At 31.4% G+C, this 72,089-nt stretch overlaps 4 protein-coding genes, 2 long non-coding RNA genes and 1 pseudogene across 6 annotated transcripts; 6 read left to right on the top strand and 1 right to left on the bottom strand.

Annotated features, from left to right (window-relative positions):
* Positions 1-1,790: 1,790 nt before the first annotated feature.
* Positions 1,791-10,915, top strand: LOC141672654 (histone H3.3-like). Its single transcript, XM_074479300.1, has 5 exons — positions 1,791-1,819; positions 10,231-10,273; positions 10,377-10,453; positions 10,538-10,628; positions 10,745-10,915. Exons 1-5 carry the CDS (start codon positions 1,791-1,793, stop codon positions 10,913-10,915), a joined length of 411 nt encoding a protein of 136 aa, XP_074335401.1.
* A 17,158-nt stretch (positions 10,916-28,073) lies between these two features.
* On the bottom strand, positions 28,074-28,721 carry LOC141673044 (uncharacterized). Its single transcript, XR_012555790.1, has 2 exons — positions 28,593-28,721; positions 28,074-28,493 (listed from the first exon to the last, which is right to left on the bottom strand). It is a non-coding gene; the product is annotated as an uncharacterized LOC141673044 (long non-coding RNA).
* Positions 28,722-29,228: 507 nt separating this feature from the next.
* LOC141674230 (histone H3.3-like) lies at positions 29,229-31,086 on the top strand. Its single transcript, XM_074480948.1, has 5 exons — positions 29,229-29,334; positions 30,401-30,444; positions 30,548-30,613; positions 30,683-30,799; positions 30,934-31,086. The coding sequence occupies exons 1-5, from the start codon at positions 29,229-29,231 to the stop codon at positions 31,084-31,086; spliced, it is 486 nt and encodes a 161-aa protein (XP_074337049.1).
* Positions 31,087-42,967: 11,881 nt separating this feature from the next.
* LOC141673280 (histone H3.3-like) lies at positions 42,968-43,755 on the top strand. Its single transcript, XM_074480014.1, has 4 exons — positions 42,968-43,039; positions 43,143-43,219; positions 43,304-43,394; positions 43,511-43,755. Exons 1-4 carry the CDS (start codon positions 42,968-42,970, stop codon positions 43,679-43,681), a joined length of 411 nt encoding a protein of 136 aa, XP_074336115.1. The 3' UTR covers positions 43,682-43,755.
* Positions 43,756-53,841: 10,086 nt separating this feature from the next.
* LOC141671972 (uncharacterized) lies at positions 53,842-54,890 on the top strand. The gene is made up of 2 exons (XR_012555317.1): positions 53,842-54,498; positions 54,643-54,890. It is a non-coding gene; the product is annotated as an uncharacterized LOC141671972 (long non-coding RNA).
* Positions 54,891-56,070: 1,180 nt separating this feature from the next.
* On the top strand, positions 56,071-57,371 carry LOC141673279 (histone H3.3-like). Its single transcript, XM_074480013.1, has 5 exons — positions 56,071-56,352; positions 56,508-56,579; positions 56,683-56,759; positions 56,844-56,934; positions 57,051-57,371. The coding sequence occupies exons 2-5, from the start codon at positions 56,508-56,510 to the stop codon at positions 57,219-57,221; spliced, it is 411 nt and encodes a 136-aa protein (XP_074336114.1). The 5' UTR covers positions 56,071-56,352; the 3' UTR covers positions 57,222-57,371.
* Positions 57,372-60,672: 3,301 nt separating this feature from the next.
* Positions 60,673-61,626, top strand: LOC141674228 (histone H3.3-like; annotated as a pseudogene).
* Positions 61,627-72,089: the final 10,463 nt, after the last annotated feature.

Genomic DNA, 72,089 nt, shown 5'->3' with positions numbered 1-72,089 from the left:
TTAAACCTCGACGTCAAAAATAAATATATATAGATTTAAGAAACAAGTGTAGATCGATAATGTTTATATCATTATAAGAAAAAGTTTATTAATCAATATTGAACATTACTATTCTTTCGGTCGTTAAACTCTGATCATCTGGTTTCATTTTTTTAAAAATACTTAACCTAGGCTCGGTTCCGAAAGAACTTGACTTGTTTGCAGCTCCATGAGTTTGATTTGATTTACAAATGTAACTGCTAAGCTCCGTATCATATAGTAAGATTATAGTCTTTGTACCATTTAGAACTTTATTACATATGAATTTACACGTACATTTTATGAATATTTAAAATTAATTGTCGTAAATATATGTAATTGTATTTTAATTTAAGTTATATGTGTTAACCAAAATTTTATATGAGTTTTTTTTTATAATTTTGTAGTTAAAGACAGTTTGCATGCACCTCTATATATATCTATATATGAATATATAGGTTCAAGATCAAATACAAAATTCTTAAGTACAAGATTACAATTTTTTTGATTCTACTTATATAACCCGAGTTAAACATCATTTATTCACTAATAACTTAAATTTTAATAAATAAATGTTTTATTTCTTCGATATCCTTCTCATTCGCCAGTATTAAATTAGGGCACATAATATGATATTTTATTTTTCTTCAAAAAACCAAAAGTTTATTTCTTTAATATAGAAGTGTGCTTAGTCATTACTAAAATTTTGTTAAATTAATATTATATACTTTTCAATTTTCTTTATCAGTTCACCCAAAAAATATTGGGTACAAAAATTATAAAATATTGTTAATTTATTTTAATTTTATTAATAATACCAATATAAAATTATATATGATATGAATTCAACACATGCATAACTATTGTTTAACACACACGAGTTTGAACTCTAGTTATGTATTTGTTGAGCATAGCTATAAGAAAATATGAGACTTTAGTAGAAATTTTTGCAACTTTTTCATAAATTATGAAATGTTAAATTCAATTTTATGATATATCAATTTTAGTTAAATGAAAAAATGATTATCAATTTTATGATGTTAAATTCCAGTGATATATGTAATAACCAAAAAAGTTTGTACACAATTTGTACCGGATTTTATAATAAAAATTTATTGGTCGAGTGTGATTACTCGGGTGAATTTAGTCTAGTTATTAATAAACCCATTTGTAAAAATCTACTCTTATTTTTAGAAATTAAAATATTCTTTTTAAATCTTTGCATATTTTGCACACAATCATTTAGATTTTTATTAATTTTAGAATTATTACCATTTTATCCATAAAAGATCCTCGATCCAAATATTTTGAACACTCCAATAAGAACACGTTGAGTAGGATTTATGATCGGCACCTACCTTTAAGATTGATTATAGACCGTCACATGGAGGGCGGGGAACTCACAAAATTACACTTAAGAGCCGTCAATTCATGTAGAAACTATGAAGCACATCATTAGCAACTTGTAACTGTTAAATCAAAACATAATCCTCCTGCCCCATATATAAAAACAGTTTTCCCCCTCCCCATTTGTTCTTCAAACTTTTATATACATCCACTAGGAAGTGATAAAAGAGAAAATAAACCTCAAAATATTTGAAGAAGAATTATAGCTAGGTAATTATTAAGTGACCCAGTTCTCTTTATTTTTTTTCCTCTATATGAAGTACAGTTTAAAGTTCTTCCAGGAATTCTGATCTATCTAATTATATGTATGTGATATAGTATTCATCAAAGGTATTGATTGAAAACCATTCTTATTTTATTTTTAGATGGCTCGTACCAAGCAAACTGCTCGTAAAACACTACAAGAAATTTGCAATCACATAACTGTTTTTTTACCGTTGTGTGACATGTATGTTTTCCGTTGTCTATCCAACACGCGTGTGATTGAACATGAGATAATGGTTTTTGTTTTTACCAATGTAAAAAGAGAGATTAATCAACATGTTAGAGTGCTTGTGTTAACATGGAACACACAACAGTTATTCTAAACAAACTGTTGTTGGAACTTTTTTAAACAACTGTTTTTTTATTCAACTATTGTCTATTCTAACTTAAAAATAATGGTTTTGTAGAAAAACCATTATTGTTAACTTATTCGATATTTTCATAAACAACAGTTTATAAACTTTTTTTAACTAGTTAAAACCATTGTCTTGAATTTTTTTTATTTAAAAGACAATGGTATAAAAAATTTAAACCATTGCAAGTAATATCAAAGACAACAGTTTTTTTTAAAAAAATAAGTGTAGTGAGACATACAACGGTTTCATCATTTTTTTAAGTGGGTTTCACACAACAGTTTACAAAACTAATCTTATTATTTAAATAAATCAATTTTAAAATAAAATGATATTATAATAATTCAATTGTATTTCACAATTATTGAAATTAAATTTATAATACAATGTTTCCTCTACAAAAATAAAAACTATAATCTTAAATCTATTTCTAAACATGCTCATTATGTTACACATTTTAATCGTCTTCGGCTTTAAAAACATCAAGTCCCATTTCTGTTGGATTAGTGGCTTGTAACTCAACCTTGATGCTGTGGAGTTCCCTCTTGAATCTGACACTAGAGCTTGTATTCTCGTCAATATACTTGTAGTTGCAGAACCACCATAGAGTAGCCTTCTGTGTTATACATGTCCAGACCAAAACCAGTGTCTCATTTGCACCAGACACTGCTTCCACCGGAGGAGCTCCCCAACAAGTAACGCTGGTAGATTAAAAAATATTTTAGTTTCACCAGTAACCATATATTTACAGAGGAAATAAATTATACACCATATAGAATATAACAAAAAAAAATCCCACATCTTAAACGGAACACGAGTTTTATTAATGAGTTTTATTAATGAGATGTGAAGCTCTATATAGATGCACAGGTCATACTTTTTAAACTTTCTGGGCAAACATTTACATTGCTCTATGTAAACATATATTGAATGTAAAAGCTCATGTATTCAATGCAAGAAAAGTATAACACGAGTTCACAGAGCAATTACCTGGTATGAGAGTGTTCATATACGACGGATGTACTTCGTACGAAAAGGGTTGCCGGTAAATATGCTATGACAGTTGGGCTGGTAGGTGCTACATTAGACTGATCTCTATTTGGTCTATCGAGGTAATAGAGAAACAGAATTAATGTTGATACTAATACAGTGGAACACACAAGTACCATGACCCAATTTCTGAAGTTACTGGAAGAAGGCAGTCCGGTTATCTTCTCATGTCATAGTTTACATCAATTCCTACTTTCTGGCCATTAGCTGCAAGTGAGATGATCAATTTATCTTTGAACCTCTCGGAGGCGAGAACTTTGACACTCATATTCTGTCTACCCTGCTACTCCATAATTTTCCATGTGGGCATGTTGATCATAACTGTTATCCGACCATGCCAGTCAATTACAACATTGGTATTACCGACTACCGTTATTGACAGACTTGTCAGCTTGGGGTCAAATGATGATATACACGACCTGTGCCACTAGGGTTGATTGATGCAGTAGATGCCGAGAGTAGGCTCACAAATTGTGATATGCACGAAAAATAGAACTCGACATCTACATTGGTTAACAAAGATGATGCAACCACTAGTATTCAATCAGCATTTTAGAAGCTTTCAGGTCAATTCACACCCACGGTCAAAATTAAATATTTCAATCTTTTTCAGTTAATATGATCTCAAACTATCAATAAAAGTATGTTTACACATATTAATTACAAGGCCTGCTACATAATATTTCATAATACTAGAATTGAAGAATACCTCAGCATTAACCTATGCAGTGTGTTTGATCCCAAATATGGAACTCGTGTTAACATCTTCTCAGGCTCGAAGGCCAATAGCAGGACTCAAATTGACAGATGGTAATGGTAATCGCAGTGTAGGAACAGAAAGTCGAAGAAGTGGCTCTACTGGACATCCATCAAAGCCTCAACTAATTAAAAAATGAGCCTGTAAGCAACCCAAGATTTATCTAAAAAGCATTAAAAGAAAAACAAACAAAACCCAATAACACTACTACAATGGGTCATCAAGAATCAATCTTTATCTCATTTCCACATACCAACAAAAAAATTTATTTGCCCTAAATTAGCAAGAAAACAATAAAAGCCCATTTCAGATCCACACCCAATAATTCAAATTGCATGTAAAATAAAGATAATGGTTTGAAAAAAGAAGCTTACACTAAATGAATTCCTGATTGAAAATAGCCTCAGCTTCGAAATCCAGAGCTACATCTCCAACCAGAGGAGAAACGGAGGTTATTATACACCCAGTTCTAAAAAAAACCCATCTCAAAATATAACATAAAATTGTAAAGGATTCAATTAACTTACTAATTCCAGCGAATTAAAGATTGGGCTCCTCTTAAACCCAATTTCCAATTTGTTAAACTTGGTTTGAAATTGGGTTTATTGGGTTTTCATTTTGACCCATAATCCCCTTTGTCATCTTCACCAATCTTTGCTTACTTTCTCCCATCCACCTTGTATTTTTTCACCAATTCTTCAACTCCTCTTTGTGCGTCTCTGTTTTGCCCCTTGTCGACCTCCTTGCGGGACTGCAGCTGTTTACACGCCCCTTCACTTATGTTGTGACTTTGGCGGAGAGTGATGTTGAATAATTAGGAAAGAAGCAGTACCTTGAATCTAAAGTCTTAAGACAAAAAGTTGTGAGAAAGGGAAATGAAATTCTAGGGAAGAGAACAGAGAGAATTGAGAAAGACAGAGCATGTAAGTGTGAGATTAGAGAGGCGGCAGATGAAACATAAAAGAAATAGGGTTAGAGTATACTCCAAGATGATGGGAGGGAAAAAATATTTGGTAAAGGGGGGAAACAAAGAGAATTTCATGGGAGATGTGTTTGTATAAGAAGAGAAAAAAAATTTTGTTTTGAGTGTATTTTATTATTATTATTATATAATTGTTTTAAATTATTTTAAATATTAATCAAATAAAATAAAATATTAATCAAATAAAATTGATATATTTTAACATCCGTAAGGTTGGATTGTCGAAAAAATCATTTTAAAAATTAATCTTATAAATCGGGAACGAGTCTCGTTGTTTGGAGTGGTACTTTTACTGGATTTTCTAATCCTGACATGCAAGATGAATTTCAAAATTGATAATCATTTTTTCATTTAACTAAAATTGATATATCTTAACATCCGTACGGTTGGATCGTCGAAAAAGTCATTTTAAATGTTAATCTTATCAATCGGGAACGAGTCTCGTTGTAGGGAGGGGTATATTAAATGGATTTTTCTAATCCTGACATGCAAGATGAATTTCAAATTTTTTAATAATTTTTTCATATGACTAAAATTGATATATCTTAACATCCGTATGGTTGGATCATCAAAAAAATTATTTTAAATATTAATCTTGTCAATCGGGAACGAGTCTCGTTGTCGGGAAGGGTACATTAACTGGATTTTTCTAATCCTGACATGCAAGATGAATTTCAAATTTTTTAATAATTTTTTCATATGACTAAAATTGATATATCATAACATCTGTACGGTTGGATCGTCGAAAAAATCATTTTAAATATTAATTTTGTCAATCAGGAACGAGTCTCGTTGTCGGGAGGGGTTCATTAACTGGATTTTTCTAATCCTGACATGCAAGATGAATTTCAAATTTTTTAATAATTTTTTCATATGACTAAAATTGATATATCTTAACATCCGTACGGTTGGATCGTCGAAAAAATCATTTTAAATATTAATTTTATCAATCGGGAACGAGTCTCGTTGTCGGGAGGGGTACATTAACTGGATTTTTCTAATCCTGACATGCAAGCATGAATTTCAAATTTTTTAATATTTTTTTCATATGACTAAAATTGATATATCTTAACATCCGTACGGTTTGGATCGTTGAAAAAATCATTTTAAAAATTAATCTTGTCAATCGGGAATGAGTCTCGTTGTCGGGAGGGGTACATTAACTGGATTTTACTAATCCTGACATGCAAGATGAATTTCAAAATTTTTAATCATTTTTTCATATGACTAAAATTGATATATCTTAACATCCGTACGGTTGGATCGTCGAAAAAATCATTTTAAATATTAATCTTGTTAATCGGGAATGAGTCTCGTTGTCGGGAGGGGTACATTAACTGGATTTTTCTAATCCTGACATGCAAGATGAATTTCAAAATTTTTAATAATTTTTTCATATGACTAAAATTGATATATCTTAACATCCGTACGGTTGGATCATCAAAAAAATCATTTTAAAAATTAATCTTGTCAATCGGGAACGAGTCTCGTTGTCGGGAGGGGTACATTAACTGCATTTTTCTAATCCTGGCATGTAAGATGAACTTCAAATTTTTTAATAATTTTTTCATATGACTAAAATTGATATATCTTAACATCCGTATGGTTGGATCATCGAAAAAAATCATTTTAAAAATTAATCTTGTCAATCGGGAACGAGTCTCGTTGTCGGGAGGGGTACATTAACTGGATTTTTCTAATCCTGACATGCAAGATAAATTTTAAATTTTTTATTAATTTTTTCATATGACTAAAATTGATGAAAAAATCATTTTAATATGCAAGATAAATTTCACATTTCATTTCCATTCCCTCTCATCAAATTTCATTTCCCCCTTCTTCCAAATTTCATTTGCCCCCTTTATCTCCTCCCTCTTTTCCCAATCACACTACTTCTTTCCTTTAATTAATTTTTTATATGCTCCCAACTCCCCCAATTTACCTTTCCCTTTCTTATCCAATTTCCTTCATCTCCAATTTCCCTTTCATCTCCTTAATTTCTCTGCCGCTCTTCCATCTACGATTTCTTACCTTGATTTTTTCAAATCACATCGATTAAGTAATTTTCATTAATCACCTCATTTGCTGATAGTAATCTAGATAGAGAAATAAGAAGTAATCTAGGTAGGGAAGGGTTATTGAATTTAATTGAATTAAATGTCAGTCTGGAATGGGGAAGAAGAAGAATATTATGAGGGTATGGGGCACACGCTTCGTACAATATTCAGAGATGAGGGGTTCTTTGGTCTATATAAAGGAATGGGAGCTACGCTGCTGGTATGTCTTCTTGGTATGCTTGTTCTTTATCTTTGTTGTTCTGTCCTGTTACAACTTGTAGACTGTCAACCTTAAGACATTGAGTCAGGTTCTAGTGGAGACCATTTTGAGCCCTAGGTTTTATTTCCTTTTTTATTCACTTTCTTCGAAGAAGTTTCAAGTGTCGAGTATGATTTGCCACATAATTTGAGCATGCTAGGGATATCTCTCTATAGAAAAAGTAGCTTAAACGATGAGTTGCCTTTACTCATATTACATCTAATACAAGTTGGTGGCAGTTGTGCAATTACAGATATAAAGAATTATGACCTTAAGCTAGTCAAGTTTAGAGTATCAGAACATATAACTACTTTCTTTTATGAATCATAACTAATGCCTTCAGTATTTATTATGTCAATATGAATATTGATCGACTGATTTAGGTACTTTTGCAGGTATTTTAACACGTTGAGTATTATGAAAATTTCAAAATAGTGATAGTAAGCTAGTGACAAAGTATTAATTTCCTAATTTTCTGTAGTATGTGTCAGGAGATATTTATGATTATCACAATTACCTTGCCTTTATAAACTTGTGAACCAGCCTTTCTATTATGTATTAGTTTTTAAATTGCAGAATTTGTATGCCTGGTCTTTAGTTTGTACTTGAGAAGCATACGAAGAGAAGTCATTCTTACTTCTTAGTGATATAATAAGTTTTGATGTGTTTACTACTTGCATATATCCTGAAGTTGTGGTCCTGTAACTGATGAGATTTTTATTATTCTTATTGAAAGTAGTTGTATATCAATTGGAATAAAATATAGGGTTTATTGATTTCAATGCTAATAATTGTACATGGTTTACGTTATTGAGGACGTATATATACTTTGTCAAGCTTCACGTTGAAAAACAAATATCTTAGCGTAAGTACTAGCCAGTAGTCTTAAAAAATCCTAGTATTATGAGTTCACCAACACACACTCAAGATTTAGCTACATTATCCAGATCCTTAAGCAGTCAATTGTGCAGGGATATAAGAAATTGCATGTTCTTGGATGGAAGCCATTATAGATGATCTCGAGCGGTTCTCTTCCCTCTTGGGGCAGAGTTCTCAGCCTTAAAATCTAGTGACTCGTCATTGTAAATATCCCACCATTTGGAAACTAACATTTTGATGTCTTCTCTGTCCATGTTAGCTTCTTTGCCAGTGTACCTCCATGGCTTTGATCCCTATATTTGCAAGTTAAACCAAATAGGTCAAAGTTTTAGGGCAGACAGCTTAGTTATATTCATTATTCGAGATATACTTTATTGCAGAAAAGAGCTTACAGCAGCACAGTAGTGCACAACTTTTACTTCATCTAGTTCTACGTTCTCCGGGTGACGCCATAACATTGCTAGAACCAGGTTGTATGCTAGAGGAATAGGCTTGTATATGTGGTTGAAGAACATGTTTAAGAAATCCTATTAATAACATAATAGTTAGATATGTAAAACCACTTAGTTTAAACTATTGTTTCCATCCTAACTTTGTATATACCTACCAATTGCTTTATACAACCACTTGTGAGTTATTAGGACTCCATTGCTTTATATGTACCTACCAATATTAACTGTAAAATTCTAGTATTAATTATTTCTAATCTCCAAGGAAGCAAATATTCTAGACACTCTTTGTAAGCAAGATTTTGTTCTGTTATGTGTTTGGTTATTATATGTTTAAGATTTTTTCCAAAAGAAATCACTAATGCAAAAATGTTGCTTGTAAATTTGAATACTGTTTTTCTTAATTGCATGAGCTAATTTTATTAAGGGATTTTATGATTTACTATTCAGGTTCATTAACTGTTTTATTGAGGTTGTTTACGTTTATATCCAGACATTCAGCTACAGCATTATCCTATTTACATTTTCAGGGAGAGGGATAGAAACCAATTATAGAAGAGTTTATTACATTTGCTGAAAATGTACAAGAGGAAGATGATTAAAGATCTTGAGGTTAAGCTCAAGAAACTGGCTAAAGAAAAACTGTTGGAAGACCAGGACAAGCTGCAGATGAGCAAAGAGGAAGGTGCGCGAGAACATGGCCCAGTTACTTAAGAAAATAGCCGACGTTAATCCAGGCATCACAATCAATCATTAAGATTTCTGCACAAGCAATGATGATGATAATTACCTCACACCAATTACTGGAGGCTCTTCACTGGACTTGTAGTATTATGGCATTGTGATTAATTTGTATATTTTTCAATTCATAGATGAACTTGTAAATTTGTAAAAATATTTAGTTTGTTGATGAATGTATACGTGTCCAGGTATACTCTCTTTATAGTAATGCAAGAGCTGCAAAATGCGGTCTCCATGAAATGGAGGTTGCATTTTATAGCTTTGTATTACTATAAAAAGATTACACTTTGATTTGTATCTATTTATCGCCAAACTTTTAGTTTAATAGTTGAACTCGTCCATTTGAGGTAGTATTTTTGGTTTTTGATTTGGCTCATGATTTTTTGATTGTTAGTTTGTTGGTTGAATGATTCATGGTTTGGAAATTTCTTGGTTAAATGTTTTTGAATTTGTTTTGTGGGGACTTGCATATATGCAAGTCAAATTTTTTTTTTTACCATTACTCAACAGACAATGGTTACTGTCACAATGTGTAAAATAATCATCTAAATAAGGTGTTCAGACAACAAGATACAAGACCTGTTGTTTGAACCTCATTTACATAACACTAGTAATAACCATTGTTTGTGAGCTTTCCTTTTAATAATGGTATGTAAAAACCATTGTTTGATGTTCAATAAGATAAGGGTTATAATAAACACTTGTCTAAATTACACAACGTAAGGCCAAAAACTGTAGTCTCACACTACCATAAGTTAGCTTATTAACAACGGTTTTTGATTGTTATGTGAAAGATTTATGACAACAGTGCAGAACCCGAAATGTTGTCTATCTCGGTAAGAGGATGCCAGAGGTACAAGTCTTTCAAAAAACAGCTATAACTGTTGTTCTACATGTACTCCAACAACAGTTTTTCGAGGAAAGGAAATTCACAGTTGTCTACGAATTTGGGGCAACAGTTTTTTTGTCAACCGTTGTTTCATAGGTGTTGTGTGATTGCAAATTTCTTGTAGTATCTAGTGGAGGAAAGGTTCCTGAAAAGCAGCTCACACACAAGGTTACATCTTATTAAATGCCTATAATAGAATACATTATGATCTATCTTCTCCTAACTTGATATATCTTCTCCTAACATTTCTGTGTTTTGTTCTCCATCACAGGTTGCTCGTATGCGTGCTCCAACAACTGGTGCCTATACGAAGCCACATAGATACCGCCCTGGAACAGTTGCCCTTCGGTATATATTTATCAATTCATGTTATTATTGAAACATCATTTCCTGGTTGTTGCCCAAGGCTAATCATACAGTAATTTCTTGTAGTGAGATCCGTAAGTATCAGAAGACTACTGAGCTTTTGATATTAAAACTTCCATTCCAGAGGCTTGTACGTGAAATTGCTCAAGGAATTAAGGTTAATTAGTTTTTAGTATATTTTTTCAAATAACTTTACCCAAGAGAAACCTTATCTTTGTTCATGGCATGTGCCAAATTTATTTCTAATTTGCAATAGTGAATTTGTTGTTAGAGAGTGATTTACGTTTCCAGAGTCATGCAGTCCTGGCTCTACAGGAGGCATCGGAGGCCTACCTGGTAGGCCTATTCCATGATGTCAACTTGTGTTCAATTCATGCTATGCGGGTGACAATAATGCCAAATGACATTCAGCTGGCAAGGAGGATCCGCGGAGAGTGTGCTTAAGCAGTTGATTCTGCCGGAGAGCAGTGTAATTAAAATAGTAGTTGTAATTGTAAGTTTGAGGATTGCTCATATATGTGGGAGTGATGAAGAAAAATTATATATGTTGAGTTAATCTTCAATGAGGATGATACCTTTTTCTTTGGTATTCACTAATATTAGGAAAGAAGATAATTCACAATAATGAGGAAATCCTAAATTATTAAAATGTAATAAGAAATTAAAAATAGTACATTTACCTTTAATTAGTTTACTTATTAAAATGAGAATCCAAACTAATGAAAATTTAGAAAAAAATGAGAATCCAAACTAATGAAATTTAGAGAAAAAAATCACTTTATTCAAATTTAATATATTTGTACCCTTATTCCTCAATTTCTATTCCTTGTTGTATGTATCACCTCCTGAAGATTGTTCTAGCCAGGAGATGCCACTCACACATTCCTCATTTTCCAATTTGCCCCTCTCAGCATCTCTAAAAGCATGGGTCAATTCTGACTTTTTTGATAGTCTTTGTTCATAACATTTATTATTTTAATTCAAATTTTGTTATTTTAATTTTGAAAATTATGATATATTGTTTATTTAGTTTGTGTTTTATTAATTTTGATGATTATCAATTTGATATTCAACAGGATCAATACTAAACAAACTTAACATTGAGTTAGGACTATTTTTCATCCTTGTCTAATTTTGATGATTGACATAAATCATTAGTATGATACTGAATTTTTTTGATAAGTCCTAACTTTGTACTTTTATAGAGTTGCATCTTCAAAAAAATCACTATCCTTTACATACCTTCAGTAAAAAGAGCTTTTAGATGAACTCCACCTAATTTATTTTTGTTTGGTTGAAAATCCTAATTCACTAATTTATCTGAAGAGTATATTAAATTTTATTGATGTCAAAGAGGAAAAACAAATTCACCAAATGCTACGATTTAGGAAAGATGGTAATGGTTTTGATGAGTTTCAGGTTCGGATGGATTTATATGAAAAATGCATATTAACTAAGACACAAGAGAAATTGCAAAAAATTATATATTATAAAATGCAAAAAAATTATATATTATAAAATACAGACTCTTGCTGAACTAATTTAATTATATGCACCCAAAGCCGAAAGTGGTGTTGAACTTGGCATTTTTGACTCTATTATTACCCTCAAACTCACCTTAATGTACAAATGGTAAGAACAAAACCCATTATCACAGTTTCATTCGTGAAATTAAGAAGATTAATAAATAAATTTGATTTATACGTTCAATAAAGTTGCAACAAACCACACAAATATAAGAGGCGGGTCTTGAAATTCTTCAATCTTGATAATTGGGACATGAACTAAATTATTTTATGAAGTATTTAAAAATGTAATATTCCACACAGATTCTGTTTGGTGAAAACAATTGGATTTTGACCTAGTCAACTACTACCGTAATGTACAAATGATAAGAACCAAACATATTGCCACAGTTTCATTCGTAAAATTAAGAAGATTAATAAAAAAATTTGATTTATACGTTCGATAAAGGTGCAACCAACCACACAAATATAAGAGGCCGGTCTTGAAATTCTATAATCTTGATAATTGGGACATGAACTAAATTTTTTTTTATGAAGTATTTAAAAATGTAAAATTCCACAAGATTTGGTGAAAGCAATTGGGATTTTGTCCTAGTCCACTACTACTGATCTTTTATAAATTTTAAAAAATGATTAGTAATTAATATAGCACATTGCTGAAACAAATCAAATGTCCATTTAAAAAGTAATTAACATTTTGGTGAAAAAGGAATTAGTGAGAGACATGGCAACCTTGAAATTTGCTCAAGATGAAGTTTGTAAAACTTGTCAAAAAGGAAAAATGAAGAGGCCCAGTCACAAGAGCAAAACTGTGAATTATATTAATGCACCACTATAGCTTATCCACATGAATTTATTTGGACATGTAAATGTCATGTCTATATCGAGAAAGAAGTATGTTTTGGTGATGGTGCATGACTACTTAAGATACACTTGTGTGGAATTTATGCATTCAAAAGATGAAACTCCACACTTCATTATTGAACACATCAAATAAATTGAGAAGTAGGCTGAAGATCGAGAATGTGTCAAAAGATTGAGGAGTGACAATGACACAAAATTCAGGAATGTATTTCTAGGTGAATTTTACAAAGATAAAGGCATTGTTCAAGAGTTCTCAGCTACAAGAACACCTCAACAAAATGGTATGATTGAAAGGAAAAATCGAACTCTAGTTGAGGCTGCTGGCTAGCAAGATGCCAAACTGCCAACAAGTTTTTGAAAAGAAGCTTTTAACACAACATGTTACACTCAAAATAGATATCTACTCAACAAAAACATTGGCAAGTCACCCTACTCAATTTTGTCAAAAAGGAAGCCTACTGTTAAACATCTTCATGTGTTTGGAAGCAAATGCGTTATGCTAAAAGACAACTCTGAATATGTTGGAAAATTTGACTTCAAAGTATTTGAAGCTATTTTTCAGGGATATTTGGATTGCCAACAGAGTCTATGTGCTAGAGCAAAGAAAATAATGGAAAGCATAGATGCAACATTTGATAATGACAAGTATCCAAACTTGGAATGCCTTGATGAAAGTGAAGCTGAATATATAGCTGCTGGAAGTTGTTGTTCTCAAGTGCTTTGGGTTAGAAACCAACTGATGGATTATGGCCTAATGTTACAAAAGATTCGAATCATGTATGACAATACTAGTGCAATATCTATTTTGGCTAATCCAGTCAATCATTCTAGACCTAAGCATATTCATTAAGGTACTATTAAACTTATTTTTGTTCCAACAGTAAAATAGTTAGCTGAAATTTTCACTAAACCTTTAGATGAAACAACTTTCACTGGACTTATAAGTGAGATTGGTATGTTAAATTCTTCGACCTAAAGGCAAGAACTCGGCTAACTAGTTGCAGCAGATTAATTCCTGATAAATCAAAAATAATTTAATTTAATTAGAAATTTGCTGAAATATGATCTCTAAATATTTTAGAATTCCCTGTATATTATTTTTTCAAATAAAATTTAACTTGGAATTTTTCTGATCCTAAGAGGAACTGTCTAAATGTTAGATCACATCATTAATATATGAAATTAATGTAGGATATATATAAGGCATATCAAAAGTATGTAGAGAACCGAATTCTCGATAAGTCTAAATGAACTATCGATTAGTCATTTTTTGACTTCTCGATAGAGTTCTCGATAAGTCTCTATGACTTCTTGATGGATATCTCGATAAGTCTTTTATTAATTCTCGACAAACATTGTAGAGATCTCGATATACTTATCAATAACTCAGAAATGAAATTATTTAATTCAACAAATTATTTTAGTAAAATACTTTTGATATAAAATCTATTCTAATTTAATGTTGAGTTCTTCAATATAAATTGGAATAATTTAATCCAATAAGGAGAAACTGGGTATTTGTACAACATCTCGATAAGTCACTATCTAGTTCTCGATAAGAGTCAAGAAAGTGACATATGGACTTGAGTTCTCTATAGGTCATGAGACTTCTCTACAAGCAAATATTAACAGTTTATTATTCACTTTTTGACAAGTCACATCTCTACCCTATAAATACCCAGACATCTCGACATAACCCTTCTTTACGCTTTTGAGATCTCAATTGACCTAGTTTCTGCAAAATTTCACCAATCTCTTTCGTTTCAAGTTTTTTCTTTCTCAAATCACTTACCCACTAAAACCCAAACTCTTTAATGGTTGCTAACAATATGAGAGCTGTTATTCCCAAGGATGGAACCAATTATCTGGCTTTTGTGGATCCAACTCAAGAACCCGATACCTTTAAGTGCTTTGTCAAGTTCATTTCTGATTCCTATATTTCAGGAGGATTAACTGTAAACCCAGAGCTCTACCTGGATGTCTTGAACAATTTCTGGAGCACTGTAGTCTTGAACACCATTGTTCATGAGAATCAAGCAGTTTCCATGATGGTTAATCGTACAATTAGGGGTATTTCTGTGGAGTTCAATGCCGAGGACATGAACAAGGTCCTGTGTATTCCTATAGATAACTTTGTTGAAGCTCCCACAACTTAGGAATTGGTTGAATTCATGGACTTTATCAACTATAGTGAAAAGATGGACATGTCCAGGCTAAACAAGAAAAACTTGAGGAGGGAATGGTAATTTGTTTTTGACTCCATAACCAGGGCATTCACATGCAGGAAACTGGCTATGATAATATTTATGCGAATACTCGAGTTAAGCACCACACATAAAGTGTGAACCTATTCTGTGTTTATATACTACATAGCTACAATCAATCCCTATCAATTACAAGATATGTTACGATATATCTCTTCTACTTTTTATACATATCTAAATCAACTTCGATCCTATAAATCAGCACCTCATGATTTATCTCGCAGAATTGACTTATCCACTCAGATCCTGACAGTAATCTTATCCTGACGGCTTGACATATCCTGACTGTCAAACAGATCCTGATTGGCTTAACATATCCTGATTCCTCTGTCAGATCTTGACGCCTTGATAAATCGATCCCTGACATAGATAATTATTAAGATTTCTCCGCCAATTTATGCTTTGCAGAATAAGCATAATTCCAAAGTAATGTGTAGTGCCAAAAACCAAAGAGACAAATTGTAGAGTACAAAGCATACTGTATTTTAGACTTTAATTTTTATATTTATTGATAAACTCTACAGTATCTTTGAACAAAAACTTTAAATCTATCATCAAACTTTTTCAACAATATCTCTTCTAATATGATATTCTAGTTTTTCCCAAATCCAGATTAATTTGATAGTTGATAGATAGAAGCCCTTAAGTTTATGATGGGAATTCTTTCAATCATCAACTCGTCCAGTGTCACATAACAAGCATTAGAACCATCAGGATTCATGGTTATGTGTCTGTGTAAGAACATTTTCAATAATAGCTCCTCCTTTCGTCATATTGACTTCTTGCCTTTTGAAATTTATGTATGTAGGAATATATGATCCAAATTAATATTGACCATCATCCAGTATCTTTTTTCTGATATTGGCTAGAATCATGGTTGACCATAACCTTGAAGTTTCATCTTCAACTCTTAGCAAATAGTGAATGTATTTCAGTTCCTTTGTTCACATGATCATCAGTTCATCAAGTGAAAGAACTTGAATTTGATCATTTTGCAATAAGAGTAAGATCTTCTGTTCAGGTTCTGAACCATCATGTTTGTCAAGTATAATCTTCACAACTTCAAGTCTTTCCAGATGATCAACAATTACTTCCTGACCAGGACTATCAGCAAGAGTTTATATTGGTTCTTGATTTTTGGAAATACTTGAGCTTTTCTTTCTGCTCTTTCATGTAACATCTTCTTATCTGTACTCCTCCATCTATTCATTTCAGGTCTTTTACGCATGTTCCTGTATGCTTGATTTGCTTTGTCAACAGCAATTCTGATTTTTCCTTCCCGTGCTCTTTCTTCTCTGTCAAAAACCATTTCTTCTTCCTTGAAGTTTTCAGCATTAAAGGCTTTACAATAAGCAGAAAGAATCTGTAAATTCACTCGAAATAGAATTTCTTCTTCTTCAATTTTAACAAAATGAGGAGTTACTATCACTCTATCAGTGTTAGGAAAAGAATTAGAACTTGTTTCTTTGTTGTCAGGAATTGAACTTGGAGTAACAAGAGCAGTTTCTAAATTAGATCCATGTGATCTACCCTTAGAGACTTGAGTTGACTGTGTAGTTTGATTTTGAATTCCAGTTCCAGTTTGAACTATCACAACATCAGAGGTCTTCTTTGCTTGCTTATCACCATCATCAGAATTGGTATTCTCCTCAAAACTGATTCAGGTTGACACTTTGTCTTTGGTACTATCTCCCCCTTTTTCGCATCTAGATTTGGTAGAAGAGAGAGAATAACATACAACTTAGAATTTGTTGTAGTCTGACTTGCTTCCAGAGCTGCGGGCTTCTCAGAAATTTGATCCTGCTTAGCTTCCATGCTGAACATCCTCTTGATCAAGCCATTATGTTTGTTTGTTCATTTAATAATCACTGAAAAATCAACAATATTTTCTCTAAGATCAACATTATCTTTCTTGAGTGTAGAGACAGAAGAATGCAATCCTTTAACTAAAACTGTTGTGGCATTGTAAGATGCTCTCATATCAGAATTAGAAACCAAATGAACAGAATGATCAACTAAAGTCTGAGCCGATTCCAGAGAGATCTTCTCACTTGGTAGTCCCAAGAGTGATTCAATTCATAAGCCCTATGAGTATTAAGTGTGGGAGCATGACCAGATGATGAACCAAAAATAGACAATTTAGATACTTCTATTCCAGCTTTCAGAGCAGCATCATCAGGATTATCATCATCATCAGAATCATCAGACTCAACATCATCACCAGAATATTTCTCAGGAACATCAAAATTAGTGTCAGGAACTATGCCTTTGAGCTTTAAATCAGGATTTGACTTAGAAGGCTCAGTTGCCTGTGATGATCCTTAAATACTACTAGAAAAAGATCAATATAAAACTGATAGAATACATTAGTGGAGGAAAGGTTCCTGGAAAGCAGCTCACACACAAGGTTACATCTTATTAAATGCCTATAATAGAATACATTATGATCTATCTTCTCCAAAGTTGATATATCTTCTCCTAACATTTCTGTGTTTTGTTCTCCATCACAGGTTGCTTGTATGCGTGCTCCAACAACTGGTGCCTATAGGAAGCCACATAGATACCGCCCTGGAATAGTTGCCCTTCGGTATATATTTATCAATTCATGTTATTATTGAAACATCATTTCCTGGTTGTTGCCCAAGGCTAAACATACAGTAATTTCTTGTAGTGAGATCCGTAAGTATCAGAAGACTACTGAGCTTTTGATATTAAAACTTCCATTCCAGAGGCTTGTACGTGAAATTGCTCAAGGAATTAAGGTTAATTAGTTTTTAGTATATTTTTTCAAATAACTTTACCCAAGAGAAACCTTATCTTTGTGTATCACATGTGCCAAATTTATTTCTAATTTGCAATAGTGAATTTGTTGTTACAGAGTGATTTGCGTTTCCAGAGTCATGCAGTCCTGGCTCTACAGGAGGCATCGGAGGCCTACGTGGTAGGCCTATTCCATGATGCCAACTTGTGTTCAATTCATGCTAAGCGGGTGACAATAATGCCAAAGGACATTCAGCTGGCAAGGAGGATCCGCCTAGAGTGTTCTTAAGTAGTTGATTCTGCCGGAGAGCAGTGTAATTAAAATAGTAGTTGTAATTATAAGTTTGAGGATTGCTGATATATGTGGGAGTGATGAAGAAAAATTATATATGTTGAGTTAATCTTCAATGAGGATGATACCTTTTTCTTTTGGTATTCACTAATATTAGGAAAGAAGATAATACACAATAATGAGGAAATCCTAAATTATTAAAATGTAATAAGAAATTAAAAATAGTACACTTACCTTTAATTAGTTTACTTATTAAAATGAGAATCAAAACTAATGAAAATTTAGAAAAAAATTAGAATCCAAACTAATGAAATTTAGAGAAAAAAATCACTTTATTCAAATTTAATATATTTGTACCTCCTGAAAGATTGTTCTAGCCAGGAGATGCCACTCACACATTCCTCATTTTCCAATTTGCCCCTCTCACCATCTCTAAAAGCATGGGTCAATTCTGACTTTTTTGATAGTCTTTGTTCATAACATTTATTATTTTAATTCAAATTTTGTTATTTTAATTTTGAAAATTATGATATATTGTTTATTTATTTTTTTTTATCGTAGGTAACCCGCAGCCGCTACCTTCGGGTGCGCACTGGGTAAACCCTACGGGCTCACGCAATAGCCTGCAAACCACGTGAATCAAGATAAACCGCATTTAAGCGACATGCTCTGACACAGGAGGCATAATCATAAATTCTCCTCCCGTGGATTCGAACCTGTGACCAAGTGGATAGTTATCCCCCTATATATTGTTTATTTAGTTTGTGTTTTATTAATTTTGATGATTATCAATTTGATATTCAATCGGATCAATACTAAACAAACTCTAGAATTCCGTATGATATATCTTCTCCTATCTTTTCTATAATTGTAAGTTTGAGGATTGATGATTTATGTGGGAGTTATGAAGAAAAAATATATATGTTGAGTTAATCTTTAATCAGGACATACTTTTTCTTTTTGGTATTCAATAATATTATGAAAGAAGATAATTTATCACAATGAGGAAATCTGAAATTGTTAAAATGTATTATGAAATTAAAAATAGTATATATTTACCTCAAATAAGTTTGTTTTGATAAGAGACACATGAAAAATGAGAATCCAAACTAATAATTTTTTTTAAAACAAATCACTTTATTCACATCTAATCAATATATTTGTCCCACCTATTCCTCCATTTTTATTCCTTATTGTAAGCTTGTTCTAGCTCCTCTTCCCCTACAGCCATGAGATTACCATTCATTTACTCTTCCTTTCTTTGGTCTGCCACTACATATTTCTTATTTTCCCATTTGCCCCTCCCCTACCCCAGCATCTCTAATAGAAGCATTGTTCAAATCTGAAAACATAGGATACCGATCTTGAAAACATATGTTGTCTTTAGAATTTGGACATTAACTAAAATATTTTTTGAACATTTTTTTCAAATTATTATTCCTTCAGATTTTATTTGGTGAAATATTGGATTTTTGACTGAGTCTACTACTACCAGTCTTTTATAAATATAAAAATACAATAATATTTAGAGAAGAAATAAAGTAAAAATATTTTGGATCGTGAGTCTTAGTTAGTAAACTTAAATAGTTTAATTTTGAATTTAGCACAATATTGATGATGCAATCAAATGTCAATTTGTAAAAATTTGCTCACACACACTAACCACCTCAACAAAAGAAAAACTTGATACCAAAGTTATTCATGAGTAGCGCTACAAATAAACATAGTTATTATGAACAATACTGGAGATCGGCTCGTTTAAGTGAACTCAGTTCGTCTCGTCTCCTTAGTCAAAACGATCTTAAACATGAAAATGAGTTCGGATGAGTAAAATAGTGAAGCCGAGCTTTTTTCTATTAAACTAGTACTCGGCTCGTGAAACTCGAAATCGATTGGACTCAGTCCGGTTTCGGTAATAATTTAGCTCAGAATCAGCTCGAACTCAGTTAAAATTCTGTTATAATAAATTATTTATAATGATATATATTACAAATGATAAATTATTACTAATCACTAATATATTTATAAATATATTATTCGCGTCATTTATTAATAATTTAATTATTATGGAAATGTCGTTCATATTTCAAAATTTAACGCTTAATTTTTTCATAAGAGAACTATCAAACATTGTAATCATGATTTATTTGTCTCCATTTTTTTCATAATTTTATGAACACCATTAAATAACCTGTAATTTACATAAACCCGATTTTAGTAAAATATTAGAACATAATAAAATTTTGACATCTATATTTTAAAAAGTAATGTACGATTTCTAAAATTAGCATTTTCTAAATAGTGTAAAATAAATTGGACATATTCTTAAACCTCGACGTCAAAAATAAATATATATAGATTTAAGAAACAAGTGTAGATCGATAATGTTTATATCATTATAAGAAAAAGTTTATTAATCAATATTGAACATTACTATTCTTTCAGTCGTTAAACTATGATCATCTGGTTTCATTTTTTTAAAAATACTTAACCTCGGCTCGGTTCCGAAAGAACTTGACTTGTTTGCAGCTCCATGAGTTTGATTTGATTTGCAAATGTAACTGCTAAGCTCCGTATCATATAGTAAGATTATAGTCTTTGTACCATTTAGAACTTTATTACATATGAATTTACACGTACATTTTATGAATATTTAAAATTAATTGTCGTAAATATATGTAATTGTATTTTAATTTAAGTTATATATGTGTTAACCAAAATTTTATATGAGTTTTTTTTTTGTTGTAATTTTGTAGTTAAAGACAGTTTGCATGCACCTCTATATATATCTATATATGAATATATAGGTTCAAGATCAAATACAAAATTCTTAAGTACAAGATTACAATTTTTTTGATTCTACTTATATAACCCGAGTTAAACATCATTTATTCACTAATTACTTAAATTTTAATAAATAAATGTAATTTATTTCTTCGATATCCTTCTCATTCGCCAGTATTAAATTAGGGCACATAATATGATATTTTATTTTTCTTCAAAAAACCAAAAGTTTATTTCTTTAATATAGAAGTGTGCTTAGTCATTACTAAATTTTTGTTAAATTAATATTATATACTTTTCAATTTTCTTTATCAGTTCACCCAAAAAATATTGGGTACAAAAATTATAAAATATTGTTAATTTATTTAGATTTTATTAATAATACCAATATAAAATTATATATGATATGAATTCAACACATGCATAACTATTGTTTAACACACACGAGTTTGAACTCTAGTTATGTATTTGTTGAGCATAACTATAAGAAAATATGAGACTTTAGTAGAAATTTTTGCAACTTTTTCATAAATTATGAAATGTTATGAAAATGTTGTACGTATATAGTAAATGTTTTTAAAAAATTTACTCATTTATTGTTAAATGATGTTAAATTCAAGTGATATATGTAATAACAAAAATTTACTCATTTATTGTTAAATGATGTTAAATTCCAGTGATATATGTAATAACCAAAAAAGTTTGTACATAATTTGTACCGGATTTTATAATAAAAATTTATTGGTCGAGTATGATTACTCGGGTGAATTTAGTCTAGTTATTAATAAGCCCATTTGTAAAAATCTACTCTTATTTTTATAAATTAAAATATTCTTTTTAAATCTTTGCATATTTTGCACACAATCATCTAGATTTTTATTAATTTTAGAATTATTACCATTTTATCCATAAAAGATCCTCGATCCAAATATTTTTGAACACTCCAATAAGAACACGTTGAGTAGGATTTATGATTCGCACCTACCTTTAAGATTGATTATAGACCGTCAGATGGAGGGCGGGGAACTCACAAAACTACACTTAAGAGCCGTCAATTCATGTAGAAACTATGAAGCACATCATTAGCAACTTGTAACTGTTAAATCAAAACATAATCCCCCTGCCCCATATATAAAAACAGTTTCCCCTACCCATTTGTTCTTCAAACTTTAATATACATCCACTAGGAAGTGATAAAGAGAAAATAAACCTCAAAATATTTGAAGAAGAATTATAGCTAGGTAATTTATTAAGTGACCATTTCTCTTTATTTTTTTCCTCTATATGAAGTACAGTTTAAAGTTCTTCCCAGGAATTCTGATCTATCTAATTATATGTATGTGATATAGTATTCATCAAAGGTATTGATTGAAAACCATTCTTATTTTATTTTTAGATGGCTCGTACCAAGCAAACTGCTAGTAAACACTACAAGAAATTTGCAATCACACAACTGTTTTTTACGGTTGTGTGACAAGTATGTTTTCCGTTGTCTATCCAACACTCGTGTGATTGAACATGAGATAATGGTTGTTTTTACCATTATAAAAAGAGAGATTAATCAACATGTTAGAGTGCTTGTGTTAACATGGAACACACAACAGTTATTCTAAACAAACTGTTGTTGGAACTTTTTTAAACAACTATTTTTTTATTCAACTATTGTCTATCTAACTTAAAAATAATGGTTTTGTACGATATTTTCATAAACAACAGTTTATAAACTTTTTTTAACTAGTTAAAACCATTGTCTTGAATTTTTTTATTTAAAAGACAATGGTATAAAAAATTTAAACCATTGCAAGTAATATCAAAAGACAACAGTTTTTTTAAAAAAAATAAGTGTAGTGAGATATACAACGGTTTTCATCATTTTTAAGTGAGTTTCACACAACAGTTTACAAAACTAATCTTATTATTTAAAATAAATCAATTTTAAAATAAAATAATATTATAATAATTCAATTGTTATTTCACAATTATTGAAATTAAATTTATAATATAATGTTTCTCTACAAAAATAAAAACTATAACTTAAAATCTATTTCTAAACATGCTCATTAAGTTACACATTTTAATCGTCTCGGCTAAAAACATCAAGTCCCATTTCTGTTGGATTAGTGGCTTGTAACTCAACTTTGATGCTGTGGAGTTCCCTCTTGAATCTGACATTAGAACTTGTATTCTCGTCAATATACTTGTAGTTGCAGAACCACATAGAGTAGCCTTCTGTGTTATACATGTCCAGACCAAAACCAGTGTCTCATTTGCACCAGACACTGCTTCCACCGAGGAGCTCCCCAACAAGTAACGCTGGTAAAATTAAAAAATATTTTAGCTTCACCAGTAACCATATATTCTACAGAGGAAATAAATTATACACCATATAGAATATAACAAAAAAAATCCCACATCTAAAACCGGAACACGAGTTTTATTAATGAGATGTGAAGCTCTATATAGATGCACAGTCATATTTTTTAAACTTTCTGGGCAAACATTTACATTGCTCTATGTAAACATATATTGAATGTAAAAGCTCATGTATTCAATGCAAGAAAAGTATAACACGAGTTCACAGAGCAATTACCTGGTATGAGAGTGTTCATTTACGACGGATGTACTTCTACGAAAAGGGGTTGCCGTTAAATATGCTATGACAGTTGGGCTGGTAGGTGCTACATTAGACTGATCTCTATTTGGTCTATCGAGGTAATAGAGAAACAGAATTAATGTTGATACTAATACAGTGGAACACACAAGTACAATGACCCAATTTCTGAAGTTACTGGAAGAAGGAAGTCCGGTTATCTTCTCATGTTCATAGTTTACATCAATTCCTACTTTCTGGCCATTAGTTGCAAGTGAGATGATCAATTTATCTTTGAACCTATCGGAGGCGAGAACTTTGACCTCGTATTCTGTCTGCCCTGCTACTCCATAATTTTCCATGTGGGCATGTGTGATCATTAACTGTTTCCGACCATGCCAGTCAATTACAACATTGGTATTACCGACTACCGTTATGACAGACTTGTCAGGCTTGGGGTCAAATGATGATATACACGACCTGTGCCACTAGGGTTGATTGATGTAGTAGATACCGAGAGTAGGCACACAAATTGTGATATGCACGAAAAATAGAACCTGACATCTACATTGGTTAACAAAGATGATGCAACCACTATTATTCAATCAGCATTTTAGAAGCTTTCATGTCAATTCACACCCACGGTCAAAATTAAATATTTCAATCTTTTTCAGTTAATATGATCTCAAACTATCAATAAAAGTATGTTTACATATATTAATTACAAGGCCTGCTACATAATATTTCATAATACTAGAATTGAAGAATACCTCAACATTAACCTATGCAGTGTGTTTGATCCCAAATATGGAACTCGTGTTTAACATCTTCTCAGGCTCGAAGGCCAATAGCAGGACTCAAATTGACAGATGGTAATGGTAATGAAAATAGCCTCAGCTTCGAAATCCAGAGCTACATCTCCAACCAGAGGAGAAACAGAGGTTATTATACACCCAAGTCTAAAAAAAACCCATCTCAAAATATAATATAAAATTGTAAAGGACTCAATTAACTTACTAATTCCAGCGAATTAAAGATTGGGCTCCTCTTAAACCCAATTTCCAATTTGTTAAACTTGGTTTGAAATTGGGTTATTGGGTTTTCATTTTGACCCATAATCCCCTTTGTCATCTTCACCAATCTTTGCTTACTTTCTCCCATCCACCTTGTATTTTTTCACCAATTCTTCAACTCCTCTCTGTGCGTCTCTATTTTGCCCCTTGTCGACCTCCTTGCGGGACACGCCCCTTCACTTATGTTGTGACTTTGGCGGAGAGTGCTGTTGAATAATTAGGAAAGGAGCAGTACCTTGAATCTAAAGTCTTAAGACAAAAGTTGTGAGAAAGGGAAATGAAATTCTAGGGAAGAGAACAGAGAGAATTGAGAAAGACAGAGCATGTAAGTGTGAGATTAGAGAGGCGGCACATGAAACATAAAAGAAATAGGGTTAGAGTATACTCCAAGATGACGGGAGGGAAAAAATATTTGGTAAAGGGGGGAAACAAAGAGAATTTCATGGGAGATGTGTTTGTATAAGAAGAGCAAAAAAATTTTGTTTTGAGTGTATTTTATTATTATTATTATATAATTGTTTTAAATTATTTTAAATATTAATCAAATAAAATAAAATATTAATCAAATAAAATTGATATATTTTAACATCTGTAAGGTTGGATTGTCAAAAAAATCATTTTAAAAATTAATCTTTTAAATCGGGAACGAGTCTCGTTGTTTGGAGTGGTACTTTTACTGTATTTTTCTAATCCTGACATGCAAGATGAATTTCAAAATTGATAATCATTTTTTCATTTAACTAAAATTTATATATCTTAACATCCGTACGGTTGGATCGTCGAAAAAGTCATTTTAAATGTTAATCTTATCAATCGGGAACGAGTCTCGTTGTAGGGAGGGGTATATTAAATGGATTTTTCTAATCCTGACATGCAAGATGAATTTCAAATTTTTTAATAATTTTTTCATATGACTAAAATTGATATATCTTAACATCCGTATGGTTGGATCATCAAAAAAATTATTTTAAATATTAATCTTGTCAATCGGGAACGAGTCTCGTTGTCGGGAGGGGTACATTAACTGGATTTTTCTAATCCTGACATGCAAGATGAATTTCAAATTTTTTAATAATTTTTTCATATGACTAAAATTGATATATCTTAACATCTGTACGGTTGGATCGTCGAAAAAATCATTTTAAATATTAATTTTGTCAATCCGGAACGAGTCTCGTTGTCGGAAGGGGTTCATTAACTGGATTTTTCTAATCCTGACATGCAAGATGAATTTCAAATTTTTTAATAATTTTTTCATATGACTAAAATTGATATATCTTAACATCCGTACGGTTGGATTGTCGAAAAAATCATTTTAAATATTAATTTTGTCAATCGGGAACGAGTCTCGTTGTCGGGAGGGGTACATTAACTGGATTTTTCTAATCCTGACATGCAAGATGAATTTCAAATTTTTTAATAATTTTTTCATATGACTAAAATTGATATATCTTAACATCCGTACGGTTGGATCGTTGAAAAAATCATTTTAAAAATTAATCTTGTCAATCGGGAAAGAGCCTCGTTGTCAGGAGGGGTACATTAACTGGATTTTACTAATCCTGACATGCAAGATGAATTTCAAAATTTTTAATCATTTTTTCATATGACTAATATTGATATATCTTAACATCCATACGGTTGGATCGTCGAAAAAATCATTTTAAATATTAATCATGTTAATCGGGAATGAGTCTCGTTGTCGGGAGGGGTACATTAACTGGATTTTTCTAATCCTGACATGCAAGATGAATTTCAAATTTTTTAATAATTTTTTCATATGACTAAAATTGATATATCTTAACATCCGTATGGTTGGATCGTCGAAAAAATCATTTTAAAAATTAATCTTGTCAATCGGGAACGAGTCTCGTTGTCGGGAGGGGTACATTAACTGCATTTTTCTAATCCTGACATGCAAGATGAATTTCAAATTTTTTAATAATTTTTTCATATGACTAAAATTGATATATCTTAACATCCGTACGGTTGGATCATCGAAAAAATCATTTTAAAAATTAATCTTGTCAATCGGGAATGAGTCTCGTTGTCGGGAGGGGTACATTAACTGGATTTTTCTAATCCTGACATGCAAGATGAATTTTAAATTTTTTATTAATTTTTTGATATGACTAAAATTGATGAAAAAATCATTTTAAATATGCAAGATGAATTTCACATTTCATTTCCATTCCCTCTCATCAAATTTTATTTCCCCCTTCTTCCAAATTTCATTTGCCCCTTTATCTCCCCCCTTTTTTCCCAATAACACTACTTCTTTCCTTTAATTAATTTTTTATATGCTCCCAACTCCCCCAATTTACCTTTCCCTTTCTTATCCAATTTCCTTCATCTCCAATTTCCCTTTCATCTCCTTCATTTCTCTGCCGCTCTTCCATCTACGATTTCTTACCTTGATTTTTTCAAAATCACATCGATTAAGTAATTTTCATTAATCACCTCATTTGCTGATAGTAATCTAGATAGAGAAACAAGAAGTAATCTAGGTAGGGAAGGGTTATTGAATTTAATTGAATTAAATATCAGTCTGGAATGGGGAAGAAGAAGAATATTATGAGGGTATGGGGCACACGCTTCGTACGATATTCAGAGATGAGGGGTTCTTTGGTCTATATAAAGGAATGAGAGCTACATTGCTGGTATGTCTTCTTGGTATGCTTGTTCTTTATCTTTGTTGTTCTGTCCTGTTACAACTTGTAGACTGTCAACCTTAAGACATTGAGTCAGGTTCTGGTGGAGACCATTTTGAGCCCTAGGTTTTATTTCCTTTTTTATTCACTTTCTTCGAAGAAGTTTCAAGTGTCGAGTATGATTTGCCACATAATTTGAGCATGCTAGGGATATCTCTCTATAGAAAAAGTAGCTTAAACGATGAGTTGCCTTTACTCATATTACATCTAATACAAGTTGGTGGCAGTTGTGCAATTACAGATATAAAGAATTATGACCTTAAGCTAGTCAAGTTTAGAGTATCAGAACATATAACTACTTCCTTTTATGAATCATAATTAATGCCTTCAGTATTTATTATGTCAATATGAATATTGATCGACTGATTTAGGTACTTTTGCAGGCATTTTAACACGTTGAGTATTATGAAAATTTCAAAATAGTGATAGTAAGCTAGTGATAAAGTATTAATTTCCTAATTTTCTGTAGTATGTGTCAGGAGATATTTATGATTATCACAATTACCTTGCCTTTATAAACTTGTGAACCAGCCTTTCTATTATGTATTAGTTTTTAAATTTTAGAATTTGTATGCCTGGTCTTTAGTTTGTACTTGAGAAGCATACGAAGAGAAGTCATTCTTACTTCTTAGTGATATAATAAGTTTTGATGTGTTTACTACTTGCATATATCCTGAAGTTGTGGTCCTGTAACTGATGAGATTTTTATTATTCTTATTGAAAGTAGTTGTATATCAATTGGAATAAAATATAGGGTTTATTGATTTCAATGCTAATAATTGTACATGGTTTACGTTATTGAGGACGTATATATACTTTGTCAAGCTTCACGTTGAAAAACAAATATCTTAGCGTCAGTACTAGCCAGTAGTCTTAAAAAATCCTAGTATTATGAGTTCACCAACACACACTCAAGATTTAGCTACATTATCCAGATCCTTAAGCAGTCAATTGTGCAGGGACATAAGAAATTGCATGTTCTTGGATGGAAGCCATTATAGATGATCTCGAGCAGTTCTCTCCCTCTTGGGCAGAGTTCTCAGCCTTAAAATCTAGTGACTCGTCATTGTAAATATCCCACCATTTGGAAACTAACAATTTGATGTCTTCTCTGTCCATGTTAGCTTCTTTGCCAGTGTACCTCCATGGCTTTGATCCCTATATTTGCAAGTTAAACCAAATAGGTCAAAGTTTTAGGGCAGACAGCTTAGTTATATTCATTATTCGAGATATACTTTATTGCAGAAAAGAGCTTACAGCAGCACAGTAGTGCATAACTTTTACTTCATCTAGTTCTACGTTCTCCGGGTGACGCCATAACATTGCTAGAACCAGTTTGTATGCTAGAGGAATAGGCTTGTATATGTGGTTGAAGAACATGTTTAAGAAATCCTATTAATAACATAATAGTTAGATATGTAAAACCACTTAGTTTAAACTATTGTTTCCATCCTAACTTTGTATATACCTACCAATTGCTTTATACAACCACTTGTGAGTTATTAGGACTCCATTGCTTTATATGTACCTACCAATATTAACTGTAAAATTCTAGTATTAATTATTTCTAATCTCCAAGGAAGCAAATATTGTAGACACTCTTTATAAGCAAGATTTTGTTCTGTTATGTGTTTGGTTATTATATGTTTAAGATTTTTTCCAAAAGAAATCACTAATGCAAAAATGTTGCTTGTAAATTTGAATACTGTTTTTCTTAATTGCATGAGCTAATTTTATTAACGGATTTTATGATTTACTATTCAGGTTCATTAACTGTTTTATTGAGGTTGTTTACGTTTATATCCAGACATTCAGCTACAGCATTATCCTATTTACATTTTCAGGGAGAGGGAGATAAACCAATTATAGAAGAGTTTATTACCTTTGCTGAAAATGTACAAGAGGAAGATGAGTAAAGATCTTGAGGTTAAGCTCAAGAAACTGGCTAAAGAAAAACTGTTGGAAGACCAGGACAAGCTGCAGATGAGCAAAGAGGAAGGTGCGCGAGAACATGGCCCAGTTACTTAAGAAAATAGCCGACGTTAATCCAGGCATCACAATCAATCATTAAGATTTCTGCACAACCAATGATGATGATAATTACCTCACACCAATTACTGGAGGCTCTTCACTGGACTTGTAGTATTATGGCATTGTGATTAATTTGTATATTTTTCAATTCATAGATGAACTTGTAAATTTGTAAAAATATTTAGTTTGTTGATTAATGTATACGTGTCCAGGTATACTCTCTTTATAGTAATGCAAGAGGTGCAAAATGCGGTCTCCATGAAATGGAGGTTGCATTTTGTAGCTTTGTATTACTATAAAAAGAGTACACTTTGATTTGTATCTATTTATCGCCAAACTTTTAGTTTAATAGTTGAACTCGTCCATTTGAGGTAGTATTTTTGGTTTTTGATTTGGCTCATGATTTTTTGATTGTTAGTTTGTTGGTTGAATGATTCATGGTTTGGAAATTTCTTGGTTAAATGTTTTTGAATTTGTTTTGTGGGGACTTGCATATATGCAACTCAATTTTTTTTTACCATTACTCAACAGACAATGGTTACTGTTACAATGTGTAAAACAATCATCTAAATAAGGTGTTCAGACAACAAGATACAAGACCTGTTGTTTGAACCTCACTTACATAACACTAGTAATAACCATTGTTTGTGAGCTTTCCTTTTAATAATGGTATGTAAAAACCATTGTTTGATGTTCAATAAGATAAGGGTTATAATAAACACTTGTCTAAATTACACAACATAAGGCCAAAAACTGTAGTCTCACACTACCATAAGTTAGCTTATTAACAACAGTTTTTGATTGTTATGTGAAAGATTTATGACAACAGTGCAGAATCCGAAATTTTGTCTATCTCGGTAAGAGGATGCCAGAGGTACAAGTCATTCAAAAAACAGCTATAACTGTTGTTTTACATGTACTCCAACAACAGTTTTTCGAGGAAAGAAAATTTAGAGTTGTCTACGAATTTGGGGCAACAGTTTTTTTGTCAACCGTTGTTTCATAGGTGTTGTGTGATTGCAAATTTCTTGTAGTATCTAGTGGAGGAAAGGTTCCTGGAAAGCAGCTCACACACAAGGTTACATCTTATTAAATGCCTATAATAGAATACATTATGATCTATCTTCTCCTAACTTGATATATCTTCTCCTAACATTTCTGTGTTTTGTTCTCCATCACAGGTTGCTCGTATGCGTGCTCCAACAACTGGTGCCTATAGGAAGCCACATAGATACCGCCCTGGAACAGTTGCCCTTCGCTATATATTTATCAATTCATGTTATTATTGAAACATCATTTCCTGGTTGTTGCCCAAGGCTAATCATACAGTAATTTCTTGTAGTGAGATCCGTAAGTATCAGAAGACTACTGAGCTTTTGATATTAAAACTTCCATTCCAGAGGCTTGTACGTGAAATTGCTCAAGGAATTAAGGTTAATTAGTTTTTAGTATATTTTTTCAAATAACTTTACCCAAGAGAAACCTTATCTTTGTTCATGGCATGTGCCAAATTTATTTCTAATTTGCAATAGTGAATTTGTTGTTAGAGAGTGATTTCCGTTTCCAGAGTCATGCAGTCCTGGCTCTACAGGAGGCATTGGAGGCCTACGTGGTAGGCCTATTCCATGATGCCAACTTGTGTTCAATTCATGCTAAGCGGGTGACAATAATGCCAAAGGACATTCAGCTGGCAAGGAGGATCCGCAGAGAGTGTGCTTAAGCAGTTGATTCTGCCGGAGAGCAGTGTAATTAAAATAGTAGTTGTAATTATAAGTTTGAGGATTGCTGATATATGTGGGAGTGATGAAGAAAAATTATATATGTTGAGTTCATCTTCAATGAGGATGATACTTTTTTCTTTTGGTATTCACTAATATTAGGAAAGAAGATAATTCACAATAATGAGGAAATCCTAAATTATTAAAATGTAATAAGAAATTAAAAATAGTACATTTACCTTTAATTAGTTTACTTATTAAAATGAGAATCCAAACTAATAAAAATTTAGAAAAAAATGAGAATCCAAACTAATGAAATTTAGAGAAAAAAATCACTTTATTCAAATTTAATATATTTGTACCCTTATTCCTCAATTTCTATTCCTTGTTGTATGTATCACCTCCTCAAAGATTGTTCTAGCCAGGAGATGCCACTCACACATTCCTCATTTTCCAATTTGCCCCTCTCAGCATCTCTAAAAGCATGGGTCAATTCTGACTTTTTTGATAGTCTTTGTTCATAACATTTATTATTTTAATTCAAATTTTGTTATTTTAATTTTGAAAATTATGATATATTGTTTATTTAGTTTGTGTTTTATTAATTTTGATGATTATCAATTTGATATTCAACCGGATCAATACTAAACAAACTTAACATTGAGTTATGACTATTTTTCATCCTTGTCTAATTTTGATGATTTACATAAATCATTAGTATGATACTGAATTTTTTTGATAAGTCCTAACTTTGTACTTTTATATTTTATAGAGTTGCATCTTCAAAAAAATCACTATCCTTTACATACCTTCAGTAAAAAGAGCTTTTAGATGAACTCCACCTAATTTATTTTTGTTTGGTTGAAAATCCTAATTCACTAATTTATAAGAAGAGTATATTAAATTTTATTGATATCAAAGAGGAAAAACAAATTCACCAAATGCTACAATTTAGGAAAGATGGTAATGGTTTTGATGAGTTTCAGGTTCGGATGGATTTATATGAAAAATGCATATTAACTAAGACACATAGAGAAATTGCAAAAAATTATATATTATAAAATGCAAAAAAATTATATATTATAAAATACAAACTCTTGCTGAACTAATTTAATTATATGCACCCAAAGCCGAAAGTGGTGTTGAACTTGGCATTTTTGACTCTATTATTACCCTCAAACTCACCTTAATGTACAAATGGTAAGAACAAAACCCATTATTACAGTTTCATTCATGAAATTAAGAAGATTAATAAATATATTTGATTTATACGTTCAATAAAGTTGCAACAAACCACACAAATATAAGAGGCGGGTCTTGAAATTCTGCAATCTTGATAATTGGGACATGAACTAAATTGTTTTATGAAGTATTTAAAAATGTAATATTCCACACAGATTATGTTTGGTGAAAACAATTGGGATTTTGACCTAGTCAACTACTACCGTAATGTACAAATGATAAGAACCAAATATATTGCCACAGTTTCGTTCGTAAAATTAAGAAGATTAATAAAAAAAATTGATTTATATGTTCGATAAAGGTGCAACCAACCACACAAATATAAGAGGCCGGTCTTGAAATTCTATAATCTTGATAATTGGGACATGAACTAAATTTTTTAAATCTTGTGGAATTGATCTCATATATCTAACGTTGTCTCAACATTTTTCTGAAAATTTTTGTCATGCATAAGATAATCATTAACTGGATATAAGTTGAAAAGATGAAGTTACAAGATACTCCAATATACTTATGTCTTTTCCGAATACTACTTGAAGCACCACCGTTCAAGATATAAATAGTTTCGAAAGGTCATCACATAGATTTGGTGAAATTCCACAAGATTTAAAAATGTAAAATTCCACAAGATTTGGTGAAAGCAATGGGACTTGTAGTATTTAAAAATGTAAAATTCCACAAGATTTGGTGAAAGCAATTGGGATTTTGTCCTAGTCCACTACTACTGATCTTTTATAAATTTTAAAAAATGATTAGTAATTAATATAGCACATTGCTGAAACAAATCAAATGTCCATTTAAAAAGCAATCAACATTTTGGTGAAAAAGGAATTAGTGAGAGACATGGCAACCTTGAAATTTGCTCAAGATGAAGTTTGTAAAACTTGTCAAAAAGGAAAAATGAAGAGGCCCAGTCACAAGAGCAAAACTGTGAATTATATTAATGCACCACTATAGCTTATCCACATGAATTTATTTGGACATGAAAATGTCATGTCTATATCCAGAAAGAAGTATGTTTTGGTGATGGTGCATGACTACTTAAGATACACTTGTGTGGAATTTATGCATTCAAAAGATGAAACTCCACACTTCATTATTGAACACATCAAATAAATTGAGAAGTAGGCTGAAGATCGAGAATGTGTCAAAAGATTGAGGAGTGACAATGACACAAAATTCAGGAATGTATTTCTAGGTGAATTTTACAAAGATAAAGGCATTGTTCAAGAGTTCTTAGCTACAAGAACACCTCAACAAAATGGTATGATTGAAAGGAAAAATCGAACTCTAGTTGAGGCTGCTGGCTAGCAAGATGCCAAACTGCCAACAAGTTTTTGAAAAGAAGCTTTTAACACAACATGTTACACTCAAAATAGATATCTACTCAACAAAAACATTGGCAAGTCACCCTACTCAATTTTGTCAAAAAGAAAGCCTACTGTTAAACATCTTCATGTGTTTGGAAGCAAATGTGTTATGCTAAAAGACAACTCTGAATATGTTGGAAAATTTGACTTTAAAGTATTTGAAGCTATTTTTCAGGGATATTTGGATTGCCAATAGAGTCTATGTGCTAGAGCAAAGAAAATAATGGAAAGCATAGATGCAACATTTGATAATGACAAGTATCCAAACTTGGAATGCCTTGATGAAAGTGAAGCTGAATATATAGCTGCTGGAAGTTGTTGTTCTCAAGTGCTTTGGGTTAGAAACCAACTGATGGATTATGGCCTAATGTTACAAAAGATTCGAATCATGTGTGACAATACTAGTGCAATATCTATTCTGGCTAATTCAGTCAATCATTCTAGACCTAAGCATATTCATTAAGGTACTATTAAACTTATTTTTGTTCCAACAGAAAAATAGTTAGCTGAAATTTTCACTAAACCTTTAGATGAAACAACTTTCACTGGACTTATAAGTGAGATTGGTATGTTAAATTCTTCGACCTAAAGGCAAGAACTCGGCTAACTAGTTGCAGCAGATTAATTCCTGATAAATCAAAAATAATTTAATTTAATTAGAAATTAGCTGAAATATGATATCTAAATATTTTAGAATTCCCTGTATATTATTTTTTCAAATAAAATTTAACTTGGAATTTTTCTGATACTAAGAGGAACTGTCTAAATGTTAGATCACATCATTAATATATGAAATTAATGTAGGATATATATAAGGCATATCAAAAGTATGTAGAGAACCGAATTCTCGATAAGTCTAAATGAACTGTCGATTAGTCATTTTTTGACTTCTCGATAGAGTTCTCGATAAGTCTCTATGACTTCTTGATGGATATCTCGATAAGTCTTTTTATTAATTCTCGACAAACATTGTAGAGATCTCGATATACTTATCAATAACTCAGAAATGAAATTATTTAATTCAACAAATTATTTTAGTAAAATACTTTTGATATAAAATCTATTCTAATTTAATGTTGAGTTCTTCAATATAAATTGGAATAATTTAATCCAATAAGGAGAAACTGGGTATTTGTACAACATCTCGATAAGTCACTATCTAGTTCTCGATAAGAGTCAAGAAAGTGACATCTGGACTTGAGTTCTCTATAGGTCATGAGACTTCTCTACAAGCAAATATTAACAGTTCATTATTTACTTTTTGACAAGTCACATCTCTACCCTATAAATACCCAGACATCTCGACATAACCCTTCTTTACGCTTTTGAGATCTCAATTGACCTAGTTTCTGCAAAATTTCACCAATCTCTTTCGTTTCAAGTTTTTTCTTTCTCAAATCACTTACCCACTAAAACCCAAACTCTTTAATGGTTGCTAACAATATGAGAGCTGTTATTCCCAAGGATGGAACCAATTATCTAGCTTTTGTGGATCCAACTTAAGAACCCGATACCTTTAAGTGCTTTGTCAAGTTCATTTCTGATTCCTATATTTCAGGAGGATTAACTGTAAACCCAGAGCTCTACCTGGATGTCTTGAACAATTTCTGGAGCACTGTAGTCTTGAACACCATTGTTCATGAGAATCAAGCAGTTTCCATGATGGTTAATCGTACAATTAGGGGTATTTCTGTGAAGTTCAATGCCGAGGACATGAACAAGGTCCTGTGTATTCCTATAGATAACTTTGTTGAAGCTCCCACAACTTAGTAATTGGTTGAATTCATGGACTTTATCAACTATAGTTAAAAGATGGACATGTCCAGGCTAAACAAGAAAAACTTGAGGAGGGAATGGTAATTTGTTTTTGACTCCATAACCAGGGCATTCACATGCAGGAAACTGGCTATGATAATATTTATGCGAATACTCGAGTTAAGCACCACACATAAAGTGTGAACCTGTTCTGTGTTTATATACTACATAGCTACAATCAATCCCTATCAATTACAAGATATGTTACGATATATCTCTTCTACTTTTTATACATATCTAAATCAACTTCGATCCTATAAATCAGCACCTCATGATTTATCTCGCAGAATTGACTTATCCACTCAGATCCTGACAGTAATCTTATCCTGACGGCTTGACATATCCTGACTGTCAAATAGATCCTGATTGGCTTAACATATCCTGATTCCTCTGTCAGATCTTGATGCCTTGATAAATCGATCCCTGACATAGATAATTATTAAAATTTCTCCGCCAATTTATGCTTTGCAGAATAAGCATAAATTCCAAAGTAATGTGTAGTGCCAAAAACCAAAGAGACAAATTGTAGAGTACAAAGCATACTGTTTTTAGACTTTAATTTTTATATTAATTGATAAACTCTACAGTATCTTTAAACAAAAACTTTAAATCTATCATCAAACTTTTTCAACAATATCTCTTCTAATATGATATTCTAGTTTTTCCCATATCCAGATTAATTTGACAGTTGATAGATAGAAGCCCTTAAGTTTATGATGGGAATTCTTTCAATCATCAACTCGTCCAGTGTCACATAACAAGCATTAGAACCATCAGGATTCATGGTTATGTGTCTGTGTAAGAACATTTTCAATAATAGCTCCTCCTTTCGTCATATTGACTTCTTGCCTTTTGAAATTTATGTATGTAGGAATATATGATCCAAATTAATATTGACCATCATCCAGTATCTTTTTTCTGATATTGGCTAGAATCATGGTTGACCATAACCTTGAAGTTTCATCTTCAACTCTTAGCAAACAGTGAATGTATTTCAGTTCCTTTGTTGACATGATCCTCAGTTCATCAAGTGAAAGAACTTGAATTTGATCATTTTGCAATAAGAGTAAGATCTTCTGTTCAGGTTCTGAACCATCATGTTTGTCAAGTATAATCTTCACAACTTCAAGTCTTTCCAGATGATCAACAATTACTTCCTGACCAGGACTATCAGCAAGAGTTTATATTGGTTCTTGATTTTTGGAAATACTTGAGCTTTTCTTTCTGCTCTTTCATGTAACATCTTCTTACCTGTACTCCTCCATCTATTCATTTCAGGTCTTTTACGCATGTTCCTATATGCTTGATTTGCTTTGTCAATAGCAATTCTGATTTTTCCTTCCCGTGCTCTTTCTTCTCTGTCAAAAACCATTTCTTCTTCATTGAAGTTTTCAACATTAAAGGCTTTACAATAAGCAGAAAGAATCTGTAAACTCACTCGAAATAGAATTTCTTCTTCTTCAATTTTAACAAAATGAGGAGTTACTATCACTCTATCAGTGTCAGGAAAAGAATTAGAACTTGTTTCTTTGTTGTCAGGAATTGAATTTGGAGTAACAAGAGCAGTTTCTAAATTAGATCCATGTGATCTACCCTTAGAGACTTGAGTTGACTGTGTAGTTTGATTTTGAATTCCAGTTCCAGTTTGAACTATCACAATATCAGAGGTCTTCTTTGCTTGCTTATCACCATCATCGGAATTGGTATTCTCCTCAAAACTGATTCAGGTTGACACTTTGTCTTTGGTACTATCTCCCCCTTTTTCGCATCTAGATTTGGTAGAAGAGAGAGAATAACATACAACTTAGAATTTGTTGTAGTCTGACTTGCTTCCAGAGCTGCGGGCTTCTCAGAAATTTGATCCTGTTTAGCTTCCATGCTGAACATCCTCTTGATCAAGCCATTATGTTTGTTTGTTCATTTAATAATCACTGAAAAATCAACAATATTTTCTCTAAGATCAACATTATCTTTCTTGAGTGTAGAGACAAAAGAATGCAATCCTTTAACTAAAACTGTTGTGGCATTGATAGATGCTCTCATATCAGAATTAGAAACCAAATGAACAGAATGATCAACTAAAGTCTGAGTCGATTCCAGAGAGATCTTCTCACTTGGTAGTCCCAAGAGTGATTCGATTCATAAGCCCTATGAGTATTAAGAGTGGGAGCATGAACATATGATGAACCAAAAATAGACAATTTAGATACTTCTATTCCAGCTTTCAGAGCAGCATCATCAGGATTATCATCATCATCAGAATCATCAGACTCAGCATCATCACCAGAATATTTCTCAGGAACATCAAAATTAGTGTCAGGAACTATGCCTTTGAGCTTTAAATCAGGATTTGACTTAGAAGGCTTAGTTGCCTGTGATGATCCTTAAATACTACTAGAAAAAGATCAATATAAAACTGATGTCTATTTCCTTCAAAACCAATGTCTACACGGGTGTAGAGAAAAAGTATTTTTTTTCACATCGGTCCAAAATTGATATGAAATGTCATCCCAGATATCAGTTCCTTCGATTTCACATCGGTCCCGAATCGTTGTTAAAAATCACCCCAGGCATCAGATCCTTGCAAATACTGATGTCAAATATGTACATAAACATCGGTTTTAGGCGATGTCTGGTTAATATACATCAGCTATAAACTAATGTCTGGTTATTTAAAAACAGATGTTTTCGTAGCTGTAGAGAATGGGCTTTTTATATCAATTTTTTAAAAACATTTATTATGTAGATAAACATTTTATACATAATTTATAGTTATATAAACTAATGTTAAATATTTGACTAATTAAATTATATACATACAAAAAAATAGATAAAATCAAAAACCAACCAATAGTATTGCATTTGATTAACCAATACATAATTTTCATTACCAAACCAATCCAAAGGATTTCAGTAAACAATAGGAAAATCAAAAACATTAGTAATCAAAGCCTAATTTTCTTAAGAATAATGTCAGAAGCATTCGTTAATAGCATCGGCCATGCCAATTTCGATGTTAGTCTTCTTTAAAGTTGGGGCATCATTGTCACCATATCCACTCAAACCACAAGTATGCTTCATCTCCTACAACTTCTTGAAGAATTCGCGTCTTACTTGCATGTGGGTCCTCGACATGTGGCTATCCAAATCAACATGTGGGGCCATGTTCAATGTGATCATACTCATTTCTCACCGATGTTATTTCCCACCTAAGAATTTCGTCATTTCCTATCGATTTTGGGGCATTTCCTACCAATTCCTCGGTAGGAAATTCCCGTTTTTCTTGTATTGTAATATGATATTTTATTTTTCTTAAAAAAATCATTTCTTTAATATAGATGTGTGCTTAGCCGTTACTAATTTATTTTAATTAATGTTATATACTTCTCAATTTTCTTTATCTATTCACCCATTGGGTATAAAATTATGAAATATTGTTAATTTATTATCATTTTCATAATAATACCAATCTAAAATTATATATATTATATGAATTGAACACATGTATAACTATTCTTTAATACACACAAATGTGAACTCTAGTTATGTATTTTTTGAGCACTAGCTATAAGAAAATATCATAATTTCGTAGAAAGTTTTGGAATTATTTATAAATTATAAAATATTCTAAAAATGTTGTATGAATAAAATAAATATTTTTAAAAATTTTACTCATTTATTATTAAATGATGTTAAACTCAAGTGATATATGTAATAACCAACAAAATTTGTACCATGTATAAATCTTAGTATGTTTTGCACACAATCATCTATAATTTCTTTAATTTTAGAATTATTACCATTTTATTAAAAAAAAGATCCACAATCCAAATATTTTTGAAGACTCCAATAAAAACACGTTGATCGAATGGAGTTTATGATCCGTACCCCTAGCTTTAAGATTGATTATAGACCGTCAGATGGTGGTTTCCCCATCCCCATTTGTTCGTTCAAACTTTTATATACATCTTCATTAGGAAGTGATAAACAAGAAATAAATATTAAAATATTTGAAGAAGAATTATAATTAGGTAATTTAAGTGATTATTTCTCTTTTAATTTTTTCCTGTATATGAAGTACAGTTTAAAGTTCTTCCTAGGCATTTTGATCTATCTAATTATTTGTATGCCATTTAGTATTCATAAGAGGTATTGATTGAAAACCATTCTTATTTTAGCAAACCCCCTAGTAAATCTAGTGGATGAAAGGTTAAGAGAAAGCAGCTGGCACACAAGGTTACATATCTTATTAAATGCCTATAATAGAATTCAGTATGATCTCTCTTCTCCTAACTTTTCTATAATTGTAAGTTTGAGAATTGATGATATATGTGGGAGTTGTGAAGAAAAAATATATATATGTTGAGTTAACCTTCAATGAGGATATGCTTTTTCCTTTTGGTATTCAATAATATTAGGAAACAAGATATATTATCACAATGAGGAAATCTGAAATTGTTAAAATGTATTATGAAATTCAAAATAGTATATTTACCTTAAATAATTTTGTTTTGATAAGAGACACATGAAAAATGAGAATCCAAACTAATAATTTTTTTTTAAAACAAATCACTTTATTCACATCTAATCAATATATTTGTCCCACCTATTCCTCCATTTTTTTTCCTTATTGTAAGCTTGTTCTAGCTCCTCTTCTCCTACAGCCATGAGATTACCATTCATTTACTCCTCCTTTTTTTGGTCTGCCACTACATATTTCTTATTTTCCCATTTGCCCCTCTCCTACACCAGCATCTCTAATAGAAGCATGATTCAAATCCGAAAACATAGGATGCCGATCTTGAAAACATATGTTATCTTTAGAATTTGGACATGAACTAAAATATTTTTTGAACATTTTTTTCAAATTATTATTCCTTCAGATTTTATTTGGTGAAATATTGGATTTTTGACCGAGTCTACTACTACTAGTCTTTTATAAATATAAAAATACAATAATTTTTAGAGAAGAAATAAAGTAAAAATATTGATGATGCAATCAAATGTCAATTTGTAAAGATTTGCTCACACATACTAACCACGTCAACAAAAGAAAAACTTGATACCAGAGTTATTCATGAGTAGGGCTACAAATAAACAGAGTTATTATGAACAATACTGGAGATCGGCTCGTTTAAGTGAACTCAGTTCGTCTCGTCTCCTTAGTCAAAACGATCTTAAACATGAAAATGAGTTCGGATGAGTAAAAGAGTGAAGCCGGGCTTTTTTCTTTTAAACTAGTACTCGGCTCGTTAAACTCGAAATCGTTTGGACTCACTCCGGTTTCGGTAATAATTTAGCTCGGAATCAGCTCGAACTCAGTTAAAATTCTGTTATAATAAATTAGTTATAATGATATATATTACAAATGATAAATTATTACTAATCACTAATATATTTATAAATATATTTTTCTCGTCGTTTATTAATAATTTAATTATTATGAAAATGTCGTTCATACTTCAAAATTTAACGCTTAATTTTTTCATAAGAGAACTATCAAACATCGTAATCATGATTTATTTGTCTCCAATTTTTTCATAATTTCATGAACATCATTAAATAACCTGTAATTTACATACACCCGATTTTAGTAAAATATTAGAACATAATAAAATTTTGACATCTATATTTTAAAAAGTAATTACAATTTCTAAAATTAGCATTTTCTAAATAGTGTAAAATAAGATTGGACATATTCTTAAACCTCGACGTCAAAAATAAATATATATAGATTTAAGAAACAAGTGTAGATCGATAATGTTTATATCATTATAAGAAAAAGTTTATTAATCAATATTGAACGTTACTATTCTTTCGGTCCTTAAACTCTGATCATCTCGTTTCATTTTTTTAAAAATAATTAACCTCAGCTCGGTTCAGAAAGAACTTGACTAGTTTGCAGCTCGATGAGTTTGATTTGATTTGCATATGTAACTACTAAGCTCCGTATCATATAGTAAGATTATAGTCTTTATACCATATTAGAACTTTATTACATATGAATTTACACGTACTTTTTATGAATATTTAAAATTAATTGTCGTAAAATATATGTAATTGTATTTTAATTTAAGTTATATATGTGTTAACCAAAGTTTTATATGAGTTTTATTTATTTATTTATTTTTAATAATGTAGTAAAAGACAGTTTGCACGCACTTATATATATATATATATATATATATATCTATATATGAACATATAGGTTTAAGATCAAATACAAAATTCTTAAGTACAAGATTACAATTTTTTTGATTCTACTTATATAACACGGGTTAAACATCATTTATTCACTAATAACTTAAATTATAATAAATAAATGTAATTTATTTCTTCGATATCCTTCTCATTCGCCATTATTAAATTAGTTCACCCAAAAAATATTGGGTACAGAAATTATAAAATATTGTAAATTTATTTGGATTTTATTAATAATACCAATTTAAAATTATATATGATATCAATTCAACACATGTATAACTATTGTTTAACACACACGAGTTTGAACTCTAGTTATGTATTTGTTGAGCATAGCTATAAGAAAATATGAGACTTTCGTAGAAATTTTTGCAACTTTTTCATAAATTATGAAATTTTATGAAAATGTTGTACGTATATAGTAAATGTTTTTAAAAATTTTACTCATTTATTGTTAAATGATGTTAAATTCAAGTGATATATGTAATAATCAAAATTTACTCAATTATTGTTAAATGATATTAAATTTCAGTGATATATGTAATAACGAAAAAAGTTTGTACATAATTTATACCGCATTTTATAATCAAAATTTATTGGTCGAGTGTGATTAGTTGGGTGAATTAAGTCTTGTTATTAGTAAGCCCATTTATAAAAATCTACTCTTATTTTTAAAAATTAAAATATTCTTTTTAAATCTTTGCATATTTTGCACACAATCATCTAGATTTTTATTAATTTTAGAATTATTACCATTTTATCTATAAAAGATCCTCGATCCAAATATTTTTGAACACTCCAATAAGAACACGTTGAGTAGGATTTATGATCCGCACCTACCTTTAAGATTGATTATAGACCGTCAGATGGAGGCGGGGAACTCACAAAACTACACTTAAGAGCCGTCAATTCATGTAGAAACTACTAAGGACATCATTAGCAACTTGTAACTGTTAAATCAAAACATAATCCCCCTGCCCCATATATATATAAACAGTTTCCCCCTCCCCATTTGTTCTTCAAACTTTTATATACATCTTCATTAGGAAGTGATAAAGAGAAAATATACCTCAAAATATTTGAAGAAGAATTATAACTAGGTAATTTATTAAGTGACCATTTCTCTTTATTTTTTTCCTCTATATGAAGTACAGTTTAAAGTTCTTCCCAGGAATTCTGATCTATCTAATTATATGTATGTCATATAGTATTCATTAAAGGTATTGATTGAAAACCATTCTTATTTTATTTTTAGATGGCTCGTACCAAGCAAACTCCTAGTAAATCTAGTGGAGGAAAGGTTCATGGAAAGCAGCTCACAAACAAGGTTACATCTTATTAAATGCCTATAATAGAATACATTATGATCTATCTTCTCCTAACTTGATATATCTTCTCCTAACATTTCTGTGTTTTGTTCTCCATCACAGGTTGCTCGTATGCGTGCTCCAACAACTGGTGCCTACAGGAAGCCACATAGATACCGCCCTGGAACAGTTGCCCTTCGGTATATATTTTTCAATTCATGTTATTATTGAAACATCTTTTCCTGGTTGTTGCCCAAGGCTAATCATACAGTAATTTCTTGTAGTGAGATCCGTAAGTATCAGAAGACTACTGAGCTTTTGATATTAAAACTTCCATTCGAGAGGCTTGTACGTAAAATTGCTCAAGGAATTAAGGTTAATTAGTTTTTAGTATATTTTTTCAAATAACTTTACCCAAGAGAAACCTTATCTTTGTGTATCGCATGTGCCAAATTTATTTCTAATTTGCAATAGTGAATTTGTTGTTAGAGAGTGATTTGCGTTTCCAGAGCCATGCAGTCCTGGCTCTACAGGAGGCATCGGAGGCCTACCTGGTAGGCCTATTCCATGATGCCAACTTGTGTTCAATTCATGCTAAGCGGGTGACAATAATGCCAAAGGACATTCAGCTGGCAAGGAGGATCGGCGGAGAGTGTGCTTAAGCAGTTGATTCTGCCGGAGAGCAGTGTAATTAAAATAGTAGTGGTAATTGTAAGTTTGAGGATTGCTGATATATGTGGGAGTGATGAAGAAAAATTATATATATTGAGTTAATCTTCAATGAGGATGATACCTTTTTCTTTTGGTATTCACTAATATTAGGAAAGAAGATAATTCACAATAATGAGGAAATCCTAAATTATTAAAATGTAATAAGAAATGAAAAATAGTACATTTACCTTTAATTAGTTTACTTATAAAAATGAGAATCCAAACTAATGAAAATTTAGAAAAAAATGAGAATCCAAACTAATGAAATTTAGTGAAAGAAATTACTTTATTCAAATTTAATATATTTGTACCCTTATTCCTCAATTTCTATTCCTTGTTGTATGTATTACCTCCTGAAAGATTGTTCTAGCCAAGAGATGCCACTCACACATTCCTCATTTTCCAATTTGCCCCTCTCACCATCTCTAAAAGTATGGGTCAATTCTGACTTTTTTGATAGTCTTTGTTCATAACATTTATTATTTTAATTCAAAGTTTGTTATTTTAATTTTGAAAATTATGATATATTGTTTATTTAGTTTGTGTTTTATTAAGTTTGATGATTATCAATTTGATATTCAATCGGATCAATACTAAACAAACTCTAGAATTCAGTATGATATATCTTCTCCTAACTTTTCAATAATTGTAAGTTTGAGAATTGATGATTTATGTGGGTGTTATGAACGAAAATATATATATGTTGAGTTAATCTTCAATGAGGACATGCTTTTTCTTTTTGGTATTCAATAATATTTGGAAAGAAGATAATTTATCACAATGAGGAAATGTGAAATTGTTAAAATGTATTATGAAATTAAAAATAGTATATTTACCTTAAATAAGTTTGTTTTGATAAGAGACACATGAAAAATGAGAATCCAAACTAATAATTTTTTTTTAAAACAAATCACTTTATTCACATCTAATCAATATATTTGTCCCACCTATTCCTCCATTTTTATTCCTTATTGTAAGCTTGTTCTAGCTCCTCTTCTCCTAGGCGCATGAGATTACCATTCATTTACTCCTCCTTTCTTTGGTCTGCCACTACATATTTCTTATTTTCATATTTGCCCCTCCCCTACCCCAGCATCTCTAATAGAAGCATGGTTCAAATCTCAAAACATAGGATGCCGATCTTGAAAACATATGTTGTCTTTAGAATTTGGACATGAACTAAAATATTTTTTGAACATTCTTTTCAAATTATTATTCGTTCAGATTTTATTTGGTGAAATATTGGGTTTTTGACCGAGTCTACTACTACCAGTCTTTTATAAATATAAAAATACAATAATATTTATAGAAGAAATAAAGTAAAAATATTTTGGATGGTGTGTCTTAGTTAGTAAACCTAAATAGTTTAATTTTGAATTTAGCACAATATTGATGATGCAATCAAATGTCAATTTGTAAAGATTTGCTCACACACACTAACCACCTCAACAAAAGAAAAACTTGATACCACAGTTATTCATGAGTAGGGCTACAAATAAAAACTTGATACCACAAGTATTCATGAGTAGGGCTACAAATAAACAGAGTTATTATGAACAATACTGGAGATCGGCTCGTTTAAGTAAATTGAGTTCAAACGATCTTAAACATGAAAATGAGTTCGGATGAGTAAAAGAGTGAAGCCGAGCTTTTTTCTTTTAAACTAGTACTCGGTTCGTTAAACTCGAAATCGCTTGGACTCAGTCCGGTTTCGGTAATAATTTAGCTCAGAATCAGCTTGAACTCAGTTAAAATTCTGTTATAATAAATTATTTGTAATGATATATATTACAAATGATAAATTATTACTAATCACTAATATATTTATAAATATATTTTTCTCGCCGTTTATTAATAATTTAATTATTATGGAAATGTCGTTCATATTTCAAAATTTAACGCTTAATTTTTTCATAAGAGAACTATCAAACATTGTAATCATGATTTATTTGTCTCCAATTTTTTCATAATTTCATGAACATCATTAAATAACCTGTAATTTACATACACCCGATTTTAGTAAAATATTAGAACATAATAAAATTTTGACATCTATATTTTAAAAAGTAATTTACGATTTCTAAAATTAGCATTTTCTAAATAGTGTAAAATAAAATTGGACATATTCTTAAACCTCGACGTCAAAAATAAATATATATAGATTTAAGAAACAAGTGTAGATCGATAATGTTTATATCATTATAAGAAAAAGTTTATTAATCAATATTGAACATTATTATTCTTTCGGTCGTTAAACTCTGATCATCTCGTTTCATTTTTTTAAAAATAATTAACCTCGGCTCGGTTCAGAAAGAACTTGACTTGTTTGCAGCTCGATGAGTTTGATTTGATTTGTAAATGTAACTACTAAGCCCTTTGATTTGTAAATGTAACTACTAAGCCCCGTATCATATAGTAAGATTATAGTCTTTGTACCATATTAGAACTTTATTACATATGAATTTACATGTACTTTTTATGAATATTTAAAATTAATTGTCGTTAATATATGTAATTGTATTTTAATTTAAGTTACATATGTGTTAACCAAAGTTTTATATGAGTTTTTTTTTTGTAATTTTGTAGTTAAAGACAGTTTGCATGCACCTATATATATATATCTATATATGAATATATAGGTCCAAGATCAAATACAAAATTCTTAAGTACAAGATTACAATTTTTTTGTAACTACTTATATAACCCGGGTTAAACATCATTTATTCACTAATAACTTAAATTTTAATAAATAAATGTAATTTATTTCTTCAATATCCTTCTCATTCGCCAGTATTAAATTTGGGCACATAATATGATATTTTATTTTTCTTCAAAAAACCAAAATTTTATTTCTTTAATATAGAAGTGTGCTTAGTCATTACTAAAATTTTGTTAAATTAATATTATATACTTTTCAATTTTCGTTATCAGTTCACCCAAACAATATTGGGTACAAAAATTATAAAATATTGTTAATTTATTTTGATTTTATTAATAATACCAATTTAAAATTATATATGATATGAATTCAACACATGCATAACTATTGTTTAACACACACCAGTTTGAACTCTAGTTATGTATTTGTTGAGCATAGCTATAAGAAAATATGAGACTTTCGTAGAAATTTTTGCAACTTTTTCATAAATTATGAAATGTTATGAAAATGTTGTACGTATATAGTAAATGTTTTTAAAAAATTTACTCATTTATTGTTAAATGATGTTAAATTCAAGTGATATATGTAATAACCAAAATTTACTCATTTATTGTTAAATGATGTTAAATTCGAGTGATATATGTAGTAACCAAAAAAGTTTTTACATAATTTGTACCGGATTTTATATTCAAAATTTATTGGTCGAGTGTGATTACTCTGGTGAATTTAGTCTAGTTATTAGTAAGCCCATTTATAAAAATCTACTCTTATTTTTAGAAATTAAAATATTCTTTTTAAATCTTTGCATATTTTGCACACAATCATCTAGATTTTTATTAATTTTAGAATTATTACCATTTTATCTATGAAAGATCCTCGATCCACATATTTTTGAACACTCCAATAAGAACACGTTGAGTAGGATTTATGATCCGCACCTATCTTTAAGATTGTGTTGGGATTAATTTCAATCTAAACATATTTTAGTTATTTGTTTATTTTGTTTTCTGAATAACTAGCTGTCCATGTATTACGTTAACATCTTAGACTTAGTTTTGTCAGCTGCGTGAGTTTAGGAGATTAGATTGGAGATAAACTAGGATTTGTTATTCCATGGTTTATAGCTTAGTAGTTGTTTTCTGTTCCTTTAAATATTGCTTTCTGTATCTTTATCTAGTTAACCCGATTTGCAGATTTTCCATGCAAAACATATCGTGTTCAGCTTACTGTGTTTACATATTGCATACTCTACATCCAATATCTGGTATCAGAGCGGCATTCACCACGTATTGAGGTCACACATGATGGAGGCTAACAAGACCAGAGAAGGCTCCATCGGGCTGAGTATTCCAATGCTTATAAAATTAAACTACACCACCTGGGCCATAAAGATGAAAGTACTTATGCAGGCGAATGCGGTTTGGGAATCAATCGAACTCAAGGACCCAAAGACGGTACCTGAGGAAAAGACAGACAAACGAGCGCTAGCCATGATTTATCAGGGGATTCCAGACAACATATTACTGGCAGTTGCAGAAAAGAAAACCTCAAAGGAAGCTTGGGAGTCGATCAAAACAATGTGTTTGGGAGCGGATAAGGTGAAGAAAGCTAAGGTTTAGACGCTTAAAATTGAGTTTGAGTCACTGAAAAGCTGGACGATTTTTATATGAGACTAAATGGTTTGGTCACAAACATCAGGGCATTAGGAGAAGCAATCAGAGAGGAATATATCGTGAAGAAACTATTAAGGGTTGTTCCAACCAAGTTCTTACAAATAGCCTCAGCCATAGAGCAATTTGGGAAGTTGGATACAATGTCAGTGGAGGAAGTGGTTGGATCTCTTCGGGCCCATGAAGAGCGACTGAAAGGGCCTACAGAAAGTAACGAGGGACAACAGCTATTGTTGACTGAGAAAGAGTGGCAAAGAAAGGAAAACGCTGAAGGCAAGTTATTACTTACTAGAGAAGAGTGGTTGAGGAGATCGGGAAAAAACATCTCACATGGAGGAGGAGAAAGCTGGACAAGAGACAACCGATTTGTTCGAGATAGAAGCCAGGTAAAATGTTTTGGTTGTGGTGGCTACGGGCACTTTGCAGCTGAGTGTCGCAAAACTGGGCGAAACAAACAACAAAGGGGCGAAGCGAACCTAACGCAGGTACATGACAGGGTCTATCAGAATAGCATGTAAGAATGGAGAAACCAGAGTTCTGAACGGTATTTACTACATTCCCAACCTGCGAAGTAACATTATTAGTTTGGGACAACTTTCAGAGGAAGGAAACAGAGTCGTTCTGGATGGTAATCATCTCTGGGTATATGAAAGTTGTGGTCGATTACTTATGCAGGTTCAGAGATCTAGGAACAGGCTGTACAAAATATACATCGAGGAAGCACAACAGACCTGCCTGTTAACGAAAGACGAAGAGAAAGCTTGGTTGTGGCATCAACGTCTCGATCATGTTAATTTCAAAGCTCTGCACATAATGTCAAAGAACCGGATGGCACACGGCCTGGCCTCTATCAAACACCCTGGGGAAATCTGCAGTGGATGCCTCATGTCGAAACAGTCACGTAAGCCTTTTCCATCTCAAGCAAATTTCTTTGCAAAAATTAAATTAGAACTGATTCATTTAGACCTTTGTGGACCACTGTCTCCCCCCACTCCGGCGGGAAATCGTTATTTTATGTTGTTGGTAGATGATCATACCCGTATGATGTGGGTCTATATGCTCAAAACAAAAGATGAGGCCTTTACATATTTTAAGAAATTTAAACTGCTTGTTGAGAATGGTGAAAAACAGGGTATACAAGTCCCGCGAACACATCGTGGGGGTGAATTCTGCTCCAAAGATTTCCAATTTTTCTGTGAGGAACAGGGTATTCTAATCATTTTACAGCGCCCTATACACCTCAATAAAACGGTGTAGTAGAGCGCCGTAATCGCACGGTGATTGCCATGGCAAGAAGTATGTTGAATGAAAGAAACATGCCAACACAATATTGGGGGGAAGCTGTTCGGTATGCTGTTTATGTTCTTAATAAATTGCCAACTAGATCTCTGTCCGAAATCACACCTCATGAGGCATGGTTCGAGACAAAACCAAGTGTGGAACATTTAAAAATATTTGGCTGCCTGGCATACATGAAGATACCTGCTCCGTACACTAAAAAGCTCGATGGAAGAAGCAAAGAATTGGTCCATCTTGGTCGAGAACCAGGAACAAAAGCATACAGACTATTCGACCCAGACTCTGGCACTGTACACATCAGTAGAGACGTTATTTTTGATGAAAAGAATGGCTGGGATTGGACAAGGAATGCAGACACTGCCAGAGACTCATCTGAACAGCTAATAGTTGCAGGATACAGTGATAATTTATTTGATGATCCAGCACAGGAAGTCACGGAGGAACCGACTACACCTGCAGTTCCTCAGAACAACATTACTGGAACTCCTAGCAGCCCACTCACGCAGCCCAGTGATGCCAGCGAACTCAGTGAACAGCCACTCCGTTTTCACTCTCTGGCTGATGTATATGCAGATTCTGCAGAGATTGAACTCGAGGAGGAATTATTCTTGATGGGAATTGATGAGCCAGTGTGTTTTGAACAAGAAATTACAGACGAAGTATGTAAAGAAGCCATGGAAAAAGAAATGTCCTCCACCGAAAAAAATAAAACATGGGAACTGACTACACTTCCTAAAGGACACAAGGCTATTGATCTTAAGGGGATTTTCAAAGTAAAAAAGGATCAGAACGGTGAGGTGACAAAGCACAAAGCCCGACTCGTAGCAAAAGGATACGTTCAGAAATATGGTATGGATTACGATGAGGCTTTTGCCCCTGTGACGAGGCTGGAAACAGTCCGTCTACTTCTGGCTCTAGCAGCAAAACACGACTGGGAGGTACATCACCTCGACGTCAAGTCTGCGTTTCTAAACAGCTTGTTCGAAGGGACATATGGAGGTGTCTCAAAACCGTGGGTTCATCGAAGTCAAGCAGTCCAGCTACGCCAAGAAAGTTCTCGAGAATGCAGGATTGGCCGAATATAATGCAGTCAAATTTCCTATGGATCACAGCCTGCAGATACATGCTGACAAGGAAGGACAAGCTGTGAATTCCACTCATTTTAAGAGTATAGTTGGTGGATTGCGATATCTAGTGCACACACGCCCAGACATCGCTTTTGCAGTTGGTATAGTCAGTCGATATATGAAGAGACCAACCGAGTTACACTTAAATGCGGTAAAACGAATTTGTTGTTATGTCAAAGGGACGATACACTATGGACTCCTGTATACGAAAGGCCACGGAAATTATATTTTAAAAGGTTTTTCAGACAGTGATTTGGCAGGGAGCTTGGACGACAGAAAAAGCACAGGAGGTATCACTACAAGAAAACAAGGTTAAATACAACTGATTTAAATTCGACCGGGATTAAATTCGACCACATGCGGTCGAATTCTTTAGACACGGCTAAATTCGACCGGCCTCGGTCGAATTCAAATTGTCATATTTAAACAGTCGTATTTATAATCAGTTTTAACTGAAAACGGTTGAAATTAAAATGGTCGAAATTAAACCGGTCGAATTTAGCCCCTAAATTCGACCAAAAAGAATTTCGGTCGAATTTAGCCCCATTAAAAAAAATGAAGGGAATTTTCCCCAAAACTATTTATTTGGCACTCCTAAATTCAACCGATTTTAGTCAAATTTTATATTTAAAAATGGCGGGAAATTTACCCACACTTTTAAAATTTTCAAAAACAAAGTGAGGGAAATTTCCCGCCCTTTTCGAAGTTATATTTCAATGGAATTCAGTTGTACTTATGATTTTTAAAAAATTATATTTTTTAATAAAAAAAATTATTTAAATGTTAGTAACTATTTTGAAATTATGAATATGGGAGAGAAAAAAAGTTAAATTAGTTAAATTTATTTGTTTAAAAAATAAAATTGATGCTAGTTAGTTGTACTAGTCAAACAAATGCTTGACTTTTAAACTGATAAATCAAATAAAATTATTTTGATCCGAAACTTTGGTTATATCACCAATATATATATATATATATATATATATATATATATATATATATATTAATTGACATCCATATGATTGGATCCCTCAAAAATAATTTTTAAAAAAAATTGAAACACCAATTCAGACTAAAAACTCGTTGTACTACTCAAACTAATGTTTGACTGTTAAAATGACAAACCAAATAAAATTATTTGGATCTTAAATTTTGGTTATATCACTAATATATATATATATATATATATATATATATATATATATATATATATCCACTGACATCCATACGGTTGGATCGATGAAAAATATTTTTGAAAAAATCGAAACACCAATTCATGAATACACACTAGTTAGTTGTATTAGTCAAACTGATATTAGAGTGTTAAAATGACAAACCAAATAAAATTATTTTGATCTGAAACTTTGGTTATATCACTAATATATATATATATATATATTTATTGGCATCCATACGGTTGGATCCCTGAAAATATTTGTAAAAATCAAAACACCTATTCGGACTAAAAACTAGTTAAGAGTACTAGTCAAACTAATGTTTGACTGTTAAAATTGCAAAACAAATAAAATTATTTTGATCTAAAATTTTGGTTATATCACTACTATATATATCCATTGACATCCATATGGTTGTATCGATGAAAAATAATTTTGAAAAAATCGAAACACCAATTCATGACTAAACACTAGTTAGTTGTACTAGTCAAACTGATATTAGATTGTTAAAATGACAAACCAAATAAAATTATTTTGATCTGAAACTTTGGTTATATCACTTATATATATATATTGACATCCATACGGTTGGATCCCTGAAAATATTTGTAAAAATCGAAACACCTATTGGGACTAAAAACTAGGTAGGTGTACTAGTCAAACTAATGTTTGACTGTTAAAATTGCAAACCAAACCAAATTATTTTGATCTAAAATTTAGGTTATGTCACTACAATATACATCTATTGACATCCATACGGCTGGATCGATGAAAAATATTTTTGAAAAAATTGAAACACCAATTCATGACTAAACACTAGTTAGTTGTACTAGTCAAACTCATGTTTGACTGTTAAAATGGTAAACCAAATAATATTATTTTGATATGAAATTTTGGTTATATCACTAACATATATATCTATTCACATCCATACAGTTGGATCGATGACAAATATTTTTGAAAAAAATTGAAACACCAATTCATGACTAAACACTAGTTAATTGTACTAGTAAAACTGATACTTGATTGTTAAAATGACAAACCAAATAAAATTATTTTGATCTGAAACTTTGGTTATATCATTAATATATATATTTATTGACATCCATACGGTTGGATCCCTGAAAATATTTTTAAAAAATCGAAACACCAATTCGGACTAAAAACTAGATAGGTGTACTAGTCAAACTAGTGTTTGATTGTTAAAATGGCAAACCAAATAAAATTATTTTAATCTAAAATTTTGGTTATATCACTACTATATATATCTATTGACATCCATATGGCTGGATCGATGAAAAATATTTTTGAAAAAATCGAAACACCAATTCATGACTAAACACTAATTAGTTGTAATAGTCAAACTGATGTTTGACTATTAAAATGGCAAATCAAATAAAATTATTTTGATCTGAAACTTTGATTATATCACCAATATATATATTTATTGACATCCACATAGTGAGATCTCTGAAAAATATTTTAAAAAAATCGAAACACCAATTGAGGACTAACACTAATTAACTTTGCTGGTAAACTAATGTCTGACTATTAAAATGACAATTAAATAAAATTATTTTGAGCTGAAAGTTTGGTTATATTACTAATATATATATATAAATATATAGCCTATAACCCATGCGATACACATACTGATTATAACATTTGTAATTTTATTATTTTAATAATTTATTAATATAAATTTTAAAATATAATAATTAAATATAATATAGATTAACGAAGTTAAAATATTTACATATTATTTTGTAGGGTCAGATTCAATAGGTAACTGCTATTACTCGGTAACTAAGTAACTAATTATGATAGGCCACACATTCATCACCTTTAATGGCACGTTTACACCTAAACTTTTTTAGTGCTTATGTATAGTTTTATCATGTACTTTTTATATATTTTTTTATGCGTGTTCTTTTTATTTTAAATATTTATATTTTCATAAGGAGTGTTCTTTAAATTTTTTGTGCTAATATGTGTTCTGTAAATATATATTTTAATGTTCTTTAACTATTTTTGTGTGTGATATATTCTTTACAAGTGCTTTTCGGAAAACAAAAAATTATTTACTAGTTTTCTACATAATTATTTTTACACACTAGATTATAATTATTTTTGTATTATGGTCAATTATTTTTTGTATTATCTAGTTTTCTACACCAAAAATTTATATATTTAGTATCTTTTATTACATGTCCAGTAAAAATTTTACACGTTCTGTAACTATATTTAGTATTCTGTATTTTCTATTAAATTTTTATTTAGTGTTCTTCAATTTTTAATTTAGTCAGCCCAATACTTTAAAATGGTGATGTACTGAGGTCTGCTCACTTAACGGATTTGGGCTCACTTTACCCACAGTTTAGTCCAAGTCTCTAACAAACATCCACTTAAAACCCTAAACCAACTCTACAAATATCATCCATACCTTTCCTCAGCCGCACAAGATCTCTTCTTAGTTTTCAGTTTTTATATTTTCTTCTTTTTTAATTTCAAATCTAAAAGTTAAAGCATCTCGTGCAAATTCCTCTGTTTCGAGACAATAAACAGAAGGAATTATGCTTAAACAATCATATAAAGATGCTAAATCAAACATACAGGCCCTATGGACTTGCATCTTCCTCTTTATCTCTCTCGATTTTTGGCATTTTCTCGTAGGTTCAACATTTTTCTATCTTGTTTTCAGTTCAATAGTATATATAAATTTTAATAATTTCTTGTTAATAATAGAGAGGATTATGTTATAGTATTGATATTTGAAGATGCTCTATGATGAATGATTTGCTTTAACCACACTGAAGAGATTTGTGATGAGTCTGTAAGGTTATGATCTTGTTAGAAATAAGGTTTCAAAGAGATTAATATTTTCACTTTGAGAATGTTAAGCTCTTCCTTCATTAAACTTGGTGGTTTGAGTAGCGGTGAATGAGTAATTATAATTAGATATGTTTTGTCTGATGTGTGTAGCTGCGGGAGTACTAGCAGCGTCAAGGATGCAGATTCACCAGAATCGTCAGCGCACACAAGAAGTTTGATGCAATGCTTGGCTGAAAAATAGAGATAGGTTGTAGTATATTGTAATAGTAATTATCAGATTTTTTGAGCCATTAAATTGGTTTGTTGACACTGTTTTTTAAATTTGTATTGTATTAGTTGCAGATAATATTATGTAGAATTCCGGTTGTTGAAATGATACGTTCCAAGATGTTCTAGTTTGGTTAGGTTGAAATTATAAAATGGAATTGAGCAACATTTTGCTGTTTTTTCAAAAATCTGTTGTTAGTTTAAATTGATCGAATTGGGTTGAATTTACGTTTAAATTAATTTTCGATCATATACGGTAAAATTTAATATTTTGGCGGGTTTTTTAAATTTTTTCGAAAAATTTAATTGTTTGGGCGGGATTTTTAATTTTTTTTCAAAATATTTAATTATTTGGGCATGATTTATAAATTTTAGGTGAAAAATTAAATTCGATTGTCCACGGTCGAATTTTTTCGGTTGAATTTAAGCGGTCGTAAATATTCGGTCATAATTAGCGAGTCGAATTTAGTTAAATACGACCGAACTCCTAAATTCAACTCCCTTTATTACAACCGATTCAAAATCGGTCGAATTTAGTTAAACTCGACCGCGCACGGTTGAATTAAGCTAAATTCGACCGATTTTTTTCGGTCGAATTTAGCCTTTTTTCTTGTAGTGTATGGCCTTCTATCTTGACGAGAATCTGGTTACTTGGGTGTCTCAGAAGCAGCGATGCGTCGCCTTGTCCTCCTGTGAATCAGAATTTAGGGCCGCTACTGTTGCTGCGTGCCAGGCCATTTGGCTTCAACGGGTACTGAGCTGTATTACAGATGTGAAACTAGGTCCAGTCATTCTCTATGTCGAGAACATGTCAGCTGTAGACCTTGCTAAGAATCCAGTGTTCCACGGGAGAAGTAAACACATCGACTTGAGATACCATGTCATTCGTGACTGCGTCAAAAAGGGCTTGATCATCATAAGACATGTCAGCATACACGAACAACGTGCAGATATCCTGACAAAGGCAATGGCAGCTGCAAAGTTTGAGAAAATGAGAGATTTGCTGGGGATCAAGAAACTAAATGATGTTTAGATTCAGGGGGAGTATGTTGGGATTAATTTTAATCTAAACATATTTCAGTTATTTGTTTATTTTGTTTTCTAAATAACTAGCTGTCCATGTATTACGTTAACAGCTTAGACTTAGTTTCTGTCAGCTGCGTGAGTTTAGGAGATTAGATTGGAGATAAACTAGGATTTGTTATTCCCTGGTTTATAGCTTAGTAGTTGCTTTCTGTTCCTTTAAATATTGCTTTCTGTATCTTTATCTAGTTAACCCGATTTGCAGATTTTCATGCAAAACATATCGTGTTCAGCTTACTGTGTATACATATTGCATACTCTACATCCAATAGATTGATTATGGAGGGCGGGGAACTCACAAAACTACACTTAAGAGCCGTCAATTCATGTAGAAACTACGAAGCACATCATTAGCAACTTGTAACTGTTAAATCAAAACATAATCCCCCTGCCCCATATATAAAAACAGTTTCCCCCTCCCCATTTGTTTTTCAAACTTTTATATACATCCACTAGGAAGTGATAAAGAGATAATAAACCTCAAAATATTTGAAGAAGAATTATAGCTAGGTAATTTATTAAGTGACCATTTCTCTTTATTTTTTTCCTCTATATAAAGTACAGTTTAAAGTTCTTCCCAGGAATTCTGATCTATCTAATTATATGTATGTCATATAGTATTCATCAAAGGTATTGATTGAAAACCATTCTTATTTTATTTTTAGATGGCTGGTACCAAGCAAACTGCTCGTAAAACTAGTGGAGGAAAGGTTCTTGGAAAGCAGCTCACACACAAGGTTACATCTTATTAAATGCCTATAATAGAATACATTATGATCTATCTTCTCCTAACTTGATATATCTTCTCCTAACATTTCTGTGTTTGGTTCTCCATCACAGGTTGCTCGTATGCGTGCTCCTACAACTGGTGCCTATAGGATGCCACATAGATACCGCCCTGGAACAGTTGCCCTTCGGTATATATTTATCAATTCATGTTATTATTGAAACATCATTTCCTGGTTGTTGCCCAAGGCTAATCATACAGTAATTTCTTGTAGTGAGATCCGTAAGTATCAGAAGACTACTGAGCTTTTGATATTAAAACTTCCATTCCAGATGCTTGTACGTGAAATTACTCAAGGAATTAAGGTTAATTAGTTTTTAGTATATTTTTTCAAATAACTTTACCCAAGAGAAACCTTATCTTTGTGTATCGCATGTTCCAAATTTATTTCTAATTTGCAATAGTGAATTTGTTGTTACAGAGTGATTTGCGTTTCCCGAGCCATGCAGTCCTGGCTCTACAGGAGGCATCGGAGGCCTACCTGGTAGGCCTATTCCATGATGCCAACTTGTGTTCAATTCATGCTAAGCGGGTGACAATAATGCCAAAGGACATTCAGCTGGCAAGGAGGATCCGCGCAGAGTGTGCTTAAGCAGTTGATTCTGCCGGAGAGCACTGTAATTAAAATAGTAGTTGTAATTGTAAGTTTGAGGATTGCTGATATATATGGGAGTGATGAAGAAAAATTATATATGTTGAGTTAATCTTCAATGAGGATGATACCTTTTTCTTTTGGTATTCACTAATATTAGGAAAGAAGATAATACACAATAATGAGGAAATCCTAAATTATTAAAATGTAATAAGAAATTAAAAATAGTACATTTACCTTTAATTAGTTTACTTATTAAAATGAGAATCCAAACTAATGAAAATTTTAAAAAAAAATGAGAATCCAAACTTATGAAATTTAGAGAAAAAAATCACTTTATTCCAATTTAATATATTTGTACCCTTATTCCTCAATTTCTATTCCTTGTTGTATGTAGTACCTCCTGAAAGATTGTTCTAGCCAGGAGATGCCACTCACACATTCCTCATTTTCCAATTTGCCCCTCTCACCATCTCTAAAAGCATGGGTCAGTTCTGACTTTTTTGAAAGTCTTTGTTCATAACATTTATTATTTTAATTCAAATTTTGTTATTTTAATTTTGAAAATTTTGATATATTGTTTATTTAGTTTGTGTTTTATTAATTTTGATGATTATCAATTTGATATTCAATCAGATCAATACTAAACAAACTCTAGAATTCAGTATGATATATCTTCTCCTAACTTTTCTATAATTGTAAGTTTGAGGATTGATGATTTATGTGGGAGTTATGAAGAAAAAATATATATGTTGAGTTAATCTTCAATGAGGACATGCTTTTTCTTTTTTTGTATTCAATAATATTAGGAAAGAAGATAATTTATCACAATGAGGAAATCTGAAATTCTTAAAATGTATTATGAAATTAAAAATAGTATATTTACCTTAAATAAGTTTGTTTTGATAAGAGACACATGAAAAATGAGAATCCAAACTAATAATTTTTTTTAAAAACAAATCACTTTATTCACATCTAACCAATATATTTGTCCCACCTATTCCTCCATTTTTATTCCTTATTGTAAACTTGTTCTAGCTCCTCTTCTCCTACAGCCATGAGATTACCATTCATTTACTCCTCATTTCTTTGGTCTGCCACTACATATTTCTTATTTTCCCATTTGCCCCTCCCCTACCCCAGCATCTCTAATAGAAGGATGGTTCAAATCTGAAAACATAGGATACCGATCTTGAAAACATATGTTGTCTTTAGAATTTGGACATGAACTAAAATATTTTTTGAACATTTTTTTCAAAATTATTATTCCTTCAGATTTTATTTGGTGAAATATTGGGTTTTTGACCGAATCTACTACTACCATTCTTTTATAAATATAAAAATACAATGATATTTAGAGAAGAAATAAAGTAAAAATATTTTGGATCGTGAGTCTTAGTTAGTAAACTTAAATAGTTTAATTTTGAATTTAGCACAATATTGACGATGCAATCAAATGTCAATTTGTAAAGATTTGCTCAAACACACTAACCACCTCAACAAAAGAAAAATATGATACCACAGTTATTCATGAGTAACGCTACAAATAAACAGAGTTATTATGAACAATACTGGAGATCGGCTCGTTTAAGTGAACTCAGTTCGTCTCGTCTCCTTAGTCAAAACGATCTTAAACATGAAAATGCTTTCGTATGAGTTAAAGAGTGAAGCCGAGCTTTTTTCTTTTAAACTAGTACTCGGCTCGTTAAACTCGAAATCGCTTGGACTCAGTCCGGTTTCGGTAACAATTTAGCTCAGAATCAGCTCGAACTCAGTTAAAATTCTGTTATAATAAATTATTTATTATGATAGATATTACAAATGATAAATTATTACTAATCACTAATATATTTATAAATATATTTTTCTCGTCGTTTATTAATAATTTAATTATTATGGAAATGTCATTCATATTTCAAAATTTAACGCTTAATTTTTTCATAAGAGAACTATCAAACATTGTAATCATGATTTATTTGTCTCCAATTTTTTCATAATTTCATGAACATCATTAAATAACCTGTAATTTACATACACCCGATTTTAGTAAAATATTAGAACATAATAAAATTTTGACATCTATATATTAAAAGGTAATGTACGATTTCTAAAATTAGCATTTTCTAAATAGTGTAAAATAAAATTGGACATCTTCTTAAACCTCAACGTCAAAAATAAATATATATAGATTTAACAAACAAGTGTAGATCGATAATGTTTATAGCATTATAAGAAAACGTGTATTAATCAATATTGAACATTACTATTCTTTCGGTCGTTAAACTCGGATCATCTCGTTTCATTTTTTAAAAATAATTAACCTCGGCTCGGTTCAGAAAGAACTTGACTTGTTTGCAGCTCGATGAGTTTGATTTGATTTGCATATGTAACTACTAAGCTCTGTATCATATAGTAAGATTATAGTCTTTGTACCATATTAGAACTTTATTACATATGAATTTACACGTACTTTTTATGAATATTTAAAATTAATTGTCATAAATATATGTAATTGTATTTTAATTTAAGTTATATATGTGTTAACCAAAGTTTTATATGAGTTTTATTTATTTATTTTTTTGTAATTTTGTAGTTAAAGACAGTTTGCATGCACCTATATATATATATCTATATATGAATATATATGTTCAAGATCAAATACAAAATTTTTAAGTACAAGATTACAATTTTTTTGATTCTACTTATATATCCCGCCTTAAACATCATTTATTCTCTAATAACTTAAATTTTAATAAATAAATGTAATTTATTTCTTCGATATCCTTCTCATTCGCCAGTATAGTATTAAATTAGGGCACATAATATGATATTTTATTTTTCTTCCAAAAACCAAAATTTTACCAGATTTTATAATCAAAATTTATTGGTCGAGTGTGATTACTGAGGTGAATTTAGTCTAGTTATTAGTAAGCCCATTTGTAAAAATCAGCTCTTATTTTTAGAAATTAAAATATTCTTTTTAAATCTTTGCATATTTTGCGCACAATCATCTAGATTTTTATTAATTTTAGAATTATTACCATTTTATCTATAAAAGATCCGAGATCCAAATATTTTTGAACACTCCAATAAGAACAGGTTGAGTAGGATTTATGATCCGCACCTACCTTTAAGATTGATTATAGACCGTTAGATGGAGGGGCGGGGAACTCATAAAACTACATTTAAGAGCGGTCAATTCATGCATAAACTACTAAGCACATCAACTTGTAACTGTTAAATCAAAACATAATCCCCTGCCCCATATATAAAAACAGTTTCCCCCTCCCCATTTGTTCTTCAAACTTTTATATACATCTTCACTAGGAAGTGATAATGAGAAAATAACCTCAAAAGTTCTTCCCAGGAATTCTGATCTATCTAATTATATGTATGTCATATAGTATTCATTAAAGGTATTGATTGAAAACCATTCTTATTTTATTTTTAGATGGCTGGTACCAAGCAAACTGCTCGTAAATCTAGTGGATGAAAGGTTCCTGGAAAGCAGCTCACACACAAGGTTACATCTTATTAATGCTGTGTTCCCGAATCTAGGGTAGAAAAGAAAAGAATAGAAAATAACCAATTTTCCTTGCACTCCTAATCTTTCCAAAAGTGGGAAGAAGATTTTGGAGACAAAAATAAAGAAAATTTCTTCCCAAATCTGTCGCTTTCTTTTCCTTGCTTTCATAAAAGTTGTTCGGGAACAAGCTGAAGAAATATATTTTTTACATTTCTTTTCTTTTCTCTCCAAAAAAGGTTTCTGGAATACAGCGTAAATTCCTATTATAGAATACATTATGATCTATCTTCTCCTAACTTGATATATCTTCTCCTAACATTTCTGTGTTTTGTTCTCTATCACAGGTTGCTCGTATGCGTGCTCCAACAACTGGTGCCTATAGGAAGCCACATAGATACCGACCTGGAACAGTTGCCCTTCGGTATATGTTTATCAATTCATGTTATTATTGAAACATCATTTCCTGGTTGTTGCCCAATGCTAATCATACAGTAATTTCTTGTAGTGAGATCCGTAAGTATCAGAAGACTACTGAGCTTTTGATATTAAAACTTCCATTCCAGAGGCTTGTACGTGAAATTGCTCAAGGAATTAAGGTTAATTAATTTTTAGTATAATTTTTCAAATAACTTTACCCAAGAGAAACCTTATCATTGTGTATCGCCTATGCCAAATTTATTTCTAATTTGCAATAGTGAATTTGTTGTTATAGAGTGATTTGCGTTTCCAGAGCCATACAGTCCTGGCTCTTAGGAGGCATCGAAGGCCTACCTGGTAGGCCTATTCCATGATGCCAACTTGTGTTCAATTCATGCTAAGCGGGTGACAATAATGCCAAAGGACATTCAGCTTGCAAGGAGGATCCGCTTAAGCAGTTGATTGTGCCGGAGAGCAGTGTAATTAAAATAGTAGTTGTAATTGTAAGTTTGAGGATTGCTGATATATGTGGGAGTGATGAAGAAAAATTATATATGTTGAGTTAATCTTCAATAATGATGATACCTTTTTCTTTTGGTATTCACTAATATTAGGAAAGAAGATAATTCACAATAATGAGGAAATCCTAAATTATTAAAATGTAATAAGAAATTAAAAATAGTACATTTACCTTTAATTAGTTTACTTATTAAAATGAGAATCCAAACTAATGAAAATTTAGAATAAAATGAGAATCCAAACTAATGAAATTTAGAGAAAAAAATCACTTTATTCAAATTTAATATATTTGTACCCTTATTCCTCAGTTTCTATTACTTGTTGTATGTATCACCTCCTGAAAGATTGTTCTAGCCAGGAGATGCCACTCACATATTCCTCATTTTCCAATTTTCCCCTCTCACCATCTCTAAAAGCATCGGTCAATTCTGACTTTTTTGACAGTCTTTGTTCATAACATTTATTATTTTAATTCAAATTTTGTTATTTTAATTTTGAAAATTATGATTATTGTGTATTTAGTATGTGTTTTATTAATTTTGGTGATTATCCATTTGATATTCAACCGCATCAATACTAAACAAACTTAATATTGTGTTAGTAAAATACTTTTGATATAAAATATATTCTAATTTTATGGTGAGTTCTTCAATATAAATTGGAATAACTTAATCCAATAAGGACAAACTAGGTATTTGTACAACATCTCGATAAGTCACTATCTAGTTCTCTATAAGAGTCAAGAAAGTGACATCTGGACTTGAGTTCTCTATAGGTCATGAGACTTCTCTACAAGCAAATATCAACCGTTCATTATTCACTTTTTGATAAGTCACATCACTACCCTATAAATACCCAGATATCTCGATATAACCTCTCTTTACGCTTTTGAGATCTCAATTGACATGGTTTCTGCAAAATTTCACTAATCTCTTTCGTTTCAAGTTTTTTCTTTCTCAAATCAGTTACCCACTAAAACCCAAACTCTTCAATGGTTGCTAACAACATGAGAGCTGTTATTCGCAAAGACGACACCAATTATCTGGCTTTTGTGGATCCAACTCAAGAACACGATAACTTCAAGTGCTTTGTCAAGTTCATTTCTGATTTCTATATTTCAGGAGGATTAATTGTAAACCCAGAACTCTACGTGGATGTCTTGAATGATTTCTGGAGCATTCACTACACCATAAAATGCCTACTGTAACACCGAAAAAACGTTGTAGTAGGGGGTAAATATGTTGCTCTTGCCCCACTTTTAAGCTAAGCTAACATTTTCTTAAAGATAGGTTTTCCCATGTTGCCTTAGGGGTCTAAGGTAACATCTTTGGTGCCTAAGGCAACATCGTGTTTTAACTTGTTTATATGTTGTCTTAGCTTGCTAATGCAATAGAAAGAGAGATCAGTTATAACTTATTTTTTATGTTACCTTAGAGTTTTAAAATATTTTTAAAAAGTGGGCCCCATGGTGGGACCCACTAGCTGACATGGAAAGTGTGGGGCCCACAGTGCTGAGTTGTCTTGATAACGTGGTAAGTGGGCCCATAGAACCTAATGTAACACTTTGAGAAGTTGTTGTAACATTATAACTAGCCTAATAAAACATTTTAAACATGATATGGTAACAAATTAGGAGGCTATTGTAACACTTTAGCACAAACAAATTCAAATACTTATTCTGTAAACTGAAAAATCCTAATTATACAATTTCAACCCCAACATTAAATATCCTAATATACAACAAAATTAAACGTCAAAACTAACTATAAACTAGTTCACATTTTTTACTCAACAACAGCCCAAGATTATAAATTTAAAAAAGTACTAGAAGCTGATGCTTAAATTTGCTTCACTTTCTCCTCGACTCCACCATCCGAATGTTTCCCTTTTTATACAGGTGAAACTTTCTCTTGTAAGTCTTCTTTGTTCCCTGAAATATTAACTAAGTTATTTGCAAGAAAGAAATCAAACCAGCAAACATAGTTAATAACTTAGTTAATAACCAGCAAACATGAACAATGCTACCACCATCTGAAATATTACATGGCTCTTATGTAAATGTCTTTATGTAAATATTATAGGGCCGCTCCTCATCTCTCCTTGATTCAAACATTTTGTCCTCCCCACAATTTCCTATGCATGTAAGTACGTGACTCTATGCATATGTGCAGTGTGAACGAGTGTACGTGTATAGAGTGCATATGTGTGTATAAACATGTATTTTGTGTGGGAATAACATTTTCTCGTTCATTATTATGCTCTTGCGAGATCGCTATCAAGGCCTCACTTCCAAAGATAATAACTTCATAATGAGTAAAGGATCTTGACAGAACCTTGTTTGGTCATTGTCTTTTTTAAAAGGATAGTAAGCATTCAATTATCATTGATAAACCAAAAATAATACCTGTTCCTCTGACTGATGCTTTATGAACAAGGTTTTAACCAACTCTTTCCTCTCTTCCAACTCCTTGGTAAGCTGATCATTAGCAGCTTTAGCCTTCGTGTGCCTGTCAAGTAGATATGGGGGAACATGAAAAATTCCAAACAAACACTTGAAAAAGCTATAGAAAATCGAAAGAAAACAAGATATCTACCAGGGGAAACATGGGGAACCAAATTTTTCACACCGACATTAATAGCTTCGACCTTGATCCTAAACCGAGCAATAGCAATCGATTAACACTAGAAAGCCTGCCATATGATTTCTTTCTTAATTTGATTCTATCTAAATCTTAACTAAATGATACCAAATGTGCATTCATATAGACATGCAAAAAATTATTCTCAATCATTTATTAGCATTTCTTGTAAAAAAAAATACAGAAAACAACAGCAACATTATATTTAGAAATGAAACTAGTGAGAACAAATTTCAGAACAAGAACTACTATTTTGACATTTTGAGTACTATTTGTATATATTATTTCAATTTGAGTACATTTTGAGTATTATTTGTAAAACCTAAAATTGTCATCAATTGACAAGCTAAACTGGTTGTAAAGAAAACCTTTTTTAGTAGTTAAATATCAACATAGATTTCCTACAACCAGATCAGGTGTCATCACAGTGATAAGACAGTGAAATATACATCTTAAATAAAGCATGCTACCTGACCTATTTCTAGTTCAGAAAAATCTTATTATCGAGAATGATAATTTATTAATAATTTAAGGGTGTATCTCATTCTCAAGTCAAGATTTCCATGATTCAAACACACCCCGCAGCAAAAACACAACACCAGATACAACAATGATTCTCCTGAGAGTAAACTTGCACAGCAAAAACACCAGGGAGATAGCTAAAAGTACTTCCTTTACTGGTTTCTTACGCTAACCTATGAAAAATATAGACAAGAACAGAATGAGCAACAACAGAAAACTAACCTTTTTTCTCTGCTTTCTCTTTTTTAAAACAATTATGGCAAGCTTGCCAAGTAGTACTATTAGTATTAACAATACAACAACTACAATGATTACAAATTTCCTCTTTTTTCTTGATCTTTTATTTTTCAGGGGCTTAGAGTTTAGAACATATTAAAAAAGACAATAACAGTGAAAACATCATAATCACATATCTACACTGATCTTCTGTGTATTTCGTGAGTCTGAGTATCATTAACCAATAGAATAACATGTACATTTTCATCGGAGTTTATTATCCCTCTAATATTAGTTATCCCACTTCACCAAATCTTATAGTGATTGTAGGTCACTATAAGTTAAACTGAAAAGTTATAATCACATATCTACACTAATTTTTTTCATACTTGTCTGAAATCTTCTTTTCATGTTTCACTTGACAGTGCCTATTCATCACCATAGCCCGCTTGGTTCTATCACTTATATAACAAAATAAAATCGATATAAGTATGCTAATTCTACCATTCCTAATGAAGCAGTTAACATTGGCACAAATTAATAGGAAAAAAAATTAAGAGCCTAACTAAAACATCATAAAATCAATACACCATCATCACTAAAATTCAGCACAATTCATCACAACTATCCAAAAAGTTACAACCCTTACCTCAAAATTAGCATCAGAAGCATCACCCAATCAATCCTCATCCCCACTCTCATCACAAAAATACGCAACCTTCTTCCGCTTCCCCATCTTCCCAATCCCCCTCTCCTCTTTATTTCTCAACAACCTCTCATCCGCATCTGTATCCAAAACCGACGCCCAATTCTCCTCCTCAAACACCCCCTCCTCCTCATCCCCTCCCCATCCCCAATCCAATCCTCTTCTCATTTCCCCTCGAACTGCTTCAATTTCTTCGGCTTAGTATTCGTAATTTAGCATTTGAAATCTGTGGGGTGTGCTGCATACTCGAAAATGTCCTTGCTTCCAACACTAATAATGTATATGGACTTGGATATCCATTCATCAGCTTTAGCTTTTCCCAGTACCTCTGTGATGCTGGCACAAACGGTCACTAATTGTTGGATTTGCTTTCCTAGAGGTACTACCTCGACCTGTCATTCATTTCAATAACCAAATCGATATTAGTAAATTAAAAACAAGATCTCAATTAAAAAATAAACAAACAAATACTTGTTGGCATATCTCGCGAGTAGGAACAACAATAAAAGAAGCCGAAAACTTCGGAAAAAAAGATCCCGTAGAACATAAACATAAAAATAAAGCGCAAAAATCGAAATCACCTAAAATCTAAGCCTTCAAAGCCTTAAAATACAAAGCCCTAATTTGAAGAACACCTGAAATTAAAAAAGAGAAAGAGATTAGATGAGGTTTAACGGAATATAAATATTAACAAAATAAAGAATTGAAATAATAAAGTCTTCACCCCTCAAATTGATTGAGCCCTAACTTAACCTGTAAATCAATTCAGCTCTAAAAAGAAATTCAAATCCTAATTACGTACTGAGACTGAAAATGGTGTGTGAGAGAGCCAGAGTGATAGTGATAGTGAGAAAGATTAGGTGGAGACAGTAGAGAGCATGAAAGACATAGGAGAGAAAGTAAAAGTGCTGAGAGTGAAGTCGATTGAGGTGGTGTAAAGACGGAGAGAAAGTGGTCAAGAGAGGTTATATGAAATTTTTTAAACCGGTTGAAAATTTGGGCGGCATTAGCCCCAAAAAGTTTCCGACTCTGGCCCAAAATGTTTTCTGAGTTTGTCCAAAATTGCTATAGATATTAATCATTTTATTAAAAATCTTAAAATTATTATTATAAAATAAAATTTATTTTTTAGTATATGTACTATATTTTTTTATAAATTACTATATTTACATTTTTACACATCTTTATTTTTATAAGTTTTATATCATTTTGCTCATATTAATATAAGGATTTGTACTATTTATATTTGTTATTAGTTTAAATATTTTATTTTAAATTTTTAAATTCATTATTTTATATAATTATTTTATTTTATTTAAATTTTGTTATGTATAAAATTCTTATTTCATCATGTATCTTATGTATTCCATTAGTAAGTTACCTTAGATTCATGAAAAAAGAATTTAAATAAAAATTTAATTACAAAATTATTATATTTATGTTTTAATAGTCTAATGTAACACTTTGACAAGAATGTTGCAAGCTCTAACACTTTCTACCTAATGCAACGTCACATTTTTGGCCAGCGTAACACAAAAAACACAATGTTAAATTAGCTCATGACTACCATATCTAAGGTAACATATTAGGTAACATTTTTTAGGAGGGGCGTTGCGATAGGCCATCTATGGTGTAGTGATTGTAGTCATCAACACCATTGTAAATGAGAATCAAGTAGTTTCCATGATGGTTAACTGTACAATTAGGGGTGTTCTGTGGAGTTCAATGCCAATGACATCAACAAGGTCCTGTATATTCCTATAGACAACTTTGTTGAAGCTCCCACAACTCAGAAATTGGTTAAATTCATGGACTTCATCAACTATAGTGAAAAGATGGACATGGAGAGGCTAAACAAGAAAAACTTGAGGAGGGAATGGTTATTTGTGTTTGACTCCATAACCAGGGCATTCACATGCAGGAAACTGGCTATGATAATATTTATGCGAATACTCGAGTTAAGCACCACACATAAAGTGTTAACCTATTCTCTGTTTATATACTACATAGCTACAATAAATTTCTATCAATTACAAGATATGTTATGGTATAACTATTCTACTTTTTATACATATCTAAATCAACTACGATCCTACAAATCAGCACCTCATGATTTATCTTGCAGAATTGACTTATCCACTCAGATCCTAACAGTAATCTTATCCTGACGGCTTGACATATCCTGACTATCAAACATATCCTGATTGTCTTAACATATCCTGATTCCTCTATCAGATCTTGACGCCTTGATAAATCTCGATTCCTGACATAGACAATTCTTAAAATTTCTCCGCCCATTTATGCTTTGCAGAATAAGCATAAATTTCAAAGTAATATCTAGTGCCAAAAACCAAAGAGACAAATTGTAGAGTACAAAGCATACTGTGTTTTAGACTTTAATTTTTATATTTCTTGATAAACTCTGCAGTATCTCTGAACAAAAGCTTTAACTCTATCATCAAACTTTTTCAACAATATCTCTTCTAATATGATATTCTAGTTTTTCCTATATCCAGATTTATTTGATAGTTGATAGATATCAGCCCTTAAGTTTATGATGGGAATTCTTTCAATCATCAACTCCTCCAGTGTCACATAACAAGCATTAGAACCATTAGGATTCATGGTTATGTGTCTGTGTAAGAATATTGTCAATAATAGCTCCTTCTTTCGTCATGTTGACTTCGTTCCTTTTGAAATTTATGTATGTAGGAATATATAATCCAAATTAACATTGACCATCATCCAGTATCTTTTTTCTGATATTGGAAAGAATCATGTTTGACCATAAACTTGAAGTTTCATCTTCAACTCTTAGCAAATAGTGAATGTATTTCAGTTCCTTTGTTGACATGATCATCAGTTTATCAAGTGAAAGAACTTGAATTTGATCATTTTGCAATAAGAGTAAGATCTTCTGTTCAGGTTCTGAACCATCATATTTGTCAAGTATAATCTTCACAACTTCAAGTCTATCCAGATGATCAACAATTACTTCATGACCAGGACTATCAGCAAGAGTTTATATTGGTTCTTGATTTTTGGAAATACTTGAGCTTTTCTTTCTGATCTTTCATGTAACATCTTCTTATCTATACACCTCAATATATTCATTTCAGGTCTTTTATGCATATTCCTGTATGCTTGATTTGCTTTGTCAACAGCAATTTTGATTTTTCCTTCCTGTGCTCTTTCTTCTCTGTCAAAAACCATTTCTTCCTCCTTGAAGTTTTCAGCATTAAAGGCTTCACAATAAGCAAAAAGAATCTATAAATCTACTCGAAATAGAATTTCTTCTACTTCAATTTTATCAGAATCAGGAGTTACTATCACTCTATCAGTGTCAGGAAAATAATCAGAACTTGTATCTTTGCTGTCAGAAATTAAACTTGGAGTAACAAGAGCAGTTTCTAAATTAGATCCATGTGATCTACCCTTAGAGACTTGAGTTGACCGTGTAGTTTGATTTTGAATTCCAGTTCCATTTTGAACTATCATAACATCAGAGGTCTTCTTTGCTTGCTTATCACCATCATCAGAATTGGTATTCTCCTCAAAACTGATTCAGGCTGACACTTTGTCTTTGGTACTATCTCCCCCTTTTTGGCGTCTAGACTTTGTAGAAGAGAGAGAATAAAATCCAAATTAGAATTTGTTGTAGTCTGACTTGCTTCCAGAGCTGTCAAGTTCTCAGAAATTTGATCCTGCTTAGCTTCCATGCTGAACATCTTCTTGATCAAGCCATTATGTTTGTTTATTCCTTTAATAGTCACTGAAAAATCAGCAATACTTTCTCTAAGATCAACATTATCTTTCTTGAGTGTAGAGACAGAAGAATGCAATCCTTTAACTAAAACTGTTGTGGCCTTGATAGATGCTTTCATTTAAGAATTAGAAACCAAATGAACCGAATGATCAACTAAAGTCTGAGCAGATTCCAGAGAGATCTTCTCACTTGGTAGTCCCAAGAGTGATCCCATTTATAAGCCCTATGAGTATTAAGAGTGGGACCATGACCAGATGATGAACCAAAAATAGACAATTTAGATGCTTCTATTCCAGCTTTCAGAGCAGGATCATCAGGATTATCATCATCATTAGAATCAGCATCATTACCAGAAGATTTCTCAGGAACATCAAAATCGGCGTCAGGAACTATGCCTTTGAGCTTTAAATCAGGATTTGACTTAGAAGGCTTAGTTGCCTGTGAAGATCCTGAAATACTACTAGAAAAAGGTCAATATACAACAGTTCTGAACTGATATCTATTTCCTTCAAAACCAATGTCTACACGGGTGTAGAGAAAAGTATTTTTTTTTCACATCGGTCCAAAACTGATATGAAATGTCATCCCAGATATCAGTTCCTTCGATTTCAAATCAGTCCAGAACCATTGTCAAAAATCACCCCAGTCATCAGCTCCTTGCAAATACTGATGTCAAATATGTACATAAACATCGGTTTTAGGTGATGTTTGGTTAATATACATCAGCTATAAACTAATGTCTAGTTATTTGAAAACTGATGTTTTCGTAGCTGTAGAGAATGAGCTTTTTATATCAATTTTTTAAAAACATTTGTTATGTAGATAAATATTTTATACATAATTTATAGTTATATAAACTGATGTTAAATATTCGGCTGATTAAATTACAGACATACAAAAAAATAGATAAAATCAAAAACCAACCAATATTATTGCATTTGATTAACTAGTACATAATTTTCATTACCAAACCAATCCAAAGGATTTTAGTAAACAATAGGAAAATCAAAAACATTAGTAAGCAAAGCCTAATTTTCTTAAAAATAATGTCAGAAGCATGCGTTAATAGCATCGACCATGGCAATTTCGATGTATGTCTTCTTCAAAGCTGGGGCATCATTGTCACCATATCCAGTCAAACTACAAGTATGCTTCATCTCTTACAACTTCTTGAAGAATTGGCGTCTTACTTGGCATGTGGGTCCTCGACATCTGGCTGTCCAAATCAACATGTGGGGCCATGTTCACTGTGATCACACTCATTTCTCACCGATGTTATTTTCCACCTAGGAATTTCGTCATTTCCTATCGATTTTGGGGCATTTCCTACCAATTCCTCGTGAAGAAATACCCGTTTTTCTTATATTGTAATATAATATTTTATTTTTCTTGAAAAAATCATTTCTTTAATATAGATGTGTGCTTTGCCGTTACTATTTTTTTAATTAATATTATATACTTCTCAATTTTCTTTATCTATTCACCCAATGGGTACAAAATTATGAAATATTGTTAATTTATTATCATTTTCTTAATAATACCAATCTAAAATTATATATATTATATGAATTGAACACATGTATAATTGTTCTTTAACACACACAAATGTGAACTCTAGTTATGTATTTGTTGAGCACTAGCTATAAGAAAATATCATAATTTCGTAGAAAGTTTTGCAATTTTTTAATAATATATGAATTATTCTAAAAATGTTGTATGTATAAAATAAATGTTTTTAAAAATTTTACTCATTTATTGTTAAATGATGTTAAACTCAAGTGATATATGTAATAACCAAAATTTTTTTTACCATATATAAATCTTAGTATATTTTGCACACAATCATCTATATTTTCTTTATTTTATAATTATTACCATTTTATTAAAAAAAAGATCCACAATCCAAATATTTTTGAAGACTCCAATAAAAACATGTTGATTGGAGGGAGTTTATAATCCTCAGCGTTAGATGGAGGTTTCCCATCCCCATTTGTTCGTTCAAACATTTATATACATCTTCATTAGGAAGTGGTAAACAAGAAATAAATCTCAAAATATTTGAAGAAGAATTATAACTAGGTAATTTAAGTGATTATTTCTCTTTTAATTTTTTCCTGTAGATGAAGTATAGTTTAAAGTTCTTCCTAGGCATTTTGATCTATCTAATTATTTGTATGTCATTTAGTATTCATAAGAGATATTGATTGAAAACCATTCTTATTTTATTTGTAGATGGGTGATACCAAGCAAACCCCTGGTAAATCTAGTGGATGAAAGGTTAAGAGAAAGCAGCTCGCACATAAGGTTACATATCTTATTAAATGCCTATAATAGAATTCAATATGATCTATCTTCTCCTAACTTTTTTATAATTATAAGTTTGAGGATTGATGATTTATGTGGGGTTACGAAGAAAAAATATATATGTTAGTTAATCTTCAATGAGGACATGCTTTTTCCTTTTGGTATTCAATAATATTAGGAAAGAGGATAATTTATCATAATGAGGAAATCTGAAATTGTTAAAATGTATAATGAAATTAAAAATAGTATATTT

The sequence above is a fragment of the Apium graveolens genome, chromosome 7, assembly GCF_009905375.1.
Source record: "Apium graveolens cultivar Ventura chromosome 7, ASM990537v1, whole genome shotgun sequence".
NCBI lineage: Eukaryota > Viridiplantae > Streptophyta > Magnoliopsida > Apiales > Apiaceae > Apium > Apium graveolens.
Note: the sequence above shows the minus strand (reverse complement) of the source record. Positions and strands in the feature narration are given on the sequence as shown.

Excerpts from the sequence above, each read along its gene's own strand:
- LOC141673280 (XM_074480014.1), top strand. The coding sequence starts at position 42,968 with ATGGCTCGTACCAAGCAAACTCCTAGTAAATCTAGTGGAGGAAAGGTT. Across the intron at positions 43,040-43,142 it reads GAAAGCAGCTCACAAACAAG|GTTGCTCGTATGCGTGCTCC; the intron begins GTTACATCTTAT and ends TCTCCATCACAG. Across the intron at positions 43,220-43,303 it reads CCTGGAACAGTTGCCCTTCG|TGAGATCCGTAAGTATCAGA; the intron begins GTATATATTTTT and ends AATTTCTTGTAG.
- LOC141673279 (XM_074480013.1), top strand. The coding sequence starts at position 56,508 with ATGGCTGGTACCAAGCAAACTGCTCGTAAAACTAGTGGAGGAAAGGTT. Across the intron at positions 56,580-56,682 it reads GAAAGCAGCTCACACACAAG|GTTGCTCGTATGCGTGCTCC; the intron begins GTTACATCTTAT and ends TCTCCATCACAG. Across the intron at positions 56,935-57,050 it reads AAATTACTCAAGGAATTAAG|AGTGATTTGCGTTTCCCGAG; the intron begins GTTAATTAGTTT and ends TTGTTGTTACAG.
- LOC141672654 (XM_074479300.1), top strand. The coding sequence starts at position 1,791 with ATGGCTCGTACCAAGCAAACTGCTCGTAA. Across the intron at positions 10,274-10,376 it reads AAAAGCAGCTCACACACAAG|GTTGCTCGTATGCGTGCTCC; the intron begins GTTACATCTTAT and ends TCTCCATCACAG. Across the intron at positions 10,454-10,537 it reads CCTGGAACAGTTGCCCTTCG|TGAGATCCGTAAGTATCAGA; the intron begins GTATATATTTAT and ends AATTTCTTGTAG.
- LOC141674230 (XM_074480948.1), top strand. The coding sequence starts at position 29,229 with ATGTACAAGAGGAAGATGAGTAAAGATCTTGAGGTTAAGCTCAAGAAA. Across the intron at positions 29,335-30,400 it reads GCAGATGAGCAAAGAGGAAG|TATCTAGTGGAGGAAAGGTT; the intron begins GTGCGCGAGAAC and ends AATTTCTTGTAG. Across the intron at positions 30,800-30,933 it reads AAATTGCTCAAGGAATTAAG|AGTCATGCAGTCCTGGCTCT; the intron begins GTTAATTAGTTT and ends TTCCGTTTCCAG.